This window comes from Dryas octopetala, chromosome 9, assembly GCF_963921425.1.
Source record: "Dryas octopetala chromosome 9, drDryOcto1.1, whole genome shotgun sequence".
Taxonomy (NCBI): domain Eukaryota; kingdom Viridiplantae; phylum Streptophyta; class Magnoliopsida; order Rosales; family Rosaceae; genus Dryas; species Dryas octopetala.
In genome coordinates, this window is record NC_141374.1 from 10,831,719 (window position 1) to 10,892,666 (window position 60,948).

Genomic DNA, 60,948 nt, shown 5'->3' on the forward strand with positions numbered 1-60,948 from the left:
TCGAGGGATTTTAAATGTATATACCCTTGGTGTATTTCAAATTGTACCTAATGAAATTCTGAGTCATGTTTTCATGGTTTCGAAGTCATATTCTAGAGTTTCTCAAGTCGTTCATAAAGGCATCTGACGTCGTTTCTTTGGGCATCCCAAGTCGTTCCTGAGGGTATCTGAAGTCGTTCCTTTGGGCATCCCAAGTCGTTCCTTGAGAATATCAATTCATAACTCGAGAGATTTTAAATGTATATACTCTTAGTACATTTCAAATTGTACCTAGTGACATTCCAAGTCATGTTTTTACGGTTACCAAGTCATACCCTATAGTTTCTCAAGTCGTTGCTTAGAGCATTTCCAGTCGTTCTTTAAGGCATTCTAAGTCGTTCGTTAAAAATTTTAATTCGTAACTCGAGAGATTTTAAATATTTATACACTTGGTGCATTTAAAATTCAAAATATTGACATTCCAATTTATGTTTTGACGTTTCCAAAGTCATACCCTAGAGTTTCTCAAGTCGTTCATGAGGAAATATGAAGTTGTTCCTTAAGAATTTCATTTCGTAACTCGAGGGATTTTAAATATATATACCCTTGGTACATTTCAAATTGTACCTAATGACATTTCAAGTCATGTTTTGATGGTTCCGAAGTCATACCCTAGAGTTTCTTAAGTCTTTCCTGTGGGCATTTGAAGTCTTTCATTTGCGCATCCCAAGTCGTTCCTTGAGAATTTCAGTTCGTAACTCGAGGGATTTTAAATGTTTATACCCTAAGTGCATTTCAAATTGTACCTAGTGACATTCCAAGTCATGTTTTGACGGTTACCAAGTCATATCCTAGAGTTTCTCAAGTCCTTGCTTAGAGCATTTCCCGTCGTTCTTTAAAGTATCTCAAGTCGTTCGTTAAAATTTTTAATTCGTAACTCGAGAAATTTTAAATATTTATACCTTTGGTACATTTCAAATTCTAAATATTGACATTCCAATTCATGTTTTGACGTTTCCAAAGTCATACCCTAGAGTTTCTCAAGTCGTTCTTGAGGACATTTGAAGTCGTTCATTTAAGCATCCCAAGTCGTTCTTTTAGAATCTCAGTCCATAACTTGAGAGATTTTAAATGTATATACCCTTGGTGCATTTCAAATTGTACCTAATGACATTTCAAGTCATGTTTTGATGGTTCTGAAGTCATACCCTATAGTTTCTCAAGTCGTTCTTGAGGGCATCTGAAGTCGTTCCTTTGAGCATCTAAAGTCGTTTCTTGAGAATTTCAGTTCGTAAATCGAGAGATTTTAAATGTATATACACTTGGTGTATTTCAAATTATACCTAATGACATTCCAAATCATGTTTTGATGGTTCTGAAGTCATATCCCAGAGTTTCTCAAGTCGTTCATGATGGCAACTGAAGTCGTTACTTGAGAATTTCAGTTCTTAACTCGAAGGATTTTAAATGTATATACCCTTGGTGTATTTCAAATTGTACATAATGACATTATGAGTCATGTTTTCATGGTACCGAAGTCATACTCTAGAGTTTCTAAAGTCGTTCCTGAAGGCATCTGACGTCGTTTCTTGGAGTATTCCAAGTCGTTCCTAAGGGTATCTAAAGTCGTTACTTTGGGCATCCCAAGTCGTTTTTTGAGAATTTTTGTTCATAACTCGAGGGATTTTAAATGTATATACCCTTGGTGCATTTCAAATTGTACCTAGTGACATTCCAAGTCATGTTTTGACGGTTCCCAAGTCATACCCTATAGTTTCTGAAGTCATTCCTAAGGGCATCTGAAGTCGTTTCTTTGGGCATTCCAAGTCGTTCCTTGAGAATTTCAGTTCGTAATTCGAGAGTTTTTAAATGTTTATACCCTACGTGCATTTCAAATTGTACCTAGTGACATTATAAGTCATGTTTTGACGGTTACCAAGTAATACACTAGTGTTTCTCAGGTCGTTGCTTAGAGCTTCTCCAGTCGTTCTTTAAGGCATCTGAAGTCGTTCGTTAAAAATTTTAATTCGTAACTCGATGGATTTTAAATATTTATACCCTTGGTGCATTTCAAATTCTTAATATTTACATTCCAATTTTTGTTTTGACGTTTCTAAAGTCATACCCTAGAGTTTCTTTAGTCGTTCCTGAGGGTATTTGAAGTCGTTCCTTTGGGCATCCCAAGTCGTTCTTTGAGAATTTTAGTTCGTAACTCGAGGGACTTTAAATGTATATACCCTTGGTGCATTTCAAATTGTACCTAATGACATTCTAAGTCATGTTTTGATGGTTCCGAAGTCATACCGTAGTGTTTCCCTAGTTATTCCTGAGGGCATCTAATTGTTTTTCAAGTCGTTCCTGGGGGCATCTAATTGTTCTAGTAGTCCACAATATTTTTTAAGTTCTGTTTTGGTCCACTAATTGTTTCACTTGTTCAATAAAGGTTCAGATTTGTTTTCTCAAATTTGGCCCACATTTTACTCTATTAAATCTCACCCAAATTCAGCAAACATAAATAAAACCACTATAAATTAATACTAGAGTTAATTACACTTATACTCTTTGAGGCTTATCGTTTTTTCACATACACCCCCTGGAGTTTCAACAATTACACATACACTCCCTGAGGTTTCAAAACTGTTGCATATTACCCCCTATAGGAGACGAAAAATGATAAGAAATTATGTAAAAATGCATGCTAGGGGGTGAAATGGCCTAATAATATTACTTAAAGTGTAAGGTTCAACCTCAATACAAATATTTTCTTTTTTGTTTATTTATTTTTTTCTCTTGTAGGGGGTTATATGCAATAGTTTTGAAACCTCAGGGGGTGTATGTGTAATTTTTGAAACCCCATGGGGTATATGTGAAAAGACGATAAACCTCAGGGGGTGTAAGTGTAATTAACTCTTAATACTATGTTGACTAAGAAAAATTATTATGTTCGAGGAGTTATTTATATATCGATAAATGAATAATTTATTAATTTAAAATTAGTTTTATGTGTTTTTTTGTTCATGTATTATTTTTTTTTGACAAAGATACCTGTATCTTATATAAAAAAAAACAAAGATGCATGTATGACTTCAAACTTTTAAATGGATGTTAAGAACTAGACAATCAAGTGATTTCAAGATAAGTACATATATACATGGATAAAGAAATAGAAGATTAACTATATTCAAGATAAGTACATATACATACATTTTCGAAATAAGTTAAGAACTAAGAAATCAAATGTTTTCAAAATGAAAAAAAATATATCAAATGTGGTGTATGCATTGGAAAAAAATTAAGGATGAGGTTCAATTCGGTTTAGGTACAAAGAAAAGGCAAACGACTTTAAAAGCATATTTTGAGAAAAAGCTGAATTGAGAAAATAGAAATTGTTAAGTAAAAAATTCTTTTATATGTATTATGAATTTTTATGTGCTATTTTTTTTTATGTATTTCATCAATTATTAATGTATATATTCGTTGGGCCCTAAAGGATTTTAAGAAAAATTATTATCTTATGCATTTAGTGAAGTTATTAGTTTAGTACATTGGCCCGAGTTGAGACCGGAAGATTTTATTATTTAACCAAGGTTATTAATTTATCGAACATTCATTTATAGGGGTTTTACTGTATTTGTTTTAAAGGCATGCATCTCCTCTTTACAACCATATAAATATCATTTAAATTGGAGTTCTAAAACTCAAGATAATTAACTCTAAAATAGAATATCCGAAATAACCAATTTTTCTTAAAAAACTTTCAGATTTTTCAAACTTCACTCAACTTCAATTATCTTTTATTCTAATACTCCAAATTGGTTCTTATAACTAAGAAATAATGAAATATAACTTATACTTCAATTATAATTGAAGAAAACACAACTCAAAGGATTTAAAATTATAAACTCCAAAACTGAAATTTTGGACTGGACTTTTATTGAACAAGTTTAGGGGTGTGTTTCGGCCGGATCGGATCGGAAATAGAGTGTTCCAATTCCAATCCAAAAAATTTTGGAATGAAATTTATGTTTCAATTTCCATTCCAAAAAATCGGAATTTCAACATCTCATTCCGATTCGGAATTTTCGGATTTCTCGGAATTTTCGGAATTTTTCGGAATATAACATTTTCGGAACTTTCGGATAAAATTTGAAATTTTCGAATAAAAAATCGGAATTTTCACATTTTCATAATATTTTTTAGAACATGTTTGGATTTTTTTTTTTAGAATAATGATGAAATTAACAAACAAACAAACATTAAAAGACAATAGATTATGATGCATTTCAATATTTATATTAAAATGTAATTAAAATATATGTCCAATTTAAAAAGAAAATTCAAAATATTAATTTAAATAACATTTAGAACCATACCATCTCATACCATTACCATAAAAAAAATCTAGAAAAGAAGGAAAAAAAAAGAAAGATGCAATTTAGCAAGTTTTTCATTGCTAGATTATGTATGTTAAGAAATAAATTATGTATGATATATATTGTGTATGTTTAATGGTATATATTATATATTATAACATACATATTATATAAGAGAAATAAATGTCACTATGAATGTATAATAGGCTTAATAGCACATATCTTAGAGGTGGGGGATTAATCTTTGGAGCTCATCCAACATTGTTAGAATAAATGTCATTAGTAGATACATGTTACTCACATATATATATATATATCATGTTTGAAATTTTGAAAATAATAAGCTTAAATATTTAGTAATTAGTAATTACAATTGGTGGGATATTCCAATTGGAATAACTGTAGAATTGCTCCATATCTTCAATTCCCCTTCCTAATAATAAAAAAAAAAGTAATTACATGTACGGAAAATGTGGGTGTTTGTGTTACCAACTTACCATTTATGTTATTATGATACACATATATTTATAATGTACATGTGTTTATATTAATAATATTAGTCATCTTTTTTAAAATATATGTTATATGTATCATACTAAATAAATGATAAAATATATAATATGGAATAAATTTGCATAATTTTGGAAATATTGGATCGGAATGCCTTCGAAACATTTCGAAATTTTTTGGATCGGAATTCGGATCGGAATTTACATAAACATTCCAATTCCAATCCAATTTTTTTCGGAATTTTCGGATTTCGGCATTTTCGGATTCGGCAATTTCGGATTCATAATAAAATTGGAAATTTTCGGATAGGAATCGGTCGGATTCGGATTTTCCAATCCAAATCACACCCTTAAACAAGTTAAATAATTAGTAGACCAAAATAGAACTTAAGAAAAATCGTGGACCAAAATTAAACTAGGTATAAAATAAGTTGACAAAATCTATAATTTTCTCTTACAGAAAAATTTAACATTACCATTGAAATACTCTTCTCTAAATTTAACTTTTTACTCAAATTTATCAACTAATTTGAGGAATATATCGGGGAAGGATTGGAGATGCTTTGAGGGATGATCGGTTTTGATTATCTGTATATTTTGTTCCATGAATAAAGTTATCATTGTTTGCTAAAAGAAAACTATATAAACTTAAATGACAATTACATTAATACAGGGATTCAAAAATATAATTCATCATAAATTTTAAATTCAAAAGTCAGAAAAAAAAATAGAGAAGTGGTCAACATAAAAATTATCAAAATTGAGTGGCAAAAATACAATGTACCCCAAAAGAGGAATAGAAAAAGAAAAGCGTGTTAAACAGTTGGTGCGCTTTCACTTTGTGCTTTTTGGCGCTCCTGGACCCGACAATACGACATGTACCGATGATCCCTGTCTCTCTGCGCGCTGAGTACTGAGTAGGAGCAGAGCAGCTGACGACGATGGAGCATCACCACACTCTATTGCAGCGCTACCGCCGCGACCGTCGTAAGCTCTTGGAGTTCCTCTTGTCATCGGGTCTGGTCACGGAGCTCCGAACCCCGTCCGGGTCCGGACCCGCTGCCACCTCTTCTCTTTACCACATCGATTTCGATACTCTCAGTGTCGATTATGTTCTCGATTGCGTCAAATCCGGCAAGTCGTTTTTTCATTTCACTTCGCTACAAAATTGAGCTGAATGATAAAAATGCTTTCGTCTAATTTATTTAATTGTTTTTTGCAATTAGGTGGAGTGTTGGATATACCTGAAGCTACTAAGAAGTACTTCCATGAATCTTCTTACCCTCTAATGGTAAGAATTTAACTATTTCTTGTATATGTTTCTGCTCCAATACATATACAATTATACATAGAGGTTTAATTTTTGTTATGGTGGTTGTTTTGCTCTGGCTCAACAACTGGGACAAAAGTGAGAAATGCTTTGAAAATGCAATTTAAGAGAGAATAGACATTTCCAAATCTGTTTGGACAGCATAGGTGTGTGTTTGAAAGTAAAGCAAACTGACCCAAAACCCATAGAAGCTTGACATGAATTCCCTTAAGATTTTTCTTTGTTTCTTCTCAAGTTAGGTTTCTTTTTATTTCTCTCTGTTAGGATTCATTTTCCTTATGCTTTACTTTTCTGGCAGATTCATTCCCAGTTAGGGGATTCCTTTTTTCTACTTTCTGATCCAGAATCATCTGGATCACCTCCTCGGCGGGCTCCTTCTCCCATAAATGTGAGACAAACCACTAACAATGCATCAAGTTCATCTAGCCACCTGGATTCTTTGAATGTTGAGAACACTGCAAAGGCTGGTGATGACTATGGTTTGAAATATAGAGCCTCAACAAGCACACCTCCAAAGCCTGTTGAAGATTCTAAAATTCTTTCATTGGGATTGCCTATTCTGAACACAGGTATCAGTTGCTTCGTGTATATTTTTAGTTATAAAATAATGGGTCTGCAATTTGATATGGTCATGTTCTGTAAAAAAAAAGTTATGAAATGAGAGGATCCTCAAATGATAGTCACTCCCGTCTTTTTCAGTGATGATATGATTTGTTCCACAACATTATGTGATCATTTCTGTAAAGATTTATATACTTGTATCCTGAAGCTCTGGCCTTTCATATTTTGAGTAAACTGTAACGTAGCTTTAGAACTTTTGAAGGATTGTCCGATGATGACTTGCGGGAGTCAGCCTATGAAATATTGCTTGCATCTATGGCAACTTCTGGGTAATCTCTCACTCTTCTCGTTCTGTGTATGTGTATGTATGTGGCGCAACCCCTGTTTCTTTCATACAAAACATTTACTGCCTTTCAGTTACGGCATTTTGACACCTTGATTTGATGCGGAGTTTAGTCTTTTACTCTCTATTTCTCTCTTGCCATCTTACTCTGTCTTTATGTAACCAGGATTGAAATATGCTCAGTTGAGGATAGAAAGAAACAAAGGAGTTCCAAATTTCTGTCTAGATTGAAGAGTCGAAAGGATAAAACAAATGTGCATTCTCAGCCTCTTGAAAGACATTTACGGCTGATGCACACCATCCGGGTGCAGATGCAGGTAATCTATTATTTTCTAAGGAAAGATGCAGAAATCTTTTCAATTAAATGTGATTATGCATGTATCCTGGAATCTAATGTCTGGAAAGTTGTTTATATGTATCACATTTAAAACTGAATGCACTCATTAATATGCATTTATATACTGATCTGTTAACTAGTCTCTTCAGTTAAAGTCGTCGGTTAACCTCTGACTTTAGATTTGAATATGTTTATTTTGACATGGTAAATAATAACTATCCATAGGAATATGGCTCCTTTATATCTTCTGGAAAAGATACAGGATGCATATCTTAATACAGTTGGATGATATATGTTGAAAATGATTTTTAAGAAGTTGTGAGAGAGAATGGATAGATGTGGTGGGCAATAGGGGTTGGAATTTTTCAATTTTTGAGTGCTTAAATTTTGATAATTCTATCCATGAGATTGGAGTGACATTTGTCATTTCTTAAGGACATGGACAGTGTACTTACCTTCCTCTTCCTTGCTTTGGATCTTATTGATTTTGCCAAATTTCTGGTTTTCCTTTCTGGTCATCATTTGTCTGTGGTGGTCTTTTTTTTTTTTTTTTTTTGTAAATAACTTGTGCACTTTGAGTCCCATGCCCATTAGGAGCTGTTTCAATTTTTCTATTTGTTAAAAATATTGAGGTGATAAATTTTACGAAATTCTAGCTTATACCACTTTCAGTTGATGTTATACTTCAATATTTCCACTGCTCAGATAAAGTGCTTCTAAAAAGAAGGGTAAAGAAAAAGCTTAAGCATATATTTTTTTACTTCTGTTGGTGGCTTTCATAATAAATAGTTTTCCATGACATAATTGGCCCTGCCTGGAGTTGCAAACACCAATAAATTGAAGAGAAGGATATATATATTTTTTTTCACTGTTCCTTTCTCACTTAATTGTTCAACTATTTCCTCTCAGAAGCAAATTATTTCTTCTTTCCTAGATTTCAGAAACGATGGATGAGTGCACTCGGAAAAAGTTGATGCAGTTAGCTTCAGGGAGAACACGGGTGCAAATTGATGTTCCTCAAATTTTGTTGGGGCTTTTAAATGGCACTTTTAAATCAGAGTTTTCAAATGAAAAATCTTATATGCAATGGAAGAATAGACAGGTAATGATCAACTTCAGGATATCTTAGAATCATATCCTTTCCATTTCAGAAATATGTGAACTTGGTATACTGTCACACCTTGAATTGTTATAGCGACCTTGGCTATAATGGAGGGTTGTTATAGTAAAAGCTAGGCAATACACTGTGTCCCATCAAAAGCTTTTCATCTGGTTAATTGTTTAATCCAAAATACACGGTAAGTTTGAGAGGTTGAGGAATTTGATAATTGACTTGATATCTACATAGTTCTTCAGTCTTGTTTGTGTTGTTCTAAAGGATTTAGTTATCTAGTTACCAATATAGAAGGATCATTTTATGCTTTGACTTAACAGAATGTTTTGCAACTCATTTTGTAGGCAAGTATCTTAGAAGAACTTCTCTGTTTTTCTTCTAATCTTGTAGCCCATGATCATCTAACTATAAAGCAATCTCTTGCTACGGTCAGAAATGCGAAGGTGTGTGGTTGTGAGTTTACAGTCTTATAGTACCGATGGATCTGACTACTTATTGAGATTCTTGCTGTGTATTTATCTTAATTGTCCCCACAATTTGATGATGTCCCTGATCGTTTTTCTGGATGTTGCAGGAGTGGGACTTTATGTCTCCTTCTGAACGGGCAGAGGTTCTATCCGTTATCAAACAGGTGGCTGTAAAGTTGTCATCTCTTCCAGGACACTTTAGTATCCAAAGTGAGACCTATTATTGGACTTCTGCGTATCACTTGAATATTAGACTTTATGAGAAATTACTTCTTGGTGTGTTTGATGTTCTTGATGAAGGCCAGCTGATAGCGGTAGATATATAGCCTTGTCTTAATTTTTGTTAAGCAATTTTTGTTAACGTACTTGTCGTTTTACTTTTGTTTGAAGCTCAAATTTGCTGCTTTTGTTCTATTAGGAAGCTGAAGAGTTCCTGATGCATATGAAATTGACGTGGTCTACTTTAGGCATCACTCAAAAAATGCATGATGCATTATATGGGTGGGTCCTTTTCCGACAGGTATACTTGTTAGTTTTAATGATTTAACATTTATGGAGCATGTTTTGGTAATCATGATTAAAATATAATCATTTACCTTTTTTAAACTTGTGTGGACTTCATCATGAAATATGTTAATTTTATAGCATTATTTGTGCACTGGGTGAATATATAGTATAAAGATAAGTATCTCTTTAATATTGTGGCCGAGAAAATGTCTGCCTCAGCGGTTCTTAATTCCATATCTTAAACGCTGATGGCTTCAAACCTTTCCTAAATCTTGGAGTAGAGAATTGAAAGAATATTGGACCTTCATTGTTTAGGTTACCTTTACCATTGTCCTTCACTTGCCCTGTCAATGCTTATTGCTTAATACCATCTTTAATCAGTTTATCTAAGGCAAATTTCTGTGCTGAAGTTTGTTGGAACAGATGAGGCTGTGCTGTTAGAATATGCAATGCTCGAGCTGCAGAAACTTATATCAGCTGAAGATGATGATGAGAAGGTGAGGCTATACACGAATAGCCTGTTATGTTCAAGGCAGTGCAATGGCATTGAGATAAAGTTAAGTTTGGTTGAGGCTGTCTTCTACTTGATAAGCATCTGGTGCGAGAGTAAACTGCAAGACTATCATCTGCATTTCAGTCAGGTTAATTGATATTCTTTAATGCTTCTGTTAATTATGTCCCAATTTCGAAGTATGTGATTGCCAAAACTTTTTGGATCATGCAGCAGTGTTTACCTGATGGTCTTTACTCCTTTCTAATTTTCTTTAATTTTTAATTTTTTATGTTCCATTTATATATCTCATTGTTACTCAAATATAAAAATGAAATGACAATTGTCTAAACTTTGTAACTTCTTGTTAAATAATGCCGACTTATTTTACTTTTTTCTTCTATCTATGGATGTTTTATAGAAGTCTTGTAAAATTTACATTTTTAAAAAAAATTGTAGAATGTATTTGCATTTCCAAATATTATCTTTCTAATTTTTATATTCTTATTTCAGCAACCTTACCACTTAAAAAGAATGATGAGCTTAGTGTCAGCAGTTGGCATTGTTACTTTTGGTGATGGTGGTGATATAAAGGTTAGACTTGATACACTCTTAGCTAGCAATGGATATTAGTGGCTTTTAATAAATTATACTACTTCCATGGTCTAATTGGTTCCAGTTGGTGTTTAATAAATTATACTACACAAATAGATTTTCTCAGTAGTTGGTAGGTTTCTGTTACTTCCATATATATTATATATCTTTTTTGTTTGTTTTATTTGTTGGTTGAAGAGACTTGGATGGTTGGAATTCAATTGAAGTAACTGTAAGGATAAATAATCTCATGAAAAATTTCATACATGCAGTTGAGCAGGTTGAATATTCTCAATGAGGATGCTGCTCCGATACTTGAATCTTATGTGAAAAGGTCTATTGAAGCTGCATACAGGCGGGTAGGACATGTTTATGATTTCAAGTTTGTATACAATTTAGATGTCCTTTCAGTTTTAGATGAAACTTATATTTTTATACTGTTAGGTAGCAAGTAACATAGTCCATTTATCCAAAGTGGAAAAGAAGCATCCGTTGGATGTGCTTGCAAATGAACTGAGGTCCATTGCTGAGAGAGAGTTAAATGTGTTCTATCCGGAGCTATGTAAATGGTGTCCAAAATCTGGGATGACCGCAGCTATGCTATTGCACCAGATTTATTGGGAAAAACTGGTTTGTTTTTGGACCTTTTTAATAAAAGAATTACCAATCTCCTTGCAGCTGGTATGTTGTTAACTGGTGATTGACTTGTTGTATTAATATGTAGAAACCATTTCTCGATGGAGTGTCATCTCTTTCTGAAGATGTTAAATCAGTGCTTGCCGCTGCTTATTTATTGGATCATGCCCTAACTCGGTTATATAATACTGGTAACCCAGCAAATAGCGAAGATTTGCACCATTATCCGGTTAGTTTATCTGTTTGTGGTTTGTTTGCTGCTTGCATTGAATTTTTTTATGCTCTATATCACACATTAATAGTGAGACAATCATTCTGTTCTGGAGATTCTGGGAGCTTGATGGAATTCAATACAGTTTCTGCTGTGCATTTTGTTTGGTGCTGGGTCCAATGTGACAGAAACTGAAGAACTGACAATTTCAGTTTTGAAAAGATTTGCACCATGCATGCATTTGAGAGCTTGTAATTGTAATTGAATTTTTCATTGTTATGTAGTGTAGCTAGAATATGATATTGCTTTCTTCAGCTTCATTTTAGATGACAAGTCAAAGTGTTTGCCATTTCTTTTTTGAGCAGATTGGTGAAGTTGCTAAACCTATCATTATTGATTGGGTGATTGCTCAGCATGCACGTATCTTGGAATGGACTGGACGAGCATTTGATCTTGAGGTCGTCTCTACGTGGACTTGGATGGTGTTATTTTAAAATGCAATTATAACCTTTTCATACCTGTCTGACTAAACAAATGCACTGAATTAACAAGGAAAAAATAACTATGGTGTGATTGGTGGATATAGGATCCATTTGTCTCCTGTTGCCTAGTAGCTTATCAAAAAAACTAATAGTGTGATTCTAGGCAACCAGTGGGTAAAAGGAAAGTAAATACATGCACTGCTTGGTTGGTACATACAAAGGCATTTGTCTAACAATAATGTTCACTTGTTGATAGAATTTATTATTTTTCTTCTTTTCCAGCCCTAGATAAGTCTGATATCTGATGTATGAGTTGACCCTCTACTTAAACATTTGAGAAACCAGTAAATAAATTTTCAAGTTTGGACATGCTTTAATAAGAGGAGTCTTCTCTTTAACATATGCTGAAAACTTTATCATTAATTTTTGGCAATGTGCAGGAATGGGAGCCTTTGTCATCTCAGCAAAGACAGGCAGCATCAATAATTGAAGTATTTAGAATTATAGAGGAGGTATGTAATATAGCTAAAACATTATTTGTGGCATATTTCATTGAACTGAGATTCTTTTTTAACTACCTGCAATGTATTTCATGATAATGTATGATAGAGATTCACCTAACTATCATGACAGAAGAATAGATGGAAGTTAATAGAACAGAGGTTGCTTCATTGAGCTTTTTGAATTTGTCTTTGTCTTTGTCTTTTCACTTAAAAATCCTCTCAATTGTCCAATGATAGTTATATTGTCTTGTTATAAGAAAACAATTTAATGGTATCCTACTTGAGAAGAATAGAGATAACAATGTGAGTATGCTTACACCTCGGTATTAATTGTCTTATATAAATTTCTCTGAGGATTAGCCCAGATTACTGTTCTAATTGTTTCTCTAAATATATATCTTGGACCAGCTTGGGTTTTTGTTTCATTTCATTGGTTTTAAATCCAACTTGCAGACTGTGGATCAATTCTTTGGCTTCAATCTCCCTATGGACATCACGCATTTGCAAGCTCTGTTATCTGTTGTCTTCCACACCTTGGATGCCTATTTGCTGAAATTGCTCGACCAGTTTGGTAATATACAAGTTACTATACTAATGTATTTAAGGGATTACACTATTTTTTTTTTCCTTGAGTTTCACTTGACAAAATCACGCTTGCAATGCAACTGAACATGAGCTCAATGTGGAATTTGAATTTGGTATTTTAACTTATTTTCTTTTGGGGTTAGGCCAATGTGTGAAGGGGCCTATGGTTGTTACTAGAGAATAATCTTATCTTTTACCTTCTGTGAACTAACAGTTTTAAAGCAAAATGATGATACTAGAAAAATATGTGAACAAGATTTCTGAATGATCTATCAAGTTTATATATGGACATGGCATTTAAAAAAATGAAAAAATAAAAAAAATATTTTACATATGGATACAGTTGTGCAGCTGTAACTATCATGAGATAATTCTCTTGCCTGATCAGGCAAAATGAAAGAGGCTTACAGGATGCATTGAACCAACTAAATTCATATGTGCCGGCTTAAACTTTAATTGAATCTTTTGAGAAATTGAGGAAATAAAACTTTTTGCTAAAGATACCAGGTGCCTTAATTGAGGATTTTCCCTATTTTTCATTCCTTTGCTTAATCTAGCAATGGTAATAAGGACTTACTAGCTGACTTTATTGGTATTGAATGGATTTCCTATAGGCATCTATACATTTTCTGATGATACGTCTTCAAACATTACTGTAACAAGGAGATGTAGTTTATTGTATAAATAATCATAATTCCTCTACTATGCAGTTGAGAAGAACCAATTATATCCATCAGTTCCTCCATTGACTCGTTACAAGGAGACGACTATTCCGGTGATGAAGAAAAAGTTGCTTGAGTGTATGCTTTTGGATGACAATGTGTATGAAAAGTTGAATAATTTGACAGTACCCAAACTTTGTATCAGACTGAACACTTTAAAAGTAAGTTAATATTTTGATTATTAATAGTCATTTTATTTTTGTGATATTTATAAATGATTTTGCAGGAACAAGTAAATCTTTTTATCTGATTCTAGTGTTTCTTCTTGTCTCTGATGCTTGTAATTTCAAAATAGACCTTGTAATTATCTCATCTTTCATAACAAGTATTCAAGATTTTGATAGTTAGAGAAAGAGTAAGATCAGAAATGAGAACTGTAACTATTGTTTCATAAGTTTACTTAGATGATAAAAGTTTTGGGCAAAAAAGAGAAATTTCCAGTCTATATGCAGAACACACAAGTGCCTTCAAACTTTAGAGAAGCGACAATATTTATTTGGGATTTTAAAATCCTTTGAGCATAGTGGAGGACAAGAATTCATATTTTATCGGTGCTCGATTATAAGACTGCAAGACCAATGCAAAATCAAAGAGAAGATACTAATGTGTATCAATAATTTTTTGCTTTCGATGTTTTGACTTATCTTGATAGATTTGAGTGTATTGCAGCTAAATTTTTTGAGCCCAGTTTGAAAATTCTTCACTTTGCATTCTTCCATCCTCTTCCTTTTGATTGTGTTACATTTTTTAATTACTTGAACGAATACAATGCACTGATTTATGTTTCTTCCTGCAGTATATTCAGAAACAAATTGAGATATTAGAAGATGGTATCAGAAAATCTTGGGCGCTTGTCAGACAATCTGTTAATAAAAAATGGGGTAACTTTGTTGCATTATATTGTACTCAGTGATGTCCTGTTTATCTATTGTTTGTTGAGTTGTAGGCTTCATGCTAGGTATAAAAGTTTCCACTTAAGGACAAATAACTACAAAACTAAAGAGAAGGGTGGGCTTGATCCCAACATATCCTTTACAGTTGCTTAACCTGTTCAGTTCTTATTTGTTTTTGCATTACAAAGGTTGTACTTACTATTATTGTTGCACCATTGGCCTTGCTCTTCCTCTGTATGATTACTGTGCATAATATCCATGGTGCTAACCTTGCTTAGCCTTTTATTAGGACAATGCTTTGCAAGATGGACCAATTAATGCACTGATGCTGGTTGGTGTCGTCACAGAAACGGGCTGTTGCTAGGACTTGCCTGTGTGACGTTTCACCACAGCTTCATTCATGTTTTTTATTTTCCTAATTTTTTCCCCAGACTGAAAGTCCAATTGCTTATACAATGGATTATTTATTAAGTTGTGGACATCATAATTACATGGAATATCATTAACAAGGGATATGCCAAGTAAAACAAAAACTTTTTTCCTTTTAAGTGGAAAATGACTTTAGAAAATTCCGAGGTAAAATGAAAATTTTCCTGTTTAAGTGTAACGCAACTGAATTGGTTGGAATTTTTTATTATTTTATTTTCTTATTATCAGCCAAAGAACAGCCTCAAGGAACTACATGTAATGAACAAGTCGATGAGCTCTTTGTCACCACCTTTCACATTATCAGGGATACTGCAGCAAATAATATCCACAAAATTTGTGACTTTACTGGTGAGCAGATTAAATTAATTTGCATTCACAATGCCCCACAGTGAATTAGCTTTTTTCTACTGATAAAATGATAACTAAATTTTGTTATTCATCCTTAACATCATCATTCTTTTGGTAGAAGACAATTAACCTTAATCATGTTTATTAAAATTCAATTTCTAGGTGCAAGAGTCATGTTTTGGGATCTCAGACATGCATTCCTTTTTGGTTTATATTGTGGTAACGTTGAAGGCTCTCGTTTGGATGGTGTTCTTACACATATTGATACTGTAAGATATTAAACACACACACACACACTCTCTCTCTCTCTCTCTCTCTCTCTTGTTTTGATGGTACCCGAGCTACTGAAGTTTGTGGTTATGGTTTCTATGAAGTAGTGTCAACTGGATTCTATTCACCTTTAAGGCATTGTTGTAGGTCCTTGGCAATGTGTGTGGCTTAATTGATGATTCTCTTAGAGATGCTGTGGTTTTAAGCATCTGTCGAGCATCACTGGTATGTCTCATTGTTAGAAACTAATCTCTTGTGGCACCTTTCTGGTGGTCTTAATCTTGCATCATATGTGGTTTAGGAAGGCTTTGTATGGGTGCTGCTTGATGGAGGGCCTTCTCGTGCATTTTCTGATTCAGATATTGTACTGATGGAGGATGACTTTACCACACTTAAGGTATGGTGCTCTCTCTCTCTCTCCACTACCATTGAGACTAAATGACTCTTAATCCTTAAATACTCATGTAATTGACCTGTATAGAAAGAAATGGTAAAATGTGTCACCACTAACTTTAAATAGAATGCTTTCTACCAAATTTCTTTATAACTCCATGACCAAAAAGATCAATTTTCAAAACTCTGGAAATTGCTAACATATTCATGTCACACACGCTCTGTGAGCATAAACAAGTACCTCTTTATAACATCCCTAACATGTGGAGATAGCCTGGGAATGTAACTGGGTTCCTTGGTAATTGGTTAAGCTCATACATGCTCATTACATGTTATCAATATATATAACCACGTGTTGCTTGCTAATGCAGCTATGTTGCTTGACTTCCTAGGAATTTTTTGTAGCTGATGGAGAAGGCCTACCCCGATCACTAGTGGAGCAGGAAGCAAAATTTTCTGAGCAGATATTGAACTTGTATTCACTTCAGGTTTGGCCTCTTGTAATGAGAATTGTGTACCCCCAATTGAACAGCTGAAACTGGCAGTATGACACAACTTCTGTTTCCACAGACTGAATCTCTTATCCAAATGCTGATGGCTGCAAGTGAACAAATACCATCAAGCTTAGATTCACATGGTCATAACCCTATGCGCTTAAATAGTGCCCACACTTTGATACGGGTTTTATGCCACAAGAAAGATAGAGAAGCCTCCAAATTCTTAAAAAGGCAGTATCAACTCCCCATGTCATCAGGTGATATTTCCTCTCTTACCTATTTGATTGCATGATATATACTTTTTTATTTTGCTTTGGGTTGTAATGTTCGTGGAGATAGTGGGATTTGGCAAAAGAAAGAAAAAAGTTGGAAAAAGTGGGGATGTGGGTTTTCTTTATGTTATCCTGGAACTCACTCAGAACCAGTCTTAGTGTGGCTATCATGCCCTTAATTATTTCTGCATCTGAGAGATAGCCTAAGCAAATTTCCAATAAGATTGTGCAGAGGATGAAGGTCTCCCTTTTAAAATTTGAAAAGGAAATCTTTCTATCACTTAGCAACAAATATGTTGTTAAAGCTTTTGACACAATTGCTTCAGGAATGATAACTCAAACAATTTTATCTTCAGTCATAAAAGAACTTAGTGGAAATATGGCCTGAAAGCGTTTGCTTGAATTGTTATTTTGAAATTTTCTTTGTCTTCAATCTGATGATTTTTCTCCATTTTGTTCTTATATTTGTGGTTTAAGAATAAAAAAGGCTAGGTTCCATACTTGTTTTGGAAAATCTGGTAGGAAAGGGAGTAGAATTTTTTTGCTTCGTCTTGTATTTATGTCCATTCGCTATATTTTGTCTCTGCAAAACAAACAGGAGGTCGTGCTGGCTGTTTCGCGTCTTTTCTGGCCTACTTACAAGGCTACAACTGAAGTTCTTTAGCTAGAAAATCTAACTAATCTTTCCTTACACCAATAATTGATCACCAATTTCTACAACTTTCAGTAATGTGACCTTTTCTCTTTGTTTTGTTTTCTTTTTTTGTTTTTCTTTTCTTAAATTGCAGAGTATGAAGACACTCCATCACAAGATCCAACGTCCAGATCACCGTTCACATCAGCTCTTCTGAAGCGAGGCACCTCATTTCATTGGAACAAGAAGAGCCCGAGTAGTTTTAAGTCGTTTAAGAAGAAACTTCAAGAAGCAACATCAGAAATCAGGAACGTGGCGTGGTAGTGCATAGCAAGACTTTATGCCGTAAGGCAGCATGTATTCTCAGTTATACATGCTTAGAGGAGCACAGTCATAGAGTAGGCTCTCCCCAACAGGTAGAACGAGTTACTGATTTGCATGCAGTAGGCCAATTTTTGTATCCCTATGTATCCGTACAGCTTTATTAGAAAATTACCGACTCAACTGTGAGTCTGTGATGCTGTATTTTTGCGTCAATTTATTCATACACTGAAGGAACTAAAACAAAAGAACCCACATTTCTTGTTGGGTGGGAAAAAGTTCTATTACAAAGATTAGCATCCATTTTCTTATGTAGTTCACTCAGAAAACTTGAATAACAAATATGAGTATCCAATGAGTCATGGTTTAAAGTGGCCTTGTAATCAACTGTCTATTCTTTTCTCTAAATAAATATTTTCACTTCATTTACAAAACGTTTGCTGCTTTGTATTTTTTGTATATTTATTTTGAGTTAGCACGTGTGCATTCATGCCTAAGTACAAAGTAGAGCATTAGATAGAGAGCGAATCATTGTATACATTCATCATCCTATGTACGAAAGAATCATGGCTAATGTAAATTGAGGCTTTTAGAATATGTCAATGTGATCTGTTTCTGCACCAATTGGTATTCCATTTCTACATGATTTAATAATCACTATAATTCTATGCTTTAAAAGCTGCTATGATAATTAACAAATAGAGTCCCATCAGTAGGTCCATTTCCTTAGTGCAAGTAACACGCATAATGATCTTCAATATATGTGTTTAAATTTCATGTACCAGATACCTCTTGTTGTAGATGGGCCCTTGTCCCTTGATTCCTTCAATTAGCATGAATGTTTTGTTTGTTGTGAGTTAGAATCGGTAGATGGCTAATCACAATCAAACCACTGAAAATGACAAAATGATGGAGTTAGATGGCAATGATTGTAGGAAAGGGCCAAAAGTCCATCCACTAATCACAGAGCTTAGAGTTGGCATGAATTTACACTTACACAATGTGGAAAGATGATTCATGCCAAAAAGAAACTTGTGGAAACATGATTCATGGGTGGTGAACGCACGGAATCTAATACTTACCTATATTATATGATGAGTCACCTCAACTGATTGATGGAATTTACATTAATTAAGATTCAACTATTTTTTAATTATGTTATTTGAATATATGACTTAAATTTTATTCTAAAATTCATCTTTTATTTACTGGCTTGGTGGTATGACATACAATGATACAATCACATATGATAATAAAAAATAGTGCTTATATTTTCACCTTATGTCTTATTTTCCTATTCCCCTTATTTTTACAACTCTTATTAAATTTGAAAAAAAATATAATAATATTTTTCTCACCTCTCATTATTCCTATAATACTCTTGAATTTACTAACTAAAAAACTCACCCACTAAACACTTTTCCCACCCCTAATTAAATTATCATCTCACTCACCCATTTTTTTCCATAAACCCTAATTCTTCTATATGTCACTAAAATTTAAAATCAATGATCCTATTTGGTTGATGCCTATTCTATATCCAATTTTTCTTTTTTCTTTTTTATTTAGTTTTAAGTCAAGAATTCATCATATTTTTATATTTCTTCTGATTTAAAAATCAAACTGTATTGTCAAAGTGAGTCAATGATTGAATGATTGGAATTGAGCTACCCAACTTATTGAATACAACTATGGACCTGAAACGCTGTGTTTCAACTAGCCATGCTTCCATTGTAAGAGCCAAACCATTCTTTTTGTAATGCAAGTGTCATTTATTTGTATGAGGCTATGAGGCAAGATTTGCTTGTTTTAATTTTTTTTTTTTTTTTTTTTTGTTGTTGTGCGGGTGAAGAGAGAAAATAGAATCATACCATGGTTTGAAGCATAAAGATGACAATCAAGGAGTGCCAGGATTAAGGCAGCAAAAAACTTAGCCATGACCATTGCTACAGAAACAAACCCCTCCTGATATGGCAAAACCTCAAAAGCCCAGAGGAAGGAGATGAGAGTATTGACGAGCATGGTTAGATTCAGAGTGTCATGTTCTTTAATACTCTATATCAATATAGCTACACTACATAAGAATATATCATATATCGTCGTCGGTTTTGAGGTATATGCAAAGCATGATTGTGGTTCCTGGAGGGGATTTGAATACCCAAAATAATAGCACTTAGTTTTGCTGCTTTTGCATAGCCGTCTTTGTTTAATATAATAGAAGCATTGAAGATGATTTTAGTGCTTAGAGAGTTTAGGTTGTTGTATGGAGGTAGGTGGGTAGAGTAGGATTATTAATTTTTTTTTACTTATGTCCTTAGAGGTCATTTTACAAAGTATAAACTTGTCATTATTATTTTTATTAAAAGTTAAGTGTGAAAATAGAACATGGGAGTGAGAATATAAATACTTATAAAAAATTAATATCCTAATAATAGAAAAATGAGTTTATCAACATTCAAAGATCAATAAGTGACCGTATGCTATACAATGACTGTATGACTGGAATTTGACCTTATCTATCAATCTATCATTCTCGATGACCCATTGAGCGAAAGTTCTTAGCCAGTCCTCCCAATGCAACATTTGATAATTAGTGGTAGTTTAGTTTTCTAACTTCTCAATTACAACAACTTGGATGGAAGATACAAGGTCCACCCTACACCGGTTATATTCAAGTATTATTTTCCACCACAAAAGGCATTAGCTGTATAACCCTTCCACCACAACAAGAATGACATATATTTTTCTTTTAAACCCATTTTATTTCACAAAGTTGGATTTTAGAAATTCTAAATCTTAGAAACCAATAGAATTTAGTATTTTCATTCTAATGTCACTGAAAACGAAATTTTTTTTCCAAGAATACTAGTAAATTTATTTATTTTAAATATAAATATACGTGAATGATGGCCGATATAATTTATCGTAAAGTTAAAACTAGAAAATCTTAGAGAATCTTAAACTGATTCCCTCAATTTTAATTTTACCAAAGGAACATATCTTCTGTTTTTTTTTTTTTTGTTAAATACAAAAATGGTCCATAAACTTTATTGTGCATCTCAATTTGGTTCACTAACTATAAAAAGTGTCAGTTTGGTCCACAAATTTTTCAAGTTGTACCAAATTAGTATAAATATTAACTTCCATCGAAAAATTTAACAGAAACTGATCATGTGCACAGCAAGTGACCACATTTTTAGGAGCATATTAGTCTGTTCATCATATTTTCATGTGACCAATTCCGTTAATTTTCGGATGGAAGTTAACGTTTGTATTGCTTTGGTACAACTTGAAAAATTTGTGACTAAATTGACAAATTTTATAGTTAATAAATTAAATTAAGAATCAGTGTAAAATTCGTAGACCATTTTTATATCTAACCCTTTTTTTTTTTTTTTCTGTTCGAATTTGAAATAACTCCAACAAACACCAACGTTTGAGTTGATTAAAAGTTTGATATTTTACATGACATGGCCAAATCACTCTTTACAACTAGAACCCAAGTGACCCAACTGTCCCTGAAAAGCCTCAGAACACTCACCCAGTCCCAAAGGTGGTAGCGCTGTCACCGGCATGCCAATAACTGTGTGACACGTGTCGAATGGCGGTGATGATAAGATGGCGTTTGACACTCCGTGACAGCCGAGTAGTGGAGCCAAATTGTCCAACTTCACCGCCAGGTTCACAATTCCATGAGTCCTTGAACCGTCTCTAGCGCGTAGCCGGTAACTCAAGTACCGGGCCTGACCTGCTGGCGGGAACCCAATATCGTGGGCCGAGATTCGACACCAGCCCAGTTGAGTCCGGCCCATTATAAGCCTCTTGCTGAAGAGCTGGAGGTAGAAGCAAGAGTACCTGTTGGTGAAGAAAGTGGTGTCTGTAGGGACATGGAACTTGTCACCCCATGTGGGGTTGGCTCCTCCTTCATCATCCACCCTTGTTCTGTACACGTGGCAGTTATCATCACTACCGTTGGTGGTGGGTGGGAGAGTGGTGAGGGTGATGAAGGGTCTGATCCTGTGTGAGAAGATATTGGGCCTAGAGGTGGTCTTGAGGCCTTGGGCTGATATCACTGTGATCTCCATGCTCATCAATGGCTGCTGATGATGACGATCATTGTGCTTCAACATATATGGTGATAACTTTGAATCTTATAAATTGGAGTTGGAGGGATATATACAATAATACATATATATATATATATGTGTGTGTGTGTAATCTAATTAAGTTGAGGCAGCTTAGAAATAAATGAAGAGATAGTTCTTGGGAGTTTCAGGGGTTAGTACTTACAGTGCAGGTTCCTCGTGGAATATATATAATGGGGAATGGATATGGAAATTTAAAGGGTAGAATATTATGGTGGTCCGGTGGATGCAGCTTTGTATGACTCACAATCACAAAGCCATGGAATTTTCCAGCTTGCCAAGTCAAATTACGGCCGGATTTTGTGCTTGTTTCCTCCTATATCCTCTATATATATATATATATATATATATATTTCACTCCCTCACAAGTGTCCCAATAGTTTTTAATGTTTTTAGAATCAATAATAAGTTAGGAACTCCAAGATGTGGAAGGAGTTGGTTCGAAATTGTAGCTATAAATTCAAGCACAAGAATTCGAGTCTCCGATTAAAAAAACTTATACCCTATGGGGACTACATATAAAGCAAACATGTGCGAAGTGTCCACCCTAATAGGAAAAAAGCAAACTCGTCGATACTTAATAGTTAAAAAAATATCAACATAATACGAGCACATCGTTAAACATTTTTGTGTAAAATGTTTTACTAGGTACTTTAGCAAATTTTGTTTTTTTTACTAACAACATAATATGTTCTCATACTGTAAATATGAATAATTTATTCCATTAATTTTCAACTAAATGTGTGGTCCAAATTTATACCAACAAGGCTCCTAACTTATATAACATTTAATGTGGGGTCGAAATTGGTGTGAAGTACTAGTGCATAGGGGTGGGCACGGTGTGGTTCGGCTCACTTCACCCCGAGAACCATGCACCGCGCCATAAATATTTTCTCGGTGTGGTTCGGTGTTGTAAGCCGAACAAATTAGAAAAAAACCAAACCAAACCAGACCATTGTAAAAACGGTTTGGTTCGGTGCATGCACGGTTTTAAAATAAATATAACATGCTTATTTTGTTAGTTGGGTAGTAGGGGTTTCATTTGGAGTTTTGGCAAATTAGGGTTATAATTTATAAGTTATATCTAATATAAGATTATAATCTGTAACTATATATATTATATAATCTATTTGTTTGGTTTTTTTAATTTATTTTATTTGGGGTTTCGTTTGAGGTTTGTGGAGATTGAGATTTCGTTTGGGGTTTGGACAAATTTGGGTTATAAGTTATAACTATATATAAGATTATATATAAGTATATAACTACTATAGAGTAATGAGTATAGTATATATATAATTATATACTACTATAGTATATACTAGTATACTACTATAATTATATATTACTTATATAGTTATATATAACTATTGTAGTATATATATAACTATATACTAAGTTACTAACTATGTAGTTATATATAACTAACTATACTAAGTTACTAACTATATAGTTATATACTAAGTTTATATATAACTCTATATGCATAAAACATTATTATATAGACTATAGACTATAGAGTATATAGAAATAGAATACACTAATTTTATTATATAAGATATAACTAACATTATATACTAAAACATTATTATATATATAATATTAAACTCATAGGGTTATATAAAATATATTTTAGGGTTTAAAATAAAAATGTATAAAATGTGTATAAAAATGTATAAAATGTGAACAAAAATGTATAAAATGTGCATAAAAATATATAATTAATTATATTTTTTAAAAATTACTCGGTTTGGTTCGGTTTGATTCAGGTTAAATGAGCATAAAACCGAAACCGGAACCATCCATATACGGTTTGGTTCGGTTTTCTCTTACGGTGTTAACTTTTCGGTCAACTCGGTTTTTTTTCGATTTTTTTACGGTGGGTTTGGTTCGGTTTTTCGGTGCGTCGGTTATTATGCCCACCCCTAGTAGTGCAAATGATAGTGGGTACGTAACGTGCCCCATGTGGCCGGCCAAGGCTCGTGAGTCGTGACTCATTTAATACACGAAATATGAATGAATAATCTTTGGGGTTGATTTGTTTTTCCACAAAGTTGTCAGGCAGCATACGGCGGGATATAAAAGTCGTTTTGTCATAAACAAGTTTGTCTTGTTTTGTTCTTTTTTTCTCTAACAGGGTCGTTTCTTGTTCTACTTGTAGATTTTGTGACTGTCGTCTGCCGTCTGGGGTCTGCATGAATATTAATTGTTTCCATGCAAATTTGCAACGCAATTACATGGTATGAACTCGGAAGTAAAGCATATAACACTTTGCCGAAAGAAAAAAATAAGGCATTGAAATTTGAATGGAATTGGAAGTCAACCAATTTGGGTGATCATATTACTTCCACTCAGTGTCATATGACTCATATCATGTATCACAGCAACTTGCACGAAAATTACATGCCCAAATTTGTAATTCTGTATTATTAGAGGTCGGCACAAATTAATAAACAAATATGAAAAAGACACATCGTGGCACCCTAAACACCGGAGGAATTTGAGAAAAAACTTGTGTATAATTGGTTTTTTCACGTGATAGTGATAAGTGATAGATTAATTTAAATGAGAAATGATATGTTTTTAACTCGATGACAATTTTTTATTTTATAAGTACACATATTATCTTTTAACTGAACTACTTTGACACGGAATCTACAATCCTATACAAATATTCTCCAACTCTACAAACTTTACAGCTCATTCCTTTTATAAGGTGTACCAACAAAGTAGTAGACTGGTCCCAGCGCCACACTAAATGTTGTCTGCATATGTAGCAAGGGTTCACTGTAAGAAAAATGGGTTACGAGGGCACTAAAATAGGGGCAGAATAAGGAAAATGCTTCTAATTAAAAAATAATAATAAAGGTGTAAATTTGAGAACTTCCGCTGTGTTTTTGTTAAGAAATAAAGTGACTGAAAATAAACGCCTCTGCTTATATTAATGGTAGAAGAGAAGCACCCCTACCATTTTAACAAAAGATATAAAGATAGCAACACATATCAATCTGTCTTTATTTTTTTGTAAATAATTTTAATTATTATTAAGGGCGTTTTTTTTTTTACCCTTATCCTTTTTTCACAATATGAGCAAAATAAGGAAAATGCCTCTAATTAAAAAAAAAAATAAAGACATAAATTTGAGAACTGCCCCTATATTTTTTATCCTTTCTTTATTACATGAACGTTCATATTTTAGTCCTCAGAGATAAGTGAAGCTGTACTCCTTGACTAATTAAGTAAACGATTGACTTCACGTACATTTTCCTTTATTTATTATTTTGGTTATGGTATATAGCACACCAATTGGGGGATAAAATATTAGTGAAGTGCTGTATATAGATTTGTTTTTACAACCACAGTACTTTACCAGATTTGTTGCATCGTGTTGGTCATCAGGAGAACACTTTCATTTCCCACTTACAAGCTTTAGATATGTGCATGTTAATGAAATATAATATTAGAGTCACCAAATATTTCCTTAATTTTGCCATCAAATAATGGAAGATGACACATGTGGATTTGAAACATCTTTGTAGTACGAAATCAGAATAAAATAAAGGCAAAAGTGATTCTCACAATAGAAGCCAGCGATAGAGAAAAGGAAGCAGTATATAAACCATGAAACTATATTTTTGTTTCTGTATTTGGGCCTTTTGTCTCTTTGTTTTATTCATGTTTGGTTGGCCTGTCTTTGGACCTTGGTCTTCCTCTTACTTGTATTTGGGCTTATGCAATATATCATTTAAGTTGGGAATCACAAAACTCTTTAATTAATACAATCCTTCTTAAAACATTATGATTTGATTTAAGAGACCAATCAAGCATAATATTAATAAAGATCTGAAAATTTGATGTGAGCTATATCAGTGTATATTATCTTCTTGCCGATAAAATTATAGTCCTTAAGTCCTTTAAAGAACCATGACTAGCTATGTAATCAGTTGTCTAAGAAAGATTTGATGATAACACAAAGTTTCTCATAATGAAATGAGATCGATCGAGTAGTCTATATAATATGGATCAAATTTCTTAATATCTGGAAACTCAATTTGGGCACCATTTAAAGGATTGAACTGAATACCAGATATAGTCATACCATCCTAGAGAAGTATGATCGATGCAGCTTGCGATCCAAAGTTTCTGGAGATTAATCTTTGTAAATCTTATCATTTTGCAGGCTGTATATAAGTTACAGATATTGGTGTAGGATTGGGAATATATAAATCATTAATAAAGTTGATTTTCAATTAAATTAACATGCATGTGGTACGGTTCAGATTCACATGCAGTTTTGATTATGCTTCAATAAGGCTTGTGACTCATATACACGAATTATATATCGTTGAATGACAAAACAGTTCATTTAAGAAATGACATGTTTATAAATTAATAATAATTTTTTATTTTTTAAACACTTGTTATCTTTTAAGAACTGTTCTGATACTCGAATGAGCAATCCTACACACATGCATTTTTTCCAACTCTACAAACTCTTTACTGCTTGACTTTATAAGGTGTAGTACAAAGTAGTAGCTAACTAGATTGGTCCCAGCCGCACCAGTAAGGGTTCAGATTATGTGCTTGACAGATTGTAAGTGTGTTGACCTTTTTAGTCTTTGGAGATCAAAAGTGAAGCACTACTCCTTAATTGGACAAGCAAAATATCGACCTCACGTACATTTCCATTTTATGTATGTTTTTTTATGCTAGCTGTAGATTTGCGGTTTCAACCACAGTACATATAGTATATGTGTATGTATTTGAAATTATCCTTAATATATATATTTTTATTTTTGACATCCATTTCAAACACATAGTATCTAGTTGTTTGGAATGCATTCTATCTAAGGTTTTATAGTTTTTATTAAAGTAATTTAACCTTTTGTCTGTTAATTTGTTTTGTTACAAGATTGTATCTAAGATTTTATCTGTCTGTTATTAATTTGAAAATATTTTTTGCTTTATTCAGAGAGAGAGAGAGAGAGAGAGATATGTAAACAATTACAAGTCCTGCATTTTATTTGCAGTATATATAAGAGAACTTTGTCAATCCCTCTTAGTTTCAAATTAAATTTATATATCTACTAACATTAATGGGAATATATAGGAACATCATAAATCTGAAAAATATAAAGGAAATTTTAAATGACATATGTTTGTGAATAAATCCACATGAATTCAATGACCAATCACAAACTAACACGTGGCATATCAGGTTTCACTTTTGCTCTGACTTTTCAACGATCAACTTGGTCAAACTTGGCTATGTCACCATGCTATCTCAACAATACAAACATTGTACAATTCGGATCGGATCGAATCTTATCTCAAGGTTGATCAAGTCCGATCCGATCTGATCTGAACCGACATTGAAATTTACTAGAAACTTGAGGGTTCATCTTTTCCTAGACATCTTCAGTTCGGCTTGGCATCCCCATGTTATCCAATCACCAATCATGGCTAGTATACACTTGAAGCAATTACTACACTAATTACCTGATCGGCTCATCCACGTCCGATCCTATCACATATGAGGTTCACATCTACACATAAGGAGACATATGTGTTTGGATCGGCTCGGACTCCCACCGCCATTCTAGAAGATCAAGTTGAGACGTATCGTCATACTCAAGTACACCTGATATGATCTTTTGACAGACTTGACAACTCAGCTCACAGTCATGACTATTAGGGTATTTCATTTGATCAACCATATATGCTTGCATTCAAAACAGCATTGAATGCAAATGTAATTGGTAGTTGTGCATGCTACTGTTCCTGACCCAAGACGTGGCATCTTCTTAGTCATTCATCCACATGCAGGTAACATTACCTCTTCATTTGCCTATATAAATCTACTTATATACAGAAATGAAGCGTATACAAAATCCTCACAAAATACACACATAACCAGCTAAGAATAACCCAGAAGATCTTACATTGTTCTTCCATATCCTCTAAAGTTCATCACTCGCATGTTATCACTTGTTCTTATTTGTTCTTACCCAAACACCTTCAAATATAAAAAAGAAGAGTTGAAAAAACATACAACTTAGCATGCAGTCACAAAAATAAAGGTGTTGTACGTACATACATGCAGGTATAGGCCGGGATCACACTTAAAAAAACTCGGTTGAATCCACAAATGTGAACCTAGCGAAATAGGCAGTTTTCCCATATGCGGCTCGATTTCTCTGTCTTCCATATAAAAGATATGCACGATGCCTTCACCATGAATATTTGTGGAAATATCACGGGTGAAATATATGCAATTTGCCTTGCATCCAAAGTTGGCTGAAGCCTCAACAGAAAAAGGAAGAAGTATTACTCAGGAACAATGTTCTATTCCTCAAGTTCTTTACCTCCGAGTTCAACCAATTGCCGTTACTAAATGGTACCTCAAAAAACTATACAACTGTCGCGCCATCTACTGTACTGCAAAACCACCTGCTGATTCCACTAGAAATAGGCTCCTATTTGTAAATTGGGCCCTATATTTTTAGACCCAAATAAGATCTAAAACCACTAGTCCATTAATCTAAAACAACAAGGGCCATATACATTACCTGAAGTACTAAAAGCCCACTTTGCCCATCGTCCATTGCGTGCTGGTCTTATTTATGTTTCTCTAACTCTACAAGCTCTTTACTGCTCGACTTTATGTAAGATGTAGTACAAAATACGTAGTAGCTAGATTGGTTTATGTAGCAAGGGCTCACATATGGATGGCAGATCTATAATATTTAGATTTAAAAATATAATATGCAAGCCCACAAAGATTGCCAGCATTATTTACTGGGGAGAACATAAGCAAGAATGGAATTTGATGTGCCAATTTGATCTCCATGGTTTTCATTATAAATTGTTTAAGAATAGATGGGAGTTTCTCTTTTGCATTAATAAGATACTCACAAGAAAGTTACAAACAGAATACGAATCCCCAAGGATAAGACTATAAGAGAGCCAAGAACGACACTACAAAAGACAAAATCCTTGACTGGCATATGCTCAGTTCTCAGTTGTCAAATGTCAATGAACCATGAGAGCACATGGTTAATAAAAGACTGAATTACACAGAGACACCTTTTTGACTCCCATTGCAAAATAAGATTACGAAAATACATGATCTAAATTATCACTATCATATTACCACACTAAGTCAAAATTTCATCTGTCTGCTTAATCTTAATTATAAACAAAATTGTTGTAATCTAGCTTTTCCAAATTTTGACTGCGGATGATGATGGATAACCTCGCTTTCCCTTTTCCTCCTCTTTCGTCAAATTCGTCGATTCCGGTTTCCAGAAGCAACTAGAAAGAAAGAAAATTGCGACATCTTTGTGGATGGACCCGAAACCACGTGGCACTCTCCCAGTATATCGATCTCGCACGTGCGGTGCCGTCCACGCTTCCACAATCTAAATCATCACCATCAACAATTCAACATCACAGATCGATCAGATCGTGTCCAATCATTTTCCCAGCTCCAGAATCGTAGGGTCCTGATGGCGCCTGGAGTTTCCATCCGACGGCTCTGATTTCACCGCCTCAGATCCTCCTCCTCCCTGATGTTGTTCCTCTTCCTCCTCGTCTCTCCTCACGCGTTTCGCCCCAATCGGAACTCCAAACAACCTCGGCGTCACCTCCTCCATTTCCTCTTCCTCCGCCGACACCTCAGCTTTAGCTCCGCCTAAAACGGCGGCGTTTTCGGCTGGTTGACCCTGTTTGACTGGCGACAGATCCAGAGGCTTATCCACAGCAATTCCTCCTCGTCCTCCACCGTTCTCTAACTGAGCAGACGCGTAGTTCGTCATCAAAGCCAAGATATTGTTACATAATCCGCGCAGCTGAGTCAACTCGTGACTCAGCTGCATGTTCTCTTTTCTGAGCCGCTCGTTCTCTTCGAGAATCTCCGCCGTAGTGGTGCAGCTCCTGGTTCGTTGAATCACCGTCACCGGCAAGGCCATCGGCGACGAGTTTGAGGAGATCACCTGCTCGTCGCCGGAGTTTGTTGGAGACACCGCAGGCACCAACGCGGACACTGCCGTCACCATCGCCGTCGCCGTGGCAGCTGACGCGGACACCGTCGGCGAGATTTTCCGGCGTTGTATCTCTCGGAGGAGGCCTTTCTCTCCTCTTTTGAAGCAATCGTTCGCGAACTCCCACCGATCCGGCACGACTTTCCTAAATCCCTACAAGTTCAACACTAATAAATTAAAAAAATGAAATATAAAATGAAAAAAGACGAGAATTTTTATTCGTTTCCAGCTTGTTTGGCTGCCGAGAAAGAGAATGAAAGTGGGGGAGAAAATTTTGGAGACTTACGTAAGTGTTGAGCTGGCGAACGAAGCTGGAGAAGTTGTTGTGCTTGAAGTACCTCGGAAGCAAATCTCTGGCGAACTCAGCAGGTCGCCAAACTATGAAAGCTGATCCGTCTTCGCTCCACGAAATCAAATCGTCGACGGACGGATCGTCTACCAGCTGATAGGTTTTGGTCAAAAACGGCGTCGGAAGCGATCTCTGCGAGTCTCCTCCGCCCAGCGGTCCGGAGTCGCCGTTCTGCTCGGCCGGCAATGACGCCATGGGCCTATTGGGCCTTCGCTCTCAGATCCAAGGGCTAGTCTACAAGTTAGTTTCGCCGTTCTAACACTAACTGATTTATCAAACTCTTTATTAGATTAGACAGTTAGACTCCGTTGAATAAAAGACAAATTACAAGTAACTGTTTAATATTTAATAAAAAAAAAATTCTAATATTTAACGTTGCGATTTGGTAACCATTGAAATATAGATTTGAGATTAAATAAAGAAATCGAATTAAAAGAAGCGTATGTACCTGGAAAGCGTAGATTTTCAGCTTTGGGTGGAAGAAAGTGGAGGGATTTTCCCACCAACCAAACAGAAAGCTGGGAAAGGAAGTTGGTTCTAACACGAAAGCCAACTCTGGCTTGCGTAGAGTGTTGGTCTGTTGCACCAAGCTTCACCACCAGAGAAGAAGCAGCTCCCAGAATCAGAGAGAAGGAGGGAGAGAGCGTTTTGTTGTTTCTAGAAGGTTCTGGGGGACTAATAAATGATAGAGGAGGGGGACAGAAAAAGAGAATTCGTGGGTTCGGGAAGAAAAGAGAAAAAAAATTTAATTTAATTTATATAAAAGAGAAAAAGTGGATTTGAAAAAGGGCAAAAATTGTGGGGCCCACAGAGAATAGATAGAGAGAGAAAGATTGGATAGGAAGGCGCGAGAAGAAGAGGGTGTGTGTGTGTGTGTGTGTGTGGGAGTAGTAGGTTCTTTTTCTAACGTCTTTTCCAGAAGCTTCTCCCATTCCTTCGTTTTTTATTTTTTATATTTTTGCAATTACTTGATGCTTTAATACGTGTCGGTAAGGTTACGGAAAGGAGGCCAATGAGATAAGGATTTGGAGTCGGACAAATAAAGAAAATATATTTTTGAATATTAGTGTTATTTTTTTTATTTGTTAAAGAACTTAAAAGATATGATATTCAACTTTGAGATATTTTTACGTAGAAGTATAATTATAGAAGAAGTTAAAGTTCAATTTATTTTATGAATTTTTTTTAATTAAAAATTAGTAGTGATTTAAAAATTTTAAAAATTTTATATTAAGTTTTACTTTCAATATAGTATTTGATGGTGTATATAAACTATTGGTGAAGTGATATTAGACTAAGGTGTATAAAAATTAGAACCTAAGTTCAAGCACGAGAACAAGATAGTAAAAATGAAAAAGAGTTAGATTTTGCGGCGTTTTGTTGGTTTTGAAGATTTATACACGTCCTAATTTGAATATAAGGTAATTTCTGTAATTTTAGTAATTAATTAAATAAAAATTTTAAAGTTATCTTTTCGTTGTGTAAAGTATCCAGACATTTTGTCGGGTTATATGATTTGACCGATTGACTATGTAACTAGCTAGTGTGAGATCCATTGTTAGTTTTATGCGATCAATACCCTTCCTCGTTAAAATGGACACTAGTTCATATATGCATTTGAAGTGTATATGCATGTATGATATATCATATATCTACTTTAGGACTATTAGGATATAGTTTTTTTTATTAACAATTCCTGTCATGCATATTATCTCTTAGACATGATATCAATGTGGTAAAAAGAGTACAAATAATTTTATCTATAATAATTATATTAAAATGTTAGATTTTGTGGTTTTGTTGTCAGTTTGTCACGTGGGTGATCTTAATTAATTTCAGACTAGGTGACAATAACTTACCGATGTAAAATTTCATGAGATTTTTTTTTTTAGCAAAAAAAATTTCATTAGATTAAAGTGAAAAATTACAAAGAATTGGCTCAATAAGTGAGGTTTAAAAGAAACTGGACGGACAATATACTCTTTGAAGAGATAAAGAGTACACGGTCCAGTTTCACAAGTCAAACTTAGCAAACCCATTTTAACACAAGTTACAAAAAATCAAGGAAACTCCAAAGAAAAAGACAGCAATTACCAAATACACCAAAGGCCTAACAAACAAAAGAAAGGCCTAACTAAAAGAAAAACATAAGACAAAAACAATAGAAAAACCCTAGCCATAAAGGCCGCCGCCGCCGCCGCCGTTGTAACCAAGGAACAACCCCTGCTTGGGAAGACCCACGACACCACCACAACAAGCCAAGATCCCTAAAACCACACGCCAGAACCACCAACATCGCCGAAAAACGACAATCCTAACTGAAGCCACATCCACTAAAGAATGACGGTAACCAACTGCAAAGAGAAACAACTTGGGAGAATGGGGGGTGAGACACCCATGTCAAAACGACTCCCATATTCCACTGGGTAAGTGAATTTCACTTTTAACAAGCGTCTGTAAGGATCAGACAAGGAGAATCGAATAGAAATGTTGGGGTAGGAGCAAATCAAGGGCTTCACATGAGGGTAAAGGAAATAAAGAAGAAAGGGGAAAAAGAGGGAAGTGATGGATGTAAAGAAAAGAAAGGATACCAGATCTATGGTTTCAAAAGGGGTTTGGTTGATGAGGAAAAGGGAGGAAAAACAGGCAATGAAATAAAGAAATCTGAGAGCATAGCTCAGACAGATCACCACTGAATCAATGAAGAAACTCTCACAAGAAGGAGGGGAAACTCTCACAAAGGAAAGGAAAATGCTCTCACAAAGGAGAGGGAGATGCAGGTGAGGGAGGCTGCTAAACCTAAGAGAGAGAAAAGAGAGTCGACTCTCATTTGGCTTGTTATGAGATTATTTTGTAGATTCAATCTTTAATGAGACATTTTCTTACAATGATGTGAGCCCTATATGGTGAGGGTCCCACCTCATTATGAAAGGATACCCCATAAAAAACTCTTCTAATTTTGTGCTCTCGAAAACTATTGAGACATCTTTATATATAGGCTAAAATCTATTGACCAATTGATTAATTGAGTGTAATTAATTTGGTCCATTATTTTATTATGTAGTTTTATGTCATTAATACCAGTTGACTTGTACATATTTAGTATCTTACGAGTATTCTTATATTAACTATTTAGCAAGTTAATAAAAAATTAAACACTTTTTTTATCCCACCATAAGATGTAAATTTATAATCCAAAATGTCAATGTTCTAGGTTAATTTTTTTTTAAAGGTAAACATCACAAAAAAAAAAAAACAAATTAAACAAATCAAACATCATTTAGTCATACAAAATGCACACTACAATGGCTCGTTATCTTCTCTATATCTAGGTGTCACATTTAGTTGCAAGCACACTTTATTGGGACAATAAAGCAGCCTTAATTTCATACTGTTGCTAACCATGTTTTTCATGAAAGAACTAAGTACATTGAAATTGATTGCCATATAGTTCGTAGAAAATTTAAAATTTCTTGCTACAAACTGCCTCCTTTCTATCATCCAAGGATCAAGTTGTAAATATCTTCACCAAACCCTTAGGAAAGGAGCAATGTTTATACCTTAAAAACTAGTTCGGCACTCTCCATGTTCGATCACACTCCAATTGCTTAAACTGTAGATTGATTTACTTACCTTATATTCTTGATTTCTTTCCTTGTATATAGATTCATTGTACTACTAAGATAATTGTTTTACTTGCACACAAAGCTTGTATTGTATATATTTGCTCCTTTATTCAATCTAACAAACATTATCAGAAATTCTCTCTATCAACTTCTTAACAAATTTTTGCTGATAGTCTTGCTACTTTTGGTCATTCTCTAGACCTGGGTTTGCAAATTTTTAACCATCCCCCTTCTTGGTGTGCTCAGACTATTTTTGAAGATTCTATAGGCCTTTATCACAATCGTTCTATTTTTAGCTAGTTTTTTTTTTTTTGGGCCTTTGGCCCTCCCTCCTACCAAAAAAAAAAACTTCTTAACAAGATTTAGTAGTAAGTCATCTGTTAATTATTGAGTTGCGTGCTATTGGCATGTTGGTTTTAAAAAATAAATTATATGAAAATCTTAATCTAGATATTAATTTATAGAATAATGATCTGATTAGACGAAAGAGTCAAAATAAATATACAAAAATAAAGAACACAAAAATTTGTTTATGCAGTCATTGACTCATTGTATGCTTAATTGATATGGAGGAAGAGGAAAAACAATTTATTTAGAAATTGAAGAAACCTATCTCAAGTCCATCATTACCAGTTTACCACCATATATAAGAGGTAGGTCAAGCAAGCTCTTTGAGGTTAATTATAGTACTCTAACCCCTACAAATTAACTTCTCTATTGTTCATCACTGAAACATAATATTATTGTTAATATTTTAATTTGTTAGTAGAGATTTGTTTCAGTTTGCTTTGTTCTGCCTGGTTCTGGATTTGGTTGTTTAATTGTATCTTTTTTCTCTTTGGTTTTGGCTGTTTTATTCCGTGTGCTGCTGTCCTGAGCTGTTTGGTTTAGGAGCTTTGTGTTGTAGTTCAATTGGGATGCCCCTTGTAGTTTTAATAATATACTAAGGGAGGGAACATTGCTTCATGAACATAATTATATGTAGTTTGAATTGACATCATGTAGAAGATTATAGAACCAGTCCAAAACAGAGGCATGTAGAAGTTCTTATTGGACTCAATGAATTGACGTGTCCTCAAATAAGACTAAAACACCTTGTGACAGACAGGTGTATTCAGATTGCAATGGAAACCTGTGAAGAAGTGGGTCCAGAAACATTATTTATACATGGGTGTTTTTAAGGTGACTCATTTCTACTACCGAAAGCTCTAAGAGACACGCAGAAAAACACAAGCAAACATAGATATGCTCAAACAAATAATTGAAGGGCCATACAAACTATAAGATATAAATGGAGTCTTTTTCTAAAGAGATACAAATTGAGCCTGTTTCATAAACAAATCACTTCTTATAAATGTAATCTTTTCTCCAAAGAAATATACATTCAGTCTTTAATAAACAGATCATGCAGCGCTTAAACTTTAAATATTGTCATGAGAAAGGTCAAAACACACCCATTTAGAATTTAGAGTCTACAGTTTAGTTCTCCATTTTTTAATTTCCTTAACTCATAAAATAATAAGGTAATGAACAGAACCAAACATTTGAAAATAACTCAAAAAATTAAAGAACCGTTCAAAAGACAAGCAACCCCGCAATGCCATCATAAACTTTTTTCGATATAAATGATCAACATTAAGCCTAATTGCGGGATCCTATCGGAGAAATATTTTCGATAATACATGATTTGCATTAAAACCTTTATTACAGTTTCATCTATACACATTATCACCTCAAGTTGTTTGAATTGAGAAGTTTTGGCTTTTGCGGGACAACTGTTATACATGACCTTCCTGAATGTCTATAGTGCGCAGAATCTCATGATCAGCACCATGAATGTGAATTTCTCTCTGCACCCCAACATCCTGTGGCAACAAAACTGAATTATATCTGGTCTCATCACTATCATCTCCATCATTCAAAAAGGGTCCCTTTTGTTGAACTACTTGTTTCACCTTCAAAAACTCATCATAGTGAGCTCTTCTGCGCTCTTTAAAGCTCATTGTAGCACCCCTATCTTTTAGACCAAAGTCTGGTAAAAAAGTTGCCCAAAAGAAAGTAAATAACACGGAGAATTAAGAACAAATCTGAAATATAACTAAGCAGGTTACAAAAAGAGGACCATATGAAGCTTGAGTACAAACCTCCATCTTGGTCCATATCCCTAGCATTATCTTCATCTGATGCCCATTTCCCAAAATGTGTAGAATGATTTTGACCGGAAATTAGTTCATTTAAAGCTTTTCTTATGGCTTCAGCAGGAGCAGCATAACTAGAACTGTTGCCTTCAACAGAATCCCCAATAGGAAATTTGAGACTTCATTGTATATGAGATTAAAATGGTCCGAAGTATACTTTTACTATACAGTCTCACATGTTAGATTATTTATAAGAAGTTAAAAACTTTTGATAAGATGAATTCTTGTTTTATGCATGGTGTGAACATAACATATTAGATATTTTAGAAAATAAAGTTACCGGTGAATGCGACCATTGATTAAATTGCTTTGCATTAATTCAGAGGAAAAAGCTGCAGAAAGAAACCAATAATTCAGCTTACCATGTACCTCATCAATTATTGGGTGATATGGGGTCTTGGGTTCATCAATCTTCTTCCTCACAGGCTTATTTGCCTCAATTGCACTAAGGTTGGCTTCGTCCCATCTCACACGTCCCCTAACCCATATACAAGTACTTGTAAATAAATTAAAGCAAACTGAAGCAGAAAGATGCACAAGTACAATAATTCAAAAGAATGGTAATTGCATAAGAAATTGTAACTATGAACTGGTTTCCAGTTTCAGCAGATCGAAAGTAATAAAGTCAGAGAAAAGTGAAAAATAATTAACCAGATTTTCAAAGGTAAGAGTAAGACATGGTTCATTACTTCATTCTTTCAAGTTGAACTGGCTGTGGTTGTTGCCTAGGGTGCCCACCACAAGCTGATAAACTTGTCAAGTTGACCTGTAATTAATTAAAACTGATTGTTAGTGTTGTTTTCCAATTTCAGTGTGTTTCAAACACAAATAAATTAAGAAAAAGAGGCACGTACCTTCAACAAACAAAAGTGTGTTGAAATATTTGACAACACATATAAGCCCAAATATCCCACTAGCTACATGCCTACATGACCAATAATAATAATATGGTACTAGACAATTATGAAAATTTTATTCTCAGAAATGAATGGATAAAATTAATTCTTAGAAAGTGGTTCATACAATCATACCTGTAACTTCAGAGTAGAGGACGATGGTAGAAGCTAGAAAGCTTTTATTAGAATGGACCAACAGTCTAACACGTAGCAAACTCTGAAATTGATGCTTCTATTTTTATGTTGTAGTTGGGGTCCCCACAAAGCATCTAATTCACATCCAATTCTCAACTTAATTGCTCCTGTGTCTGAAAGAAAGAATGGTTTTTATTGCACGTAAACAAGTGGTGCAGTCCCATGTTGCCACTGAATATTAGTATAATTCTGGAAACTTTTTCTTGTTTTATTTCATTCTAAAGGTAATGGAGTATCACATACCTACTTTTTATAATTAATGAGATTAGAGAAAACGATAGGTGGAGGAGGCTTTGTACTAAATAGGTAAGCACTCTAGCAAAAATTCAATCAGTTCACTTTTAAGAATTGTGACGGATTTTTGGTGAAGCTTCGAATGCATGCATTGCAAACGCTTAACGCGAGTGTTCCAACGCTCAGCATTGTAATTTACTATAATCATTTGAAACAGTAAAAATCGCTCTGAAAATAATTATAATTGTTATCGAAAATGATTGTCATCGTCATTGTAATGGCTTTTTGGAACCCTCATTGCATAGCCGCTTCAAAGTTCAAATATTAACAAATTTAAAATCCAGATACTCTTATCCATCTATTTTGTCTTTGTGCAACAGCAACGCCATAATATTAAACGACAAGCTTTATCCACTCAAAGCTTAGGACTGCATTCATTCCCTTTTTACACGTTTCTGCTAGCAACTCCCCACAGCCTAATAATTCCAACCAACATATCATCCACAATTAAAGAGATTTCTAAACTTTCCCTGATTAAATTAGAGCCCTTCAACAAAAGTCTATCAAGACTGACCAACACGTGCATCATTCAACAAAATAACCATTCGATCTTTTACCTTTTTTTCAATATTCACATATTTTTTGCTAAAAAAGGAGTTTATTCCCAGTTTTGGCACAACGACTAAAAAAGAAAGAAGAAAAAGAAGGGAAGCCACATAATAGACCAACATACGGAGCAGCCTAGCAGGACATCAAATATAGTTTTATTTTTCAAGGCAGTGTTCCATTCAAAGCTTGCCCTGGTAGCCCCATGGATTGTTAACAGCCCACTTCCATTGGTCCCTGCACATCTCCTCTATTCCGTATTGTGCCCTGAAAGAGAATATCGAATTAGCAGAGGGGAAAAATTCAAAATACAGATTACACAGAATTATGAGATGCCTGTTAATCATCTTGCAGGTACAAGCATAGATAAGTTAACATAATACAATCAGGTATACAACAGGATGTATCTCATAGTCTAACATATCATAAAGCATCTATAAGAATATCCATCTGGTGAATTGTATTGCGTTTCATAAAAGAATTAACTTGTACATACTTCCATCCAAGTTCCCTTTGAGCTTTCTCTGTTGAGGCATAAACAGCAGTAGCATCTCCTGGCCTTCTGGGACATAGTTTCATAGGGATTTTCTGGGATATACAAATGAGAAAAACTTCAACAGTGCCCAATTTGAGAGAGAGAGAGAGAGAGAGAGAGAGAGAGAGAGAGAGAGAGAGAGAGAGAGAGATTTGAGTAGAGGAAGGGAACAATCACCTTTCCAGAAGCCTTCTCAAAGGCAGCAACCATTTCAAGCACAGATGTACCTTGTCCAGTTCCCAGGTTGTAGGCAATACAACCTAAGACATGAAATTCTCTTTAGAACACCCAAATGTCAAAGAAGATTGCCATAACTATCCCTGAGATAATAGATATACTTAGAAACATGGCAACTCTTGATACATGCCCTTGCAATTTACCAGCAGGTGACAGCAAGTTTGTTAACATATAAATGCACGTTGAAATAAGAACAATCACCTGTATTCTCTGTAGTAAAAAGCTTCTGAAGAGCAGCGATATGACCATTTGCTAAGTCCATAACATGGATGTAGTCTCGGATCTGTTCATGATGAAAAACAAAATTGGTAATTAGGGAAGATTCCATATGATGCCCATAAAGTCGTGTATAAGCAGCATGCTTATAGATGATTCTTTGGGTGGAATACAAAACCATATGGTCCAAGCCAAATAGATTCAACATGGAACTAGTAGATGGATGTTAATCAACAACTAAGTTAATTCCTACTAATCATCTTGAAGGAACAAACAATCTTTATGGATTTTACATACCGCAGTACCATCCTTGGTGGGATAGTCATGTCCATAAACATTAAGCTCAGGCAATCTTCCAACAGCTACTTGCTGTATGTAAGGCATGAGGTTGTTTGGGATGCCCTTAGGATCTTCACCAATTTTACCACTCTCATGAGCTCCGACAGGGTTGAAGTACCTCAACAGAATAATTCCCCAATCAGGCTCTGCCTTATGAATATCTCGAGCAATATCTTCAAGGAAAAGCTAGTAAAACAGAGTAAATTATATGTTAGAGAAGAAAGAAGCTGCATTCCTTTTAACCAAAACAAATCAGCCATTCCCAATCAAGTCAGCTTTTTATTTATTTTTTAACTCCCAACATTAATCCTATGATTTGTGGACCCGAGAAGAAAAAGATGGTGGAACATACCTTGGTACGGCCGTATGGATTCAAAGCTACAAGGTCAAAATTCTCAACACATGGAACTTTTTCAGGTTGGCCATAAACAGTTGCAGATGATGAGAAAACCATCTACACACCCATGGCATCATATTCATCGTGTTAGTAGGAGGCAGAACATGAAAAGATATTACAAAACCAATGCTATAAGATGCTAATTTGAGCTACAACTGCAGAAACTCGGAAACAAAACTAAAGATGCTCAGAGATGGAAAATTGGAAACACAAGCTAACCTTTTTACAATTGTATTTTCCCATGACCTCATAAAGATTAATTGTGCCGATCAAATTATTGTTGTAGTAACGGAGTGGGTGCGCAACACTCTCCCCTACAGCTTTTAGGCCAGCAAAATGGATCACAGCATCAAATCTGTGTCATTATAGAACAAAAAGTCAATACAATAACCCACCATTAAAATTAAATACTTGGATTGAAGTAAAAAAAACAATAATTACTTAGTTTGAGAAAACAGCTTCTCCAAATCATGCTTATTTCTGAGATCACCCTGCAACGAAAAATAAACCAATTTAATTTAATTTCAACATTTTTGAAGCATAATAACGATCCTAAATCAACTGAGCTTTTCGAAAAACCAAGAAAGTTTCAAAAATCCAACACTTCAGGTTCTCAAACTTTCTCTGGGACCAAACAGACCAGCAAATTGTTGGAAAATAATAAAACAATTACAAATTTGTAGTTCTGACATTTCATATCTAAACAGATCGCCATCCAACCGAAACCAACACGTCTACGTTGAGCTTCAATTCGGAAAATTAGAAACGAGCATCAATAAGTCCAATTTTCGCGAAAATTAGAAATGAGCATCAGTTTTTATGATAAGATTTTATTTAATTAACAAATCAAGAATTAAAGCTCAAGTGTTCGCTAACAAAGCGGCGATAACTATCAACCTATCCTACACCATCGCCATCAGTACCAGAAAAGCTAGTAAACCCAAGGCAGTGACCAAGAAGAAAACAAAAAACAAAAAGAGAAATGTTATAGCAATATATACCAAATGAAATTGGAGCTTCTGAGAGAGCTTGGGGCCGACCAAGTCCCTGACTCGATGAACAGCTTCAATACACGAATTGTCGAGATTATCAAGGATGCAAACCCTAAATCCCTCTTGCAGAAGCTGAACCGCCGTGTGGCTGCCAATGAATCCGGCGCCGCCGGTCACCAGAATCGTCTGCTCCATAGACCCCATGATGACTCGCAATCCACAGAGAGAGGGTACAGAGAGTAGAGAGAGGGTACAGAGAGTTGCTGGTATAAACTGGGGGAGAGAATGAAGGAGGTTGTTTGGGAATTCGGATAAGAATGATCGAGACTCGCTGATTGGAAAGGTAGCTGCATGCTTTGCTCTCTTGGTATTTATAGCTCCCAGTCAGTAGTGAAGAATCAAAGTACGGCTGGTTTGTTGGCGCGGATTTTAATAAATTTTCTCTTTTCTGTTATATCAGTGCGGAATCGTTGCACTCGCGAGTACGGCGCGTGTTGTCAACACTCTGGTGGACTTGGGCTTTGTTAATTATTATACTGAGGCTTGTGGTGGACGCGTTGGACTCAATGCGGGAATCTGCTTTGAAGAAAACAACAAACGAATTTGACATGTCTGGCTTGCCGATATGGCACCTTTTTCTATATAATTTATAGATAAAGATGGAAATTTTGGTTTTATAACTTTTATTTTATGAGTGCAATTATTTGATAGAGATGGTAGAAGATATGATTAGTTGAGAGTATATAGAATCAAATTTTTACTAAAAAGCGTCTGACATGGTATCATATGAGATTATCGATTAGTTACAGACTTACAGTAACTCGTTCAATAATTTTAATTAACAAATTTCACAATATAAGATACTAAATTGTCTAATAAAATAATATTTCCCGATTTATTTGGTCAAACTATAAACAATTTCTCTATCCCTATGGAGCAGTGGAAATTCCATTTGCCTTTCTAATTCACTCCTTTGTATGTTACTAATTTCTAACATTTTGTAAATCATGTGTCGGTTGTGGTTATGAAAAACTAGGGGAACCTTTATCAACCTCTAATAATTCCCCCCTTATGATTTTAATTTAGAAAATGAAACAGATTGTTTAGATAATTGGACCCCTTAAAAAACCAGAAAATTCCCTTGCCCTTCCTCACATCACCAACAGGCAACAGGCCTCCATACAGTGACCAAAGCAGTATGGACAGATGCATGGGTTTAGAACACAGCTCATATGGTGGTTATATAAAGGCATCCTCTAGCTACACCAATGGTTGATATATATTCTTTTGTCTTCTTTTGTTATTTGTTAAATCACATTTACACCTTTACTACCTAAAAGGCTTGTGAATTCAGTAAAAAAAAAACAAAAGTTGAATTCTGGCCCAAAGATCCATCTTCTGGTTTGGGGCTTTTGTGACCTGCAAAGAGTTAACAGCATTAATTACTGTCCAACATGGAACTATGCACCGTGAATGTTGGTAAGTTACTGCAATAACTACCAGTCAGCATAATAACTTAAGCATTAAGCACTTTTAATGCAAGGTAAAATCAATTTGCAAGAGCATCCAACAAAGAGAGTTTCAAGTTTCAACCACCAAAATAGTTATCATGAAGTCAAAAAAAAAAAAAAAGTGTTCTATTAAGCATTTCAAGATTGCAGATGCAGTACAAAAGCAGTTGCTTTGAGCTTTAAAGCTCTTGCTTCAACCCATTTAATGTGAAGCACACTACAGCTCATGCATTTTGGGCAAAAATTCTAACCATGGAAATTGTAGATAACCTGCTAAAAGTCTGCAATAACTAAACTTTCATGAATACCTTTTGCGAAATGCCAGAAACTAGGCAATACATGCATAAAATGGAAATACACCATGTAAACTTTGTAATCAACATGATTCCGTTGAGACTTCTGGACTTTAGGTCCTCCCAAGGGGTGTATATATGTAAATTCTTAGATATACAATGCTCCTCTCACAATAATTGGCATCACGTGAGAGGGTGAGTGTACGAGAGACTTTGTACACACCCGTTGTATCTAAGAATTTCTCCCTTCCCAGACTGACAGATTATGCGCCAACACCAAAATCTGCAGATGCATATGCAGAGAATACTTTGCCATATTCAGCAATATCTGAATCCCTTTCCCCATCAAAATTCACATTCCAGGCACCTTCCAAGAGGTTTGACAGCAGCGGAAGTTTCAGTTCCATGCTGGACAGATTATAAGCCATACTTCGCATTTATAAAGTCTGTGGTATTGACACCTGTTTCATCAGTACTCGAATTGGTGCAGCCAACATCAGAAGAGTTAACATGATCAGTCCTTCTGGAAGTTCTCTTTCTTATAATCGAGGGAGTATTTTTGAAAGTCATTGCTAAGTTCCTCAGTCTAGATTCTGGGCTGCCACTGCTAACATGGACATTCTTCTCAAGGCTAGGGGGACTAGAATAGCAAAGTGGACTCTCAAGAGGAATACAGTTTGACTTGGTAGAAGCAGATGCATCCATGAAAGCCAATGAAGAGGGTGATAAAGGGCTGTGTTTTCCGGTATGGTCAGCAATTTGTTTGCAAAATTCACTGGTAAAACCAATAGCAGTATCACTTATGCCATCATACTGTGCTCCAGTTTGCAGATTTACTAAACCATTTGTCCCCCATTCTGGAGACCTGCATTTCTGAACTATGACAAATTTTACTTCTGAAGAAATTTCATGTCTATAAGAAGATCCAAGAGTCAACTCTGTAGTACAAGCATTGTCACTAATCTCCAATCCTGTTTCATGATTTAGAGAGGGCAGTCTATCAAAGATCTGACCATCTACTTTAACCTCGACAAGATTTGAATTTAGGTCATCACTCCAGATATAAGGATGCATATCCAATTCACAGCCATTAGGTGAGCATGCATATGCTTTCCTTTTCATTGTGCAATTCCAGTGATTTTTAACTGCATTGTCAGTCCTGTCAATTTTCAATAGATATGAGAATGCAGTCAACAGAAGGAACCAATTAATGAGAATGCAGTCAACTAAATAAACATATCAATTAGTCATTTATCTATGTATAAGATACTGTATTTCCCCCAGTTCTGATTCAGCAATGCATGTCTGAAATCTGAATTTTGACTAATTAATGAACCAAAAAGATTTCATGTCTAGTTCATCTTTGAAGTTTGGCCTGCATGCAGGGTGTTGCCTTTATCGTATAATAATTCCTATCCAGGAGATAAACAATCCAAATTTTTACCCCATTATATACCATAATTTGCACGTGAAAAACCATGCATATATTCATGTTCCAAAAAAACCTATATATACCCATTGCTGGTCAGTCTCAATTTAATGAATTCAACACATGCATAAAACCCAAAACCATACTTCCATTCCATTCCATCATCTTTCAATTATTACATACCTTCCAGGTAGAAACCTTGCTATTTCTGCCCACCTGTTACCATATTGTTGATGGTAATAAGTAAGAATCCACTCCTCTTGTTCTGTCCATGCATCCCTCCTTATCGCCGGGCGTAAATGATTGTACCACCTGAAATTAATTATTAGCATCATTATTGTAAGCTATAACGTGCATAGTTGATGCATGGTAGTATATTGAATATTATGTAGGTAAATAAATTTTTTTTAGCCAATGAAGATACTTTGATACTGAGTTGTTCGCTTTTGAAGTGAACCATATTGTTACTTTACTGAATAGCAAACAGTTGCAAAACTAGATGTGAACCATAGATGTGCAGAACATATGCTGATTGAATAGAAATTCATGCTGAAAGGCTGAGGCAATGACTAGACATCATGGTCACCAACCTCTCTCGGCATTGCTTGCCTATTCGACCTGGTAAAAACTTTGCAATAGTAGACCATCTTTTAGCTCCATGTTTTTCAACTAGCTTGATTATACAATCATCTTCCTGAAACCCAAGCCAAAAGGAAAGGACTACAATCACATATCAATTTACCATATAGTAAAAGCATTGTTTCTTCATTGCTAAATTTATTTGCACCTCCTTTGTCCATGGTCCCTTGAAAATTTCAGGATTTAAAACCTTTTGCCAGCGATGAAGGCACTGAACATCTGTACGCCCAGGGAGATATGCAGCTGCACAAGATAAGAAATTAATCAAATCAAAATGTTTTCATGAGGCAATGAAATTGTGCATGTACACCCTCCAATAACAGCCAAACAAATGCCCCAGTAGCTTATAACTATATCAATAATTATGATCATCTTGAAGATTCCTTCCCTCTAGAAAATTTCATAGGAACATTAATAACTACAGTTATCAATCGATGTGGCACAAGCATGCCTACTTGTTTCATATAAACTGGTTGAGTAGGATGATTGACAAACCACTAGTGCCGCCAATATCCAGTGCATCCAAGGTCATGGTGCAACCAAACCAACTGAAGCCCAGTAAGTAGCCACCCAATAAATGGCCAGTGATGTTTAAATCCTCAAAATTCTAACAATAAAACCTACATAAAACAAGTCTAGAATCCACTTTTCTACATATGCCTATATGATTAACATCTATTTCTCTAGTTCCTTGTGAGCCTCTCATGCCTACCTCTTAAAACATTCATGTGCACAGATATGTCCACTTGCATAAAACTAAAAAAAATAAAACAAATTTGAAAGCAAAGACAAAGACTTGGCATGCTCACCTACTTTCTTCCAGTTACTCTCGTTAAACTTTCTAACCAGCTCTTCTAAAAGATTATCCTGTCCATCAAAAGTCATGTAATTAACAGTGAGTAACTTGTGAGAAACTAGAAATTCCAGCTGAAGAGACAAAAAGAAAACATGCACTAGAACCAAACCAACATACATGTAAGAATTTTAGTATTTCCCTCTTCATTAACAATTTATCTAAAAAATTTCATGCTAAATTGACATCAGCAGTTCCTCAATACAGTAATGTGTAAGCACCACTCTATAATCTCTAACTTACTGCTTAAGAAACCAATAGCAGCTTCTATGTGTGAGGTTTACCATATTTTGCATACAATAACAGAACAACCAAACTAAGATATCTAGTACTGAGTACTGACCTCTTCCTCCGTCCAGATCGCTGATCGTCTGGTTGGACCAGTGGTTCTCCTAAAACAGTCAAAGAGATCATTGGTCATATTACAATGCCAACTTGAGCATGTCATCCACAGCCAAAATTTGATGACCAAAGAAAAAAATTAACTAAAAAATATGGAGAAACTTCGGAACCCTAAAAGCCCTTCACAATGAAGAATCAGATACCATCATAAATATGCCCCATATAGAAGATAATTGAAACAACGTACCGAATCACCGGGCTTGGGTTCGAAACAGGGGAGTCAGAACTGGCTTCAGATAATGCTCGCAAGAGGACCCCCATTTTGTTGTCTGAATCCACAATAAATTCCTCCAGCTGCTCCTTTTTTACATTCACCATGATTTCTCAGAGAAATAAGTTTTCCTTAACCTTGAACATATTACAAACAGAAAACCAGCACCAAATCAGGTAATGTGGGAATATGATCATAATAGAAAATTGAACATTCTGTTTGGTTCCTGGGAAAACCAACTAACTGAAGGAAAATGAAAGTAGTAATCTTGTAATCTCACACAGTTACACCTATTATTTGAGAGCTAAAATTTCTCACATTTTCTTACCAACCAAACACAGTAACGAATTGCAAATAGACCCATCATCCATCACCAAATACATGCAACAATCCCGAAACACAAAATAATGGTAATGCAAACTAACTGAGTGAAATTAAAAGTACTAATCTCACGGTCACACCTTCTATTATTTCAACAAAGCCAGTAACTTCAGTGTCTATGATAAATTGAGAGCTAAAATTTCTCACATTTTCCCACATTTTCTCACCAACCAAACAGAGCAACGAATTGCAAAAAAAAAAAAAAAATCCATCATCCATCATCCATCATCCATCATCATTCATCAAATCAAATAGCATCAATCCCGAAACACAAAATAATGGTAATGCAAAAAAGGTTACAAACCGAAACAAAATCTGAACCTCGAACAAAGAAATTAAAAAGCTTCACGTTTCAAGAATTGCTGAGAGAAAATGAGAGACTGCAACTGTAACAAAAATAACAGAAAGCTGAAAGAAAAAGCACCGACCTTGTTCGGGACTTGGCGGGAAAATGAGGGGGGATTTGAGAGCTTTTGCTTCTCGGTGGAGCTGAAAGTGAGAATCTCAGTTCCTGAGTGTTTTGAATTCTGAAGCGGGAGGGAGGGAATTGATTATAAGAAGGGACTGTGGAGGAGAAGCTTGTCATGTACTCAAGCGTTTCCGAGAAGTAGCTCCTTACTAGCTTACGTTGGAAGTTAATCAACGGACGATGATCCAACGGCGCTTGTTTCATCACGTTTTGGAACCAGGAGACGTTTGAACTTTGAATTGGCTTGTTGTTTAGTTTTTGGGCTTTGCACGGGTGAATGGGCCCAATGGGCTCAGTTAATGACTGTGTGAGATGTTGAGGGTGGGCTCCAGTTGGGCCCAAGTTCACCTGGTCCCGTTCTTGACATTTTCAAGAGTGCTACTATTCCCATTTCCCATACATTCTCCTATTTTTTCACCCACTTTTTAATAAAAGTTTTAATAACAAGTATACCCTTTAATGAAATGACCACTACGAACCATTTTTTTTGGTCGAGACCACTAGGAACCTAGGTGAATAAAAAATAGAATAATCCTACTCTACCCACCTAACTCTCTACACCCACATACACACTAAACTCTAGATTCATCTTTTCTCCATATCTCACTCCAATATAGCCTTAAACGTTTAGTATATTGGTTTTGAGCAATGGACAATAAAGATAAAATTGGAGATTTCTCTCCTAGTGAAAATGTAGGAAAAAAGAGAGAGAGAGAGAGAGAGAGAGTAATTTTGCATCATTTTTTCATAATTTTTCTATTGGCCCATGAGTCTTGTTCGGCAAAACCAAGGTAGAATAGCCATAAAATATTCCACTTTAAAGCATGCCGAACAATATCGACATGTTACACTCTCCCAATGGAACATTAAGCAAATGTTTCACACTTCAAGTGAAACACTCATGAAATGTTTTATTTTTAAGGTGGAACAACTATGACATATATTATCATACCTTGTGGTGAATAAAAAAAACGTTTGAGCTTGTAGGATGAATTTAAATTTTGGAGAGAGAATAAGATTACCGTTATAGAAGAAATATATAGGAAGAAAGGGTTTGGGTTGATAATCTTGGAGGTGAAAAAGTGTTTAACTCTTTATGAGTAAAGTGATTCAATTGATACATTAGGGGATTCGTAGGGATAATGGGTGAAATTAGGGCTGCCCTTTGGTTATATTAATACTAAACTACTAATATTATAAACTAACTATAAAAAAATATAAATATATAATGTTATCATATTAATATTATTAATAGTGTGGGTTAAGATATAAAGTTATTCTCTAATACAGGTAAAACTTATCATTTTGATTTTGGTAAGCCCTATTACTGAACCGAACTGACCGATGGGCAGCCCTAAGTGGAATGATTGGATTATTATTTTTATAAATTAAATGAAGAGGGGGTGAGAATATAAAGTGAGTGAAAAAATAGAACATTGAGTGAGAATATAAATACTCGCTCCATAATTATCAACTACAAATTTTGAGATATTTGAACATATGATCATTGGAGTTCAAACAATTCGAACTCTGTGTTGAGACTCCGAACATTTATTGAAAATATAACTCCTTATTAAGTTAAAATACTAATGTTAGTGATACCACATTTTGGTATCATATCGTGTACCACATCTCTAATAGAGGTGAGACTCATAAGAGTTAATTACACTTACACCCTCTGAGGTTTATTATTTTTTCACATACACCCCCTGGGGTTTCAATAATTACACATACACCCCTGAGGTTTTAAAACTGTTGCATATAACCCCCTCCAAGAAAAAAAATAAATAAATAAAAAAATATATTTGTATTCAGGTTGGACCTCATACCTTGAATAATTTTATTAGGCTATTTAATCCCTTAGCATGCTTTTTTGTATAATTTTTCATCATTTTCGTCTCACTATAAGGGGTTATATGTAACAGTTTTAAAACTTCAGGGGGTGTATGTGTAATTATTGAAACCTCAGGGGATGTATGTGAAAAGACGATAAACCTCAGGGGATGTAAGTGTAATTAACTCGACTCATAAATACATATGTGTCTCACTTTCATTTTAAAATGTGGTAATACAATTAGTACCAAAATGGATCTCCTTAGCATTATTGATCAAGTTTTTTTAAATTTTGGTCCACAGAAATATTAATGATCAAGTTATCTGCAACAATTTTTCTGAAGGAAATTTTATATGAACCCAAAATTTAATTTGTGCACTAAATTACTCACAACATCTATATTCAACTTTCTGTACTCCCAACAATGTTTAAGAATATACCAAAACTAGCCCTTAAAGTATAATATTCGATCACTAATTGCAAAATATGCATGTATATATGCAAGTACGTACAGTCGATCTACATTATCCATTGTCTTAGAAATTCCTGGTTTTGAATTCAAATGATCCATTTCTAAGACTCAATTCGTAATAGACGATTCAGATAAGAAAATACTTATTGCTAATTAAGGAGAGGAGAGAAATCAAGTTGATATAGAATGAATGAATTATTCCCTCTCCTTATGCAAGGACAATTTAGTGAGGTCATGTTATAATGGCATAAGGCCCTAAATAGTATGTGAAGAATGATTTGGGTGCTATATATAGCTCCATTCATCGAGTACTTGTCCTCAATCTCCAAGTCAAGCCAAACAGCCTGTTCTAAAACGTGAATAAAGGCAGATGATAATTAACATCATCATCTAGTGGCCAAAAAAAAAAAAAAAACAACATCATCTCTCTAATCTTTATACCAAATATCAAACACGTAATCACACCTCCACCAGAAACGACACCAACCCCAAACGGAAAAACCTCTATATAAACCCCTTGAACCCCAACTCACTTGCTCACAGGCACATAGACATTAATCCAGAAACAAAAAACCAAGTCCCCAAAATGAGCTTTCTCATGAAAAACTTCCCCGCTAATTTCTTCTTCTTCTTCTTCTTTCTCATCGAGCTCTCCTTTGCCTTGTCCCATGCAGCCACGTTTGATATCCGAAACAACTGCCCCTACACTGTCTGGGCAGCCGCCGTGCCCGGAGGTGGCAGGCAGCTCAACCGCGGTGAAACCTGGACCCTGAACGTGAGCCCGGGCACCAAAATGGCTCGCATTTGGCCCCGAACCAAGTGCAACTTTGACAAGTCGGGTCGGGGCAAATGCGAGACTGGTGACTGCGGAGGCCTCCTCCAATGCGAAGCCTGGGGTACTCCCCCTAATACACTGGCCGAGTACGCCCTGAACCAATTCGGCAACAGGGACTTTTTCGACATTTCCCTGGTGGACGGGTTCAACGTTCCCATGGAATTCAGTCCCACCTCCAATGGGTGCACCAGAGGAATCAGATGTGCCAGAGATATCAAAGCGGAGTGCCCGTCGGAGTTGAAGACCTCGGGTGGGTGTCACAACCCTTGCACTGTGTACAAGACGGACCAGTATTGTTGCAACTCTGGGAAATGTGGGCCCACAAATTTCTCAAAGTTTTTCAAGGATCGCTGCAGGGATGCTTATAGTTACCCTAAGGATGACCCAACAAGCACTTTTACGTGCCTTGCTGGGACTAACTACAGGGTTGTCTTCTGCCCTTGAAGGAATCAGTATTAATCCCAAGTTGGAGGGCCAGTTAATTAGCTTTGTATGCACATGCAATATTGTGCGCACCTTATGTAATATCAATCCTCAATCAATTGAAATTTCAATAAAATTGGCCTATTACGTACTTCACTTTGTTAGAGAAGGTCGCAGGTTCGAGATCTGCTTTGGCTAAATGGATGTTTTAAAAATATTATTTTAATTCACCCAAAAAACGACACTTTAAAATGTGATTTATATAAGAGACAATAAATTTAATGATTGAATTTAACACGATTATGAAATCTTTACTTTATTGAAGCAAATTAAACCTTAAAGGTGACTCGTGGTCTGGACGAGAACCGGAAAGGCACTGCCCACATGTCCTACTTGAACACAGTCAAGAATTGAACGAATAAAAGTAAGAAAGCTTCTTCTTGTATGATATCATGGTATTGGGCATTGTATAATCAAACAACTGAAGCACTAAGCACTTCTTATAGGGTAGTTTGGGTGGTTGTTCGGCGTTACAGGTTAACAAAATGTGGGACATGCAATTGTCATGTCATCAATTAATGTATGATATACAGTCACACAGATGACAATAGTCATTTGTAAGTAAATAAAAACGTTAGGTACTAAATTAAAAAAATTGAAATTATAAGGTGCAAGTTGTAAAACCCCTCAAACCTTAAGGGTGCAAATTTTAATTTGCTCTAAAATTCATTTAAGAATTATATGGAATTTCAAAAGACCTACGAGGCCAAAGTAGCAAGCAGACCCTAGTCCTAGTCTGGATTAATCACACTGCCAAACATGCTTATGTTACAATAGCATTGTTCATGATTAATTCGATGTTGTTGCAATATTCAATCAGTTAATCTTTAAGTTATTTTTATAAAAAACATGCATTTGTATATATACATGCCTGGGAGTTGTATAATGTAATCTAACTAGTTACAATTCTGATAAACAAACTAATTAAGAAAATGAATCAATTAAGTAATGCAATAATGTAGCTAGCTAGCTAGCTAGAATGTTCTAAACTCCCAAATATATGTTTCAATGTTCGATAATAACAAATCAAGAATCAAAGTTCTTTCTGCATTTTTTTGGGAATTCGAACATGAGACTGTTACAATAAAATAGAGAGAAATATAAATCATGAGTTAGTCGGGTTGGTGTTCCTTCATCTTAATTTCTTACTAGCAGTAGGTTAGCATTGGCTTGTCCGTTTAAGAACAGAAAAAACGAACCGGGACTTGGGAGTATCCCAATAAAATCCAATTTCATCACCCTCCTTCAATTGTCTCCTCTTCACAAACTTTTTCTTCCATTTATTAATGAAAACATAACTCCTCCACTGCTCCCATCGCTTCAAAACCAATTGATACTCCAAGTTTGTATCGCAGTCATAAACTGTGACTTCTGCCCCCTATTTGGTCCCAATCCTCTTGGCTAACTTGTCGTCCAAGTAAGGCAGCACATGGTCATTGATCAAATTCGTTGCCACCAACTGCCTGCTCAAGTTTCCAAGATCGCTGTTTGTGAGGGTCTTCTTGATTTTCCAAGGGTCATGATACAGACTCAGCTTCGTGGACACAACATCCACATTCTCAGTAGAGGGTTTGCCATGATCAGCAGGGTCTTCCTCGATCTTCTGCTTTTCTCTTTTTTGTGGTAGTCCAAGATCCCCACAAAGCAAATGCTGTTGAAACTTGGTCATGTGGGCAGTGAGTAGTGGTAGTAGTAGTAGTAATGAGGGCAAGAGTTAGTGCTGTTGAGGGTTGGGTGAACATATCTTCCATTGCTGAAACAGAGAGATGAATGAAGAATGATACAAGTGATGGCTAGGGTTTTGATCAGTAGGTTGTGTGTGTGTGATCGAGAGAATGAGAGAATGAGTTTGTGAATTGTGATTCTTGATGTATGTGTAATGAAATAGCAGAATGCATATATATCGATATTTATAAAGACTTTAATCAAAATAAGTTTGGAATTGGAAATTGCTTTTCAACTAGAAAACTTTCATTTCCTAGTCTTACATGGTAATTTAAACTTTTTACCATATAAGACTAGGAAAGGTAGATATATTTCTTCTGTAGTTAGAATGGTAATACTCTCTCTCTCATATAAAATTCATTATCCTCAGACTCTCACATACTTGAACCATACGGTCCATACCCCAAACAAGTAACATCCATAATCCATTAGCATCCGAATCACTATAGAACCCTTTGGAAGGCATAGAAACCCAAGTTATCAAGTTAAAATCTAGTAATCCCACAAGCTAATTACTAGTAGGTTTATAGAATTACTACAACCTAACCAATGCTGGCAATATATGCATAATGCATGCATCCGAAAAACCCACGATTCCTTCTTAAATCCATGCAACACGTACTCTAATGTACAGCCCATTTTAACATGACTTTTGCTCCCACAACTAACAAGCCAACCCTCTCTCTCTCTCTCTCTCTCTCTCTCTCTCTGATGTAGGAATAAACATAAAAAGTCTTGACCTTCGTCCACCCGCAACACCACGTGGTTGTGTTACGATCACATAATTAAACCACAATTTTATATGACTCATTTGACCTTGATTAGTGTTGTCGCATAAAGGTGCATTGAGATTAGGGCTACCTATTGGTCTGTTCAGATTGATAATGGGACTTATCATAACCAAAATAAAAAATTTCGATATTTTTTGGTTTGGTAATTTTTTGTAAACTTTTAGTTTTCAAATCGATTTCGGTAAGCTTGGTATCTGATGCTCTTCGGTTTAGCTTCAATTTATTTTCAAAATATTTTCGGTTCATTTTCAGTTTAATTATAATAATATTAATTATGTACCAATATAAATTGTAATTTAATTAAATATGATGCATAATATATATACAATGTTTAATATATATATTTGCACAAGTAGTATTGATAGTTTTGTATATATATGTATGATATATACTATCAAATATTGGAGGGATAATTTCATTATTTCATCCACAAACAATATTTAATTGGAAATATTGGTTCGGTAAAAATCAAACCAAAGGACAACCCTAATCGAGACCAAAATGAAGTGGAAAATTGGTAGGCCATGGTAGTATTGTGGAATTCCAACGTGGTTGACAATTTCGTAGTCTCCATTCTCACGTGCTGGATCTACATTTAGTATGTTTACTTCCTCATCTTCATCATGAAACAATTTACGAAATGCAGGTTTTTTTTTTGGAGCCATAGGACTCAAACTGCAACCCAAAAGAAAAAAATATATTGTACAATAATTTAGTAAAAATAAAATCTCAAATAAATTACTTGAATCACATTACCTTATACAAAAACTGATTCAATGTTTGAATGAGGAAGGGTGGTAATTTATAGATGAAGACATTGGTCTCAGGGATCAGAAAAACTATTATGTGACAATTCGATGAAAACAAAAATTGAAAAAGCAAACAGAAAATACCCGTGGAGTTCACTAAAATATAAGTATCATGGTTCATTTGATTATATAATAGATTCTATCTGACTACTAGATATAGAGGCATATTGTGTCGGTAAGAATATTTATAAAACTCCTCCCTACCAAAATATACAAATAGTGGGTAAGGTGGGAAAGTGAGTGCTCAATGTTTCACATTTATGATTTTGGGGATGAATATATGACACACACCAAAAACTGGTGCTAGTGATCATAGACTGGTGCTAGTCTTCTATGATACACATCAATATATATGTCATGCATTTACGTCATATAGTTGGCACAATACCTCACTTTTGAACCCCCGACCCCCTCTATAAATTAAACCTCATCACAATTCAAAACACAACCACACACACACCAAAAACCAATTAAAATCAACCCCCCAAAAATGAGCTTCATTCAAAGCCCCACAGTTTTCTCCATCCTATTGATCACCATCCTCTTCTTTGCAGCAACCAATGCAGCCAGATTCGACATCCGAAACAACTGCCCCTTCACCGTCTGGGCAGCTGCCGTGCCAGGCGGTGGCCGCCAGCTCAACCGGGGAGAATCTTGGGCCCTGGATGTAGCCGGCGGCACCGCCGGGGCCCGCATTTGGGCGCGGACCAATTGCAACTTTGACGGTGCCGGACGTGGCAGGTGTCAGACCGGCGACTGCGGCGGTCTCCTCCAATGCCAAGGGTACGGGCAACCCCCGAACACGCTGGCTGAGTTCGCACTGAACCAGTACATGAACCGGGATTTCATTGACATCTCTTTAGTCGACGGGTTTAATGTCCCGATGGACTTTAGCCCCACAGGCGGGTGCGCGAGGGGGATCCAGTGCAAGGCGGATATCAACGGGCAGTGTCCGAATCAGTTGAGGGCTCCGGGTGGGTGCAATAACCCTTGCACTGTTTTTAAGACCAATGAATATTGTTGCACACAAGGCCGAGGGAGTTGTGGACCGACCGACTACTCAAGGTTTTTCAAGAATAGGTGCCCAGATGCCTATAGTTACCCTCAGGATGACTCTTCAAGCACATTTACGTGCCCTGGTGGGACTAATTATAGGGTTGTCTTCTGCCCGTGAACTAGATCATGCATGTTTCCCTCTACATGCACAATATGCTAGCTAGGAGGCATAGAGAGATCTGCTACCTAGTTTATGATATTAATAAATGTTTGTGATGCAATAAAAGTTGATCGAGTAATGTTTCAACTTACAAGTATCACATTATGTATCACCCACTTCTTTAATTGAAGTGAAGTCGTTTATAATAACTTATATAAGCGAGTTTCACTTCTTTTAAAGATTAAGTACAAATGCAAAAATCTGATAATAAAATATTATTTGCACGTGTAAATGTGTGCATTATGTTACAAAAAGTTATAATAATCATACAAGCAACTGCACGTCTCACAAAGTTGTTTCTAATTAATATATTGATCAATATGTCTTCTTATTTGCTTACGGAGAAGGTCTGATAGATAGTCCCATCATCCTATTGGACAGTTATATTGGATAAGGGCAATTATAGTCATTATTAGACCGAGACAATTCTTAAATCTTACTTTGCAACAATATATAATCTCTGACAACTTAGATAAGTTTTCTGTCTTTTTCTATGTAAAAAAAATATATAAATTAACACAAAAAATAATTGATGGTTCGGATTATAAGATAGTTATATAGTGGTGGTAAAAGTATGGTTAGTTTTATATTAACTTACTAACTAGTTAATTTTAAAGCAGTTATATATATATAATTATTCTTTTACGAGATCTAACTGAAAAACTATTTCTTAGCTGTTAGATCAAATATTGCATGCATTGGAATGTAATTAATTCACTTATTCCATAAATGATTCTATTTTATGATCATTATTACATAATTAGAAATTTTATTTAAAGTCCTCGTCTTTTTTGGTTCAAAGAAAGTCTCAAGAGCCATCGAGTACGTTCCACTGGAAATATATATTAGTTCTAGTTGTACATCTGGTGTTCCAATATTAATGTTAGTGGGTCCTCGTAGACTAGCTTGCAGCAATAATGTTAGGGTGGAATGTATGTGTATTGATGAATGAGGGTGTGTAGAATAATTAATATGCTAGAATATCCGGTCTCGTTGAGAATTTGAGATATATGCCGTGGAAAAAAAGGCGCAAGTGACTTGATATACTCAGAAGATCTCGTTTCTTTAGAGTTAGATATTAATTTTTAAAAAACACGACGCATTTAAGATAAGTTTTTAACAATAAACAAAAACAAAAAGGGCATGTCTCCAGGATAGATCGAAACTTCTATGCACCATCCTATACATCTAATATAGATGTGTAAAACAGTTGTGGGTATTTATAATTATTAAAATAAATATATGCTTTTTTATTTATTTGTTTGGTAATAAATTCTTGTGAATGTGATTCCCATTACCAAAAACATCAATATACCTTCTTCCAACCGCATTTACTAGTTTTGAGCAAAGGCTCAGCTAAGTTTGGTTGTAGACATGGCAATCATGATAGATAAGAGTTGTATAATGAATACTGCTACACTTATCATATATCAATTTTTTTTTTTAATCAAATGATAGTAGCTTTATTTTATTCAAATTTAGACTCATCTTAAAGTCATTATTAAAAATCAGTACTTAAGATGCTTAACATTTAGATGATGCATCATTTGATATGGCCAAAAAAAAAAAAAAAAGATACTTCATTTGATGGAGGGAAGGCCGGACGGGGCTACCCTAAAAGACACTACTCTATGATAGATAGAGCAAAGGCGTGACTAATTAGCTTGGTTAAAGACATGACAAGCATGATCGAGTACTAGAGTTTGTAGAATGAGTACTACTACACTCATTATATATCAAATTTTTTTCTTTATCAAATTAATGATGTGATACGTACAGGATAAAAACTTTCATGCATGAGACCGTCCTATATACCGATAAATTATTGTTTGTGACTATAACACTATGTGATAATATGACTAATTCATTAGAATTATAATGTGTAAATCATTAATATCGATCTAAAACTGTAAATTTTACAAATCCATTATTCACCTATATTATAACACGTGGTCGGATTAAGTAACACCACGTGGTAGTGTTACGGTCACATATAATATTTTTTTCTTATATACATGTAAGGTGACTATATATCTAGCTCTCATATTACTTGACTAAACATATACAAAGTTCCCATGAAAATTTTTGGGAGGCCTACTAGTCTATAATTGGAAGTATTGGAAGCCTTCAAGTTCAGTTTTTTGAGGTTAACTTCTCTTTGAATTAAAGAATATTGACAAGTTCAGTTTTAATTTGAGGTCAATACTCTTTAAATTAAAAAATATTGACAAGTTCCCTTTACATCAATTAGTGCCTCGATCAAAGAGAGGTTGCGTTAAATCAAGGAGAGGTTGGCTATAATCAAGAAGTTGATTACACGCACCTCTCCTTGATTTAGGCACTAACTTATGTAAAGGGAACTTGTCAATATTCCTTAATTTAATAAGTATTGACCTCCAAAAACTGAACTTGTCAATATTCCTTAATTCAAGGAAAGTTAACCTCAAAAACTGAACTTGTCAATATTCCTTAATTCAAGGAAAGTTAACCTCAAAAACTGAACTTGATGGCTTCCAATACTTCCAATATCTATGTAGTTATATATTTCTCATCAATGTTTAGTCTGTTCAGTGCAGAAATATCTTTGGTCGCCAAAAGAAAAAGTACACACAAACAATTAGACTAAAGCCACTCAATTTTTCTTCATCGTCTCCATCAATTTTTGTCACCGAACCAAAGGGCAACCCAAATTGAGACCAAAATGAAGTGAAAAATTGGTAGGGTATGGTAATAATTAATGTGGAATTCCAACGTGGTTGTCAATTTCGTAGTCTCCATTCTCACGTGCTGGATCTACATTTAGAATGTTTACTTCGATCCTCATCTTCATCATGAAACAATTTACGAAATGCAGATCTTTTTTTTTTTTTTGGACCCATAGGACTCAAACTGCAAGTCTGCAACCCAAAATAAAATAATTGTAGAATAATTTAGTAAAAATAAAATCTCATATAAATTAGTTGAATCACATTACCTTATACAAAAACTGATTCAACGTTTGAATGAGGAAGGGAGGTAATTTATAGATGAAGACATTGGTGTCACTTGTCAGGGATCAGAAAAACTATGTGACAATTCATTTAAAACAAAAATTGGAAAAGCAAAAAAAAAAAAAAACCCGTGGAGTTCACTAAAATATAAGTATCATGATTCATTTGACTATATAATAGATTCTATCCGACTACTCTAGATATATATAGAGGTATATTGTGTAGGTAAGAATATTTATAAAACTCCTTCCTACCAAAATATACAAATCGTGGGTAATTAAGGTACTATCTAAACAATTAATGGCCAAAAAACACAGGTACTATCTAAACAAAACGTGGGAAGTGAGTACTCAATGTGTCACATTTATGATTTTGTGGATCAATGACACACACCAATGTGCCTGAAATCACCATTAATTTGATTAAACGTGAGTGCAAAAATGTTGCTATTAGAATTTTTATTTTTATTTTTTTATTATTTTTTTTTGTAGTGGATATATGCCATGCATTTAGCTAGTGATCATAGACACCTAGCTAGCCTTCTTTGATACACATCAATATGTCATGCATTTACGTCAAATATTTGGCACAATACCTCACTTTTGAAAACCCCCCCGCCCCCGATCCTACTTTTTCTTCTGTGTAAAAAATGGAACTAAAGAATATGCTGATGGACTCGTAGACTTCAAGTAACACACCCCCACCCCCACCTCCACCTCCACCTATATAATAACCTCATCACAATTCATAACACAGCCACAGCCACACCAAAAACCAATTAAAATCAAGTCCCAAAAATGAGCTTCATTCAAAGCGTCTCAGTTTTCTCCATCCTATTGATCACCACCCTCTTCTTTGCACCAACCAATGCAGCCAGGTTCGACATCCGAAACAACTGCCCCTTCACCGTCTGGGCAGCCGCCGTGCCAGGCGGCGGCCGCCAGCTCAACGGGGGAGAATCTTGGGCCCTGGATGTAGCCGCCGGCACCGCCGGGGCCCGCATTTGGGCGCGAACCAATTGCAATTTCGATGGTGCAGGACGTGGCAGCTGTGAGACCGGTGACTGTGGTGGTCTCCTCCAATGCCAAGGGTACGGGCAACCCCCGAACACGCTGGCCGAGTTCGCACTGAACCAGTACATGAACCAGGATTTCATTGACATCTCTTTAGTCGACGGGTTTAATGTCCCGATGGACTTTAGCCCCACGGGCGGGTGCCCGAGGGGGATCCAGTGCACGGCAGATATCAACGGGCAGTGCCCGAATGAGTTGAAGGCTCCGGGTGGGTGCAATAACCCTTGCACTGTTTTTAAGACCAATGAATATTGTTGCACACAAGGCCAAGGGAGTTGTGGACCGACCAACTACTCAAGGTTTTTCAAGGATAAGTGCCCAGATGCCTATAGTTATCCTCAGGATGACCCTTCAAGCACATTTACGTGCCCTGGTGGGACTAATTATAGGGTTGTCTTCTGCCCTTGAACTAGATCATGCATGTTTCCCTCTACATGCACAATATGCTAGCCAGGAGGCAAAAACATCTGCCACCTAGTTTATGATATTAATAAATGCTTGTGATGCAATAAAAGTTGAGTAATGTCTCAACTTACAACTGTCATGTACTACCTACTTCTCTAATTGAAGTTGTCTAAAATCACTTATATAAGTGAGTTTCATTTCTTTAAGAAATTAAGTATATAATTATGACCTGGTAATAAAATGTGGTATAAATAATTTTATTCAAAAGAGTTTGAAGCTTGCACAAACTTATAATAATCAACTGCACGTCTCACAAAGTTGTTTCTAATTAATATATTGATCCATATGTCTTCTTTTTATTTGCTTATGGAGAAGGTCTGATAGATAGTCCCATAATCCTCAATTTGTGGATAGGTTTATGCCTTTGGATGCATGGATATAATATGAAGTCAGTATGCCCATAACGTACTTCCGTGTGTTTGAAAAATCTTAAAATATGATATGCTTGATGTTTCTATTTATGCTTTCTTTTGGAAGGATCCAAAAAGTTTTAATCAGGGATTTTGTGGTTTAGTGATCTCCTCCACTGTCATACTATATAAAATTAACCAAAGTGGAAGACAATATTCACTTCTTCTTTCTAAGGTACTTGGGGTACGGTGTATATATTTACAAAAATATTCTTTTGTTGAACCCGTAAATCTGTCGACATAACATTGTGCAAGACTCCTCTGTGCAAAAGTTGTTCTCTATATGGCCAGATCGAGTTGGATCGAGAAAATGTATATAACTTCACTGCTTGCTCCTTTGTCACATTTTAATTTTTTTCCCTCTATTTTGTCCTTTTTTTTGGGGGTGGAGGGAACTGGAGGTTTGGTTGATCCCAACTCACTTTTGGTAGGTACGTAAGAGAATTGAAAGAGAAAAGGAATAAGCTATTTGTCCAAACTTTTTTTCCATTTTTTTTTTATTTTACATAATATTATATATATAGACTCCTTCTATTGAGGTATATTTCAATTTATTTATGTTGAGATATGACTTTATTAGGACTCACACGAGTCATTTTGTGAATATTTTACAAAAACAAAAAATTAGAGCAGTTTTGCTCACCTCTTTTAACTCAGGTGTATGCTCACCTCCCATCTAAAATACTGCCACGTGTTTAAAAAACTAACCATGAGTTAATCTATTGTATTTAATTATTTATGATATTATAATGGTGAGAGAGAAAAATAATTTGACAACTCTTTTCTTATTTTATCTTTATCTTTTATTACTCAACTTTTTTTTATCACCTGTTAATTTCTCTTTTCTCTTTTA

At 35.1% G+C, this 60,948-nt stretch overlaps 5 protein-coding genes and 4 pseudogenes across 17 annotated transcripts; 4 read left to right on the forward strand and 5 right to left on the reverse strand.

Moving 5' to 3' along the window:
* Positions 1–5,709: 5,709 nt before the first annotated feature.
* On the forward strand, positions 5,710–18,207 carry LOC147273978 (DNA topoisomerase 4 subunit B (DUF810)). 6 transcript variants are annotated; one of them, XM_086256921.1, is made up of 26 exons: positions 5,710–5,995; positions 6,088–6,152; positions 6,490–6,760; positions 7,015–7,081; positions 7,262–7,412; positions 8,367–8,534; positions 8,891–8,989; positions 9,121–9,327; positions 9,432–9,533; positions 9,931–10,161; positions 10,524–10,604; positions 10,877–10,963; positions 11,049–11,234; positions 11,329–11,469; positions 11,817–11,909; positions 12,374–12,445; positions 12,890–13,007; positions 13,732–13,904; positions 14,540–14,624; positions 15,294–15,413; positions 15,576–15,682; positions 15,831–15,908; positions 15,985–16,080; positions 16,469–16,564; positions 16,647–16,830; positions 17,634–18,207. In XM_086256921.1, exons 1-26 carry the CDS (start codon positions 5,803–5,805, stop codon positions 17,801–17,803), a joined length of 3,441 nt encoding a protein of 1,146 aa, XP_086113047.1. In that variant the 5' UTR covers positions 5,710–5,802; the 3' UTR covers positions 17,804–18,207. The 6 variants fall into 6 exon arrangements, 2 of the variants coding, with proteins under 2 accessions (XP_086113047.1, XP_086113048.1); XR_015124219.1 differs by lacking the exon at positions 17,634–18,207 and having other exon boundaries at positions 16,482–16,564; positions 16,647–16,785; XR_015124222.1 differs by lacking the exon at positions 17,634–18,207 and having other exon boundaries at positions 15,989–16,080; positions 16,482–16,564; positions 16,647–16,703.
* A 3,022-nt stretch (positions 18,208–21,229) lies between these two features.
* LOC147273979 (BON1-associated protein 2-like) lies at positions 21,230–22,209 on the reverse strand. The gene is made up of 2 exons (XM_086256923.1): positions 22,091–22,209; positions 21,230–21,921 (listed from the first exon to the last, which is right to left on the reverse strand). Exon 2 carries the CDS (start codon positions 21,889–21,891, stop codon positions 21,280–21,282), a length of 612 nt encoding a protein of 203 aa, XP_086113049.1. The 5' UTR covers positions 21,892–21,921; positions 22,091–22,209; the 3' UTR covers positions 21,230–21,279.
* Positions 22,210–28,964: 6,755 nt separating this feature from the next.
* AT-HSFB2B (winged-helix DNA-binding transcription factor family protein) lies at positions 28,965–31,045 on the reverse strand. Its single transcript, XM_086256426.1, has 3 exons — positions 30,782–31,045; positions 30,271–30,598; positions 28,965–30,137 (listed from the first exon to the last, which is right to left on the reverse strand). The coding sequence occupies exons 2-3, from the start codon at positions 30,526–30,528 to the stop codon at positions 29,418–29,420; spliced, it is 978 nt and encodes a 325-aa protein (XP_086112552.1). The 5' UTR covers positions 30,529–30,598; positions 30,782–31,045; the 3' UTR covers positions 28,965–29,417.
* Positions 31,046–35,400: 4,355 nt separating this feature from the next.
* Positions 35,401–37,925, reverse strand: LOC147273981 (protein phosphatase inhibitor 2-like). Of its 7 annotated transcripts, none has more exons than XM_086228427.1 (7): positions 37,189–37,925; positions 37,012–37,082; positions 36,847–36,923; positions 36,520–36,635; positions 36,104–36,244; positions 35,915–35,976; positions 35,401–35,824 (listed from the first exon to the last, which is right to left on the reverse strand). In XM_086228427.1, the coding sequence occupies exons 3-7, from the start codon at positions 36,849–36,851 to the stop codon at positions 35,738–35,740; spliced, it is 411 nt and encodes a 136-aa protein (XP_086084553.1). In that variant the 5' UTR covers positions 36,852–36,923; positions 37,012–37,082; positions 37,189–37,925; the 3' UTR covers positions 35,401–35,737. The 7 variants fall into 7 exon arrangements, with proteins under 7 accessions (XP_086084553.1, XP_086084552.1, XP_086084551.1 ...); XM_086228426.1 differs by having other exon boundaries at positions 35,915–35,991; XM_086228425.1 differs by having other exon boundaries at positions 35,401–35,976.
* Positions 37,926–38,070: 145 nt separating this feature from the next.
* Positions 38,071–41,166, reverse strand: LOC147273982 (bifunctional UDP-glucose 4-epimerase and UDP-xylose 4-epimerase 1-like). Its single transcript, XM_086228421.1, has 9 exons — positions 40,814–41,166; positions 40,254–40,303; positions 40,032–40,167; positions 39,768–39,869; positions 39,374–39,601; positions 39,062–39,143; positions 38,801–38,883; positions 38,585–38,676; positions 38,071–38,355 (listed from the first exon to the last, which is right to left on the reverse strand). Exons 1-9 carry the CDS (start codon positions 41,006–41,008, stop codon positions 38,271–38,273), a joined length of 1,053 nt encoding a protein of 350 aa, XP_086084547.1. The 5' UTR covers positions 41,009–41,166; the 3' UTR covers positions 38,071–38,270.
* Positions 41,167–42,871: 1,705 nt separating this feature from the next.
* On the reverse strand, positions 42,872–46,249 carry LOC147273983 (transcription factor MYB3R-5-like; annotated as a pseudogene). The gene is made up of 8 exons (XR_015119704.1): positions 46,119–46,249; positions 45,873–45,921; positions 45,486–45,543; positions 44,825–44,919; positions 44,628–44,731; positions 44,221–44,349; positions 43,119–43,767; positions 42,872–43,016 (listed from the first exon to the last, which is right to left on the reverse strand). The product of XR_015119704.1 is annotated as a transcription factor MYB3R-5-like (transcript).
* Positions 46,250–49,896: 3,647 nt separating this feature from the next.
* Positions 49,897–50,577, forward strand: LOC147273984 (protein P21 pseudogene; annotated as a pseudogene).
* A 3,822-nt stretch (positions 50,578–54,399) lies between these two features.
* LOC147273985 (protein P21 pseudogene) lies at positions 54,400–55,399 on the forward strand (annotated as a pseudogene).
* Positions 55,400–58,920: 3,521 nt separating this feature from the next.
* On the forward strand, positions 58,921–59,771 carry LOC147273986 (protein P21 pseudogene; annotated as a pseudogene).
* Positions 59,772–60,948: the final 1,177 nt, after the last annotated feature.

What these genes read in the sequence shown, in the direction of transcription:
- LOC147273978 (XM_086256921.1), top strand. Translation starts at nt 5,803, where the DNA reads ATGGAGCATCACCACACTCTATTGCAGCGCTACCGCCGCGACCGTCGT. An exon ending in GGTGGGTCCTTTTCCGACAG is followed by an intron (nt 9,534 to 9,930) that starts GTATACTTGTTA and finishes TCTGTGCTGAAG; the next exon opens with TTTGTTGGAACAGATGAGGC. An exon ending in TCAACTCCCCATGTCATCAG is followed by an intron (nt 16,831 to 17,633) that starts GTGATATTTCCT and finishes CTTAAATTGCAG; the next exon opens with AGTATGAAGACACTCCATCA.
- LOC147273979 (XM_086256923.1), bottom strand. Translation starts at nt 21,891, where the DNA reads ATGAGCATGGAGATCACAGTGATATCAGCCCAAGGCCTCAAGACCACC.
- AT-HSFB2B (XM_086256426.1), bottom strand. Translation starts at nt 30,528, where the DNA reads ATGGCGTCATTGCCGGCCGAGCAGAACGGCGACTCCGGACCGCTGGGC. An exon ending in TTCGCCAGCTCAACACTTAC is followed by an intron (nt 30,138 to 30,270) that starts GTAAGTCTCCAA and finishes TTGAACTTGTAG; the next exon opens with GGATTTAGGAAAGTCGTGCC.
- LOC147273981 (XM_086228423.1), bottom strand. An exon ending in AATAATTGATGAGGTACATG is followed by an intron (nt 36,245 to 36,519) that starts GTAAGCTGAATT and finishes ATTCTGTTGAAG; the next exon opens with GCAACAGTTCTAGTTATGCT. An exon ending in GGATATGGACCAAGATGGAG is followed by an intron (nt 35,992 to 36,103) that starts GTTTGTACTCAA and finishes CTTTTTTACCAG; the next exon opens with ACTTTGGTCTAAAAGATAGG.
- LOC147273982 (XM_086228421.1), bottom strand. Translation starts at nt 41,008, where the DNA reads ATGGGGTCTATGGAGCAGACGATTCTGGTGACCGGCGGCGCCGGATTC. An exon ending in AGAAGCTCCAATTTCATTTG is followed by an intron (nt 40,304 to 40,813) that starts GTATATATTGCT and finishes TTTTCGTTGCAG; the next exon opens with GGTGATCTCAGAAATAAGCA. An exon ending in GAAAATACAATTGTAAAAAG is followed by an intron (nt 39,870 to 40,031) that starts GTTAGCTTGTGT and finishes ATGGGTGTGTAG; the next exon opens with ATGGTTTTCTCATCATCTGC.